The following is a 72,089-nucleotide window of genomic DNA, read 5'->3' on the forward strand; positions in this document are numbered from 1 at the left end:
CATAAGCTATTAAGGTATATCTCTTGTTGATCAAAGTTTATTTGGGTGCATATGAGTTAATTGAATTGGATATATATGCATATGTTGCTTGCTATGAGATGTTTGAATGGATTAAATGCTTAAGTAATCAAGTTTGAAGTTGGTTTGATTGGATATGTTCATAAGATTTCTTCTAGTAAGTGGTTTGAATGGACATATGTCTTGTGAGAGTATTCAAACAAGTTGATTTCAAGTTTGGTTCAATTTGGAGAAAAATAGCTCAATTATTGAAATCTGTCCAATATTGAAAATATGAGCTAGCAATGATCATTGACATGTTTGAGCAACCAAATCTATTTGTATTGGCTTGAAATTTGGTCTGCATGCTCTACACTTATGGTATTAGTTGCTGTGCAAATTTTATGAGATTTGGATAAGTGATACTTCGGATTTGGAGTAGATCTTGTCAGCTATAGTGCAGCAGTTTTCAGCATGTAGCAGTGTGGAAAGATATGAAATCTGGTAGCAATATAGAAGTCAAAAGAAGCTAAAATTTTTACAGCTACTAGAAGGCTTAGTGTGTCACATCTTCACCAAATTTTGTGGTTTTTGGATATGTACTTTGGGAGATATGATTTATTCTTTGAAGAGTACAGAATCTGTCAGGAAAGTGACAATTATTAGATTGATCAAAAGTCACTTAGATTCAAAGGTCCTCAAATTAGAATCATATCTATAAGTGATTGAGGTACCTATGTTTTGGTTTTGGTTTGAGATAGAAGCATGACAAATGATGAGTACAAGACAATTTGTTTGAAGAGTGTATCTGGTACACATTTGGTACTCAAGCTAGAGATCAAGACCAAGATCAAGATGAAGATGAAGTTTAAGTTCTAGTGATAATTGGAGATCTTTTGATAGAAACAAAAGGACTTAAACAAGTAGAAAGAAAAGGACTTAAAGAAGGATTCAAAGTTATTCATCAAATTAAGTCCAACAATACGGATCAATCAAACAAAATCTTTCAAGTGGATCAAGTGGTTTCCTTTCAAGTTATTTCAAGTGAGTATCAAGGATGATTCTTTGGACAGAGGTCACTTCGCTCTAGGCTTGGATGGCTAAAATTGAAGTGGTAATCTAAAGGTACATTTGAGGTACTTGGTTGAAGAAAATCAAGAGATTGGTCTAGAAAGCAAGCAACACCTAAAAGAGAACAAGTCATGAAATTGCAAGTGGTATCATGAAATTTCAAGTGGTATTACAAGTGGTGCATCTTTTAGTTCTCTCAAGCAAGCAATGATCAAAGAAGAAGCAAGCTAACCACAACAAGAAGAGTGCACTTGATCATTAGTGATTCTCAATTCATATGGGTGAAGAATAGGAATTCAAAGAATTGGCATCTATTGGTCTTCACTAAGCTTATAATTGGACTTCATGGTGCTATTAGAGAAATGAATTGAAATCTATATGACTATCTTCCTCTCCAATATAGCAAAGGTATCATTGTATTGTGCATGATCATTTTTCATCCCTTACTAGTATGCGGTTAGTGCATATAATACATGCTTATAGGATCATGCATTACAAATGAAAATTTTTAGATTCATAGACTACCACTATTGCTTGAATGATTATATAATCTAGTGGTTAGTGTATGAGTTTGTTCATAAGCTAGTAAACCAATGTACTTGATCTATTTTGAATTGCAAACAAGTGACAAGTACAACCTCTTTAAGATGACAAAGGGGGAGAGTTTAATACAAAGGGAGAGATTAGTACAAAGTTTGAACCTTAAGCATTCTTTGTGCGTTGTATGACAGCTTGTAGCCCCTTTGTCCTTAGTATGTCATTGTTGGACCTTTGTGGTGATAGATGACAAAGGGGGAGAGAGACTGATTAAAGCTTCAGGATAGTCTCATTTGCTTATCTTTGTACCTGAAGATATGTACTGCAGGCTGTCGTTTCTTGTTTTTTGAGCTTCATTGATGTATCTTGGATTTGAGATAGATTGTATCATGTGAGAGATGAGACTCACTTATGCTTTATCTATGTATCTCTTGAGATATGATCTTTTTTATATATCGGTGGTTTCTGGACTTGAGAAAATGTGTAATGAGTGCTATGTGTGAATTACATGTGTTATATTTATTTTCATAAGGACTATGCATGCTAGAATGAAAATATTTGATGTGATGCCTTTATATTTATTCTTGTGTTATATATCTTGTCATATGCATCATGGTTTCACTTTGTCACACACACATGCACCCCACGGATGCAATGATTTAGGGGGAGTCTCCTATATGTTTTAGTATGTGCAATTGACATTTGAGGTCATTTTGTGAATTCTAATCATAAGCACATATTAAGGGGGAGCCTCTCATAAATCATTGAACCCAAAAGTTTAAATATTTATATCATTTTGTAAGCTTTAATCAAGTTGTCATCAATCACCAAAAAGGGGGAGATTGAAAGTGCATCTAGCCCTTTAGTGGGTTTTGAATGATTGAGTGACAACACGATTAAAGGACTAACATGCTTGCTAAGTGTTAGACAGGAAATTGATTTTCTCACAGATACTTGATGAAATTGTATAAAGCCAAAATGATGCATTGTTGTATAAATAATCTAGTTCAAGCACAAGACAACAATGCAAATGGAATTCATGCAAAGGCTTATTTATTGTGGGATTTCAATGATCTATGTGAAAGCAAGCACGATAAGAGTTAATTAATGAGACATGAGGGATTGCATATGGAATGGTCTCATATTTGAAGCTTGCTAAATTAAAATGAAAAAGATGACAATACATGAATGGATGATTCAACACAAGATGTGACCTGATGGCTTGAGATGGTGAAGATAGCAAGGAAAGGCTTCAAGGTACTAAGCAAGGGTGAAGGGCAAGCGATGGCTTGGCGGCCGAAGAACCTAGCTAGGGTGAAGAAGGAAGTACTTGCATTTAGTTGAGGTACTAATCAAGCTATGATGGCCACGTTTTTGTGGAGGATCAAATCACTATTGGAGTGTTTGATGGAAGTGACTTGATGCATTTGGAGTTATTCATATTTGATGAATGGAATCAAGTCACGTGCTCAAGATGGCTATGCTCAAGTGACAAGATCAATATTGACATGTTGGCACCCTCACTTGATGAAGATTGGAATACACGGCTTCGGTTCAAAAAGATCAACTCAAAAGGTTTAAATCCGTTATACTTTTAAATTTGAGTTAAAAGGAATGCCGTACTATTAAGAGGGATGCAAGTTTAGGTGGTCTGAGGAAGATAGAGTGCTCAAGCATAAAAATAAAATCAAAAGAGAGACACTCTAGCACTTCACGAGCACAAAGAATAATTTTCTGTGACTGTCGGTGTCGGAAGTCCCGACGTAAGCCGGAACTCCCGACAGTCGGAAGTCATGACTCTTGCCGGAAGTGCTGACTCCCAGTCATAGCCTGCGTGGCGACTGTGGACGTCGGAAGTCCCGACGTGAGTCGGAACTCCCGATAGTCGGAAGTCCCGACCTAAGCCGGAAGTCCCGGCATCGATGGTTCTACTGACCTGCTGACTGTGCCCGTCGGAAGTCCCGACGTTTGTCGGAAGTTCCGACCGTCGGAAGTCCCGACGTTCGTCGGAAGTTCCAACGTTGGCTGTCTCGAGTGGACTTTGACCTCGCATGAACAGTGTTTTCTTCATACGTCGGAAGTCCCGAGATCTGCATCGGAACTCCCGACGTAGATCTGAACGGTTAGATTTTGCCTTGGAGTATATATACCCGTCTTCTCCATTCTAACCGTGGCCCACTCATTTCATTGCAACAAACACTCGGCCAAAACAGCCCCCAAGCATTCTAGGCTCGCCACTCTTCTCTCCTTTGCCTCCAACTTCAATTCCTAAAGGGTTTGAGTGATTGGAGAGTGGATTGAGTGAGAAAAACACTTTGAGCAAGCTTGAGCACTTGATTTCTTCGTCAAGCCGGTTTGATTTGCATTTGTTACTCTTGGGGATTTTCCCCTAGCCGGCTAGACGTCGCCCAAGAGCTTCCATCTTGTGGAAGAGCCTTGGGAAGTTTGTATTACCCTTGTTTTCTAGTGAAGAAACTCAAGTGACCTTTGTGGTATCCTTGAGTGAGGCAAGGAGGTGGAAGAGACTCCGACCTAAGTGGTCACCTCAACAACGAGGACGTAGGAGCTCCTTTGTGGGGCTGCCGAACCTCGGGATAAATTCTTGTCTCCCGTGTGCTTGTTGTTGTTGTGATTTGCTCGAATTTACATGTATTTGGTTATCTTCCTCTCTCTAGCTATTTCTTAGGGTTTGGGCCTCGATCTACGGAGTGGTGGCTTATCAACATCAAGAGAGTGACCCAACACCTTACCTTACCACTAGGAAGTGGGTTTGTAAGTTATCGGCATCACAAAGTTCATTTTAGCACTTGTAGTTCATTTCCCGTAGGGGTCAGAAGTGCTGACAGTTTGCGTTGGAAGTTCTGACCCAAACTGTCAGGACTTCTGACACGTCGGAAGTTCTGACCCAAACGTCGGGACTTTTGACACGTCGGAAGTTCTGACCCAAACTGTCGGGACTTCCGACATTAACTGACTAGTGCATTTTGATTCAACTCTTTGGTTGCCGTTGTTTGGCTCCCTAGGTTTATCTAGTATCTTTTATATACTTTGTGGCTAACTTGTGAGGGGTTGTATTACTTTGATTTGGAGTTTCCATTGTGGAAACTCCTATTACTAATCGTTTCCGCTTTTAAAGGTGTTGATTTTTCAGAAACGCCTATTCACCCCCCTCTAGGCGACATCCTAGATCCTTTCAGTTCCGTTCGTCTTTTGTTGTTGCAGGAGGCACATAGAGGCGGATTGATGGGACATTTTGGTGCCAAGAAGACAAAGGAGGTGTTGTCCACACACTTCTTTTGGCCAAGGATGAGGCGAGATGTAGAGCGGTATGTGGCTCGGTGTGCCACATGTCAAAAAGCTAAGTCGCGGTTGAACCCACATGGTTTGTATATGCCTCTTCCTGTTCCTTCTACTCCTTGGGCAGATATATCTATGGATTTTATATTGGGATTGCCAAGGACTAAGAGGGGGAGGGATAGTATTTTTGTGGTGGTTGATCATTTTTCTAAGATGGCACATTTTATTCCTTGTCATAAGAGCGATGATGCTGTTCATATTGCTGACCTTTTCTTTCAAGAAATTGTTCGCTTGCATGGTATGCCTTCTACTATTATTTCAAATCGCGATGCAAAATTCTTGAGTCATTTTTGGCGCACGTTGTGGAATAAATTGGGGACCAAGCTGCTGTTTTCTACAACATGTCATCCCCAAACTGATGGGCAAACTGAGGTTGTGAATCGAACATTGTCCACCATGTTGAGAGCTATTTTGAAGCGCAATTTGAAGATGTGGGAAGAGTGTTTGCCGCATGTGGAGTTTGCATATAACAGGGCGGAACATTCCACCACCAAGGTAAGTCCTTTTCAGGTAGTGTATGGTTTTAACCCCCATGCTCCTATTGATCTTTTGCCTTTACCTACCACTGAGAGAATACATAGTGATGCTAGAGAGCGTGCTGATTTTATTCGTAAGTTGCATGAAACAACTAAAGCAAATATTGAAAGCATGAATGAAAAGTATAGAATTGCTGGTAGTAAAGGTAGAAAAGAGATTAAACTTGAACCGGGTGATTTGGTTTGGTTACATTTAAGAAAAGATAGATTTCCTGAGCTACGTAAGTCTAAATTAATGCCAAGAGCAGCTGGTCCTTATAAGATTATTGAGAAAATAAATGATAATGCATACAAACTTGAGTTGCCACCCGAGTTTGGGGTTAGTCCCACATTTAACATTATAGATTTGAAACCTTATTTGGGAGAAGAAGATGAGCTTGAGTCGAGGACGACTCCAATTCAAGAGGGGGAGGATGATGAGGACATCACTCCTTTGGATATACCAGCTGATCCTCCAACTGTCATGCAAGGTCCAATGACCCAGGCTCGAATGCGTCAACTCAATTTACAGGTGAGCTCGTTCTTAGGCGATCCTTTTCATACTTTTGAGAATAGACTACTACCTAATGATGTTATCTTGCTTAGGAACATTGGAGAGGGTAAAGAGGGACTAAGAGGACATGGAGGAGGTGATGATGACCAGCAAGGACGTCCAACATAAGCCGGAGGCCTAGTCCAACATGAATTCGAGTCTGCCTTGACCTCCAGGACCAGTCTACCTTAAACTAGTCACCTAGGATGCATCCGGACTCCGTTTTCGATGATCCACAAATGGATGGAAAGCTAATTTGATAAGGAAGTTAATCCAAGTAGTTTCACGTCAAAATCTATTCGAAATCAACAGGAATCGTTGAAACAAGTCAGCGTCCAGAATCTGCCAGGGTGCTGCGACACCGTCTTTTGGTCCGTTGGACCATGTATCGAGTTTGGGCCCATTAGGGGTGCGTCCAGGGGTCTTGCATGACCCTAGAGTCTTCATAAACAGCCGCCGCCCCTCCATTAGGGTTTGGGGTTTTGCTTAGATTATTCTGTCAAGAAACAGTTTCGCCGTTCTTCGGTTTGTGAGACCCCAACTCGTGAGATTAATCTTTCATCTGCAATTTGGTTGCGTTCTTTCTTGTTCTTGCTTGTGTTCTTCATTGCGCAGGCAGGGATTAGCCTTCTTGGCGAGGTCAACTTGGTCCGTGACTTGGTTGATAACTAGAGGAGCTATGGTGCTAAGATTGCAGGGTTTGATCTTTCGATCTGAAGCCAGATCGGTGTGTCATTCTCCGCCACAACGATAGTTACCATCACCTAATGGAAGATCGGGATCCCCGTCTCCATTAAATACCCCTCCAGCTCAATAGGAATCGATTTGAATTGTCGTCTCTCCTGGATAGTGAGAACTTGACTGAGCAGCGGCAACGTAGATTCACTAAATTTAAAGATATGGTTAAATGATGATGAGGAGGAGGATAATGATAATGAGTCATGAAATACCTGATATGGTTATTATTGTTTGTAACTTAATCAAGTGATTGATTAGTATAGGTGCTATTATAGATGGTAGGAAATGGCTAAAATTCACTGCTAGTACAAGTTAATAATGCTAATGATTACTCAAGCTTTTATGCAAAGAGGTTGTCCAGCAAGATCCACTGATAAAGCCTTGCATAATCATTGGTGTCACTTTATTTCAAGTTTATGACGAATAAGTCTAGCTGAGTACATTTGAGTACTCAGGGTTTATCCCACCATGTTGCAGGTGAAGTTCTCGGCCTATTGAAGATGGTGGCTAACCGCCAGTGGGCTCGGTGATTCTATATTTACTTCTCATCTATATGCTTTTGTCTGAGGATGTCACTTATGCTAGCAAAGTATTTGGAACTTATATTAATGTAATCATTTGAAAGCTATGTTGTTTTCAATAATCGGTTTTGAAACCCAAACTTGTACTATTATTTGTGAACCCATTTGTAATATTATTTCTGCTGTAACTCTGCGTATGTGATGTGTATTTGCTTAATCACGCGATCTTGGTTGTGATGTTGATTTACTGAGGTCCTTTGTGACACTCGGTGGACTACTGGGTTTATATGAGTGAAAGTATGTGTGTGTCAACATGTTAGCGGGGACAGCCATACTAGATCTTGTATAAATTAGGCGGTTCTGTTACACCAGACTCCGAGTCCTAGGGCTCTACGAAGACTATTGCCAAAACCTCCGCCGAACAACCTCATCTCCCTCCCTTCTCTAGAGGCGCAATCTATAATGTCAGTGTCGATAGCCCCTCATGGGAAGGGGAGACTAAGGAGGACCGCGCCGCCCATGTTAATAGGAACATCAACCGTGTGCAGCGCTGAGCAAATGAGGCTGCCCTTGTAATGGCCGAGGCTCAGCTTGACTCGCAAGGAAGGCCACAAAAACTCCACCGCAACCTCAATGACGAATTTGTCCACATTGATGGCCATGACATCTACAAGACCCCAAGCGCCAACCTGGCCATGGCCGCCAATGAGCTTGCCAAGCTCCCATAGACACCAGAGGTTGCCAAGGTCGCCGCCATGCTTCAAGCGGCGCACTACTAGGTCAACGAGATCCGCTAGGATCAGCGGTCTTCAAACTCCACAAGCTCAATTCACCAATCAGCCATGCCAAGATTTGATCGCCGCCCAAGTCCTTTCACCAACCAACACCACAATGACAGACAACCCCTCTAGGGGAGCTAGGGGCAACTGCATTGAACACCCTCGCCAACACGACCAGGAGGTTGACCAGGATGTCCGAGCACACCTCAACAATCTCTGAGACGCGTGATGACATATTGATGAGCGCCATTTTGGTCGTCGTGAAGAAGAAGTACACCGCCATCAAGAGTACGAGCAAGAGTTTGGTAACCTGGACACAGCCCTCAAGCCGCTCAATGCTAACAATGCTGTAGATCACGACGCCGACAACCCCGAAGGGCCTCCAGCATTCACGAGGGCACTCCGAACACTCTAGTGGCCTATGGTTTCAAAATCACTAGGGTTGAGCCCTATAAGGGAAGGATGAACCCCACATAGTGGCTACAGGCTTACGCCACTGCTGTGCCAGAGGAGATACCAGTGTCATGGCAAACTATCTTCCCATCATGCTCACACAAACCGCGATGAACTAGTTCACAAGCCTTGCCACGGACTCCATCGGATCCTTCGAAGAGCTATAAAGGTCTTCATCGACAACTATATGGCTACGTGTACTCAGCCGGGCACCAAGCATGATCTAAACCGCATCTACCAGAAGCCGTCTGAGCTCCTTCGTAGCTACATCAGACGCTTTTCTGAGATGAGGAATTCTATTCCCAACATCACAAAAGCTAAGGTAATCTCTGCCTTCGTTTGATAACTCCATCACCATGATCTCCGCTCCAAGATCAACTGCAAGCCACCTATGGGGATTGGCGAGATGATTATGACCACCAACCAATACGCCGACACCAAAGAAGCTGAAGTACGCTTCAATGAGGACGCAGGCACTCATCACCCAACTCGCCACAGCGACGATCGCCTCGATGACTGGCGCCACAGCAACCGTCGCTATGACGACCGGTTCCGTTCGTCTTTTGTTGTTGCAGGAGGCACATGGAGGCGGATTGATGGGACATTTTGGTGCCAAGAAGACGAAGGAGGTGCTATCCACACACTTCTTTTGGCCAAGGATGAGGCGAGATGTAGAGCGGTATGTGGCTTGGTGTGCCACATGTCAAAAAGCTAAGTCGCGGTTGAACCCACATGGTTTGTATATGCCTCTTCCTATTCCTTCTACTCCTTGGGCAGATATATCTATGGATTTTGTGTTGAGATTGCCAAGGACTAAGAGGGGGAGGGATAGTATTTTTGTGGTGGTTGATCGTTTTTCTAAGATGGCACATTTTATTCCTTGTCATAAGAGCGACGATGCTGTTCATATTGCTGACCTTTTCTTTCAAGAAATTGTTCGCTTGCATGGTATGCCTTCTACTATTGTTTCAGATCGCGATGCAAAATTCTTGAGTCATTTTTAGCGCACGTTGTGGAATACATTGGGGACCAAGCTGCTGTTTTCTACAACATGTCATCCCCAAACTGATGGGCAAACTGAGGTTATGAATCGAACATTGTCCACCATGTTGAGAGCTATTTTGAAGTGCAATTTGAAGATGTGGGAAGAGTGTTTGCCGCATGTGGAGTTTGCATATAACAGGGCGGAACATTCCACCACCAAGGTAAGTCCTTTTCAGGTAGTGTATGGTTTTAACCCCCGTGCTCCTATTGATCTTTTGCCTTTACCTACCACTGAGAGAATACATAGTGATGCTAGAGAGCGTGCTGATTTTATTCGTAAGTTGCATGAAACAACTAAAGCAAATATTGAAAGCATGAATGAAAAGTATAGAATTGCTGGTAGTAAAGGTAGAAAAGAGATTAAACTTGAACCGGGTGATTTGGTTTGGTTACATTTAAGAAAAGATAGATTTCCTGAGCTACGTAAGTCTAAATTAATGCCAAGAGCAGCTGGTCCTTATAAGATTATTGAGAAAATAAATGATAATGCATACAAACTTGAGTTGCCACCCGAGTTCGGGGTTAGTCCCACATTTAACATTATAGATTTGAAACCTTATTTGGGAGAAGAAGATGAGCTTGAGTTGAGGATGACTCCAATTCAAGAGGGGGAGGATGATGAGGACATCACTCCTTTGGATGTACCAGCTGATCCTCCAACCGTCATGCAAGGTCCAATGACACGGGCTCGAATGCGTCAACTCAATTTACAGGTGAGCTCGTTCTTAGGCGATCCTTTTCATACTTTTGAGAATAGACTACTACCTAATGATGTTATCTTGCTTAGGAACATTAGAGAGGGTCAAGAGGGACTAAGAGGACGTGGAGGAGGTGATGATGACCAGCAAGGACGTCCAACACAAGCCAGAGGCCCAGTCCAACACGAATTCGAGTCTGCCTCGGCCTCCAGGACCAGTCTACCTTAAACTGGTCATCTAGGACGCATCCGGACTCCGTTTTCGATGATCCACATATGGATGGAAATCTAATTTGATAAGGAAGCTGATCCAAGTAGTTTCACGTCAAAATCTGTTCGGAATCAATAGGAATCGTTGAAACAAGTCAGCGTCCAGAATCTGCCAGGGTGTTGCGACACCGTCTTTTGGTCCGTTGGACCATGTATCGAGTTTGGGCCCATTAGGGGTGCGTCCAGGGGTCTTGCACGACCCTAGAGTCTTCATAAACAGCCATCGCCCCTCCATTAGGGTTTGGGGTTTTGCTTAGATTATTCTGTCAAGAAACAGTTTTGCCGTTCTTCGGTTTTTGAGACCCCAACTCGTGAGATTAATCTTTCATCTGCAATTTGGTTGCGTTCTTTCATGTTCTTGCTTATGTTCTTTGTTGCGTAGGCAGGGATTAGCCTTCTTGGTGAGGTCAACTTGGTCCATGACTTGGTTGATGACCAAAGGAGCTGTGGTGCTAAGATTGCAGGGTTCGATCTTTCGATCTAAAGCCAGATCGGTGTGTCATTCTCCGCCACAACGATAGTTACCATCACCTAATGGAAGATCGGGATCCCCGTCTCCATTAAATACCCCTCCAGCTCAATAGGAATCGATTTGAATTGTCGTCTCTCCTGGATAGTGAGAACTTGACTGAGCAGCGGCAACGTAGATTCACTAAATTTAAAGATATGGTTAAATGATGATGAGGAGGAGGATAATGATAATGAGTCATGAAATACCTGATATGGTTATTATTGTTTGTAACTTAATCAAGTGATTGATTAGTATAGGTGCTATTATAGATGGTAGGAAATGGCTAAAAGTCACTGCTAGTACAAGTTAATAATGCTAATGATTACTCAAGCTTTTATGCAAAGAGGTTGTCCAGTAAGATCCACTGATAAAGCCTTGCATAATCCTTGGTGTCACTTTATTTCAAGTTTATGATGAATAAGTCTAGCTGAGTACATTTGAGTACTCAGGGTTTATCCCACCATGTTGTAGGTGAAGTTCTCGGCCTATTGAAGATGGTGGCTAACCGCCAGTGGGCTCGGTGATTCTATATTTACTTCTCATCTATATGCTTTTGTCTGAGGATGTCACTTATGCTAGCAAAGTATTTGGAACTTATATTAATGTAATCATTTGAAAGCTATGTTGTTTTCAATAATCGGTTTTGAAACCCAAACTTGTACTATTATTTGTGAACCCATTTGTAATATTATTTCCGCTGTAACTCTGCGTATGTGATGTGTATTTGCTTAATCACGCGATCTTGGTTGTGATGTTGATTTACTGAGGTCCTTTGTGACACTCGGCGGACTACCGGGTTTATATGAGTGAAAGTATGTGTGTGTCAATATGTTAGCGGGGACAGCCATACTAGATCTTGTATAAATTGGGCGGTTCTGTTACACCAGACTCCGAGTCCTAGGGCTCTACGAAGACTATTGCCAAAACCTCCGCCGAACAACCTCCTCTCCCTCCCTTCTCTAGAGGCGCAATCTGTAACGTCAGCGTCGATAGCCCCTCACGGGAAGGGGAGACTAAGGAGGACCGCGCCGCCCATGTTAATAGGAACATCAACCGTGTGCAGCGCTGAGCAAATGAGGCTGCCCTTGTAATGGCCGAGGCTCAGCTTGACTCGCAAGGAAGGCCACAAAAACTCCACTGCAACCTCGATGACGAATTTGTCCACGTTGATGGCCATGACATCTACAAGACCCCAAGCGCCAACCTGGCCATGGCCGCCAATGAGCTTGCCAAGCTCCCGTAGACATCGGAGGTTGCCAAGGTCGTCGCCATGCTTCAAGTGGTGCACTACTAGGTCAACGAGATCCGCCAGGATCAGTGGTCTTCAAACTCCACAAGCTCAATTCGCTGATTAGCCATGCCAAGATTTGATCGCCGCCCAAGTCCTTTCACCAACCAACACCACAATGACAGACAACCCCTCTAGGGGAGCTAGGGGCAACTGCATCGAACACCCTCGCCAACACGACCAGGAGGTTGACCAGGACGTCCGAGCGCACCTCAACAATCTCTGAGACACGTGATGACATATTGATGAGCGCCATTTCGGTCGTCATGAAGAAGAAGTACACCACCGTCAAGAGTACGAGCAAGAGTTTGGTAACCTAGACACAGCCCTCAAGCCGCTCAATGCTAACAATGCTGCAGATCATGACGCCAACAACCCTTGAAGGGCCTCCAGCATTCACGAGGGCACTTCGAACACTCTAGTGCCCTATGGTTTCAAAATCACTAGGGTTGAGCCCTACAAGGGAAGGATGAACCCCACATAGTGGCTATAGGCTTACACCACTGCTATGCACACCGCTGGAGGAGATACCAGTGTCATGGCGAACTATCTTCCCATCATGCTCACACCAACCGCGATGAACTAGTTCACAAGCCTTGCCGCGGACTCCATCGGATCCTTCGAAGAGCTAAAAAGGTCTTCACCGACAACTATATGGCTATGTGTACTCAGCCGGGCACCAAGCATGATCTAAACCGCATCTACCAGAAGCCGTCCGAGCTCCTCCGTAGCTACATCAGACGCTTTTCTGAGATGAGGAATTCTATTCCCAACATCACAAAAGCTAAGGTAATCTCTGCCTTCGTTTGACAACTCCATCACCATGATCTCCACTCCAAGATCAACTGCAAGCCACCTATGGGGATTAGCGAGATGATTACGACCACCAACCAATATGCCGACACCAAAGAAGCTGAAGTACGCTTCAATGAGGACGCGGGCACTCATCACCCAACTCGCCACAGCGACGATCGCCTCGATGACTGGCGCCACAGCAACTGCCGCTATGACAACCGCAGTCACCATTAGGACAGTGGCCGTGATTGGCCAGAAGGATCCAAGTCTGGTCACTATCGCCGCCGTCGACCAGAACATATCATCGCCGCTGTTGACGAACCTCACGCCAAGCGCAACTATGATGAGCAGTACAAGAAGATCCTCGATGGCCCATGCCCTCTCCACAAGAACACCAAGCATAAGATGAAGGACTACCTTAGCTTGGCTAAGGAGTTCTAGGCCAAAAAGCCAGACGACGACAACAACGATGAAGCTAGAGGCCGCCGACCACCTAGGGGCAACAACAATGCCATCTAGGATCATGACAAGGTGGTCGCCACTATCTTCAGGGGCCTCGCCTCTGCCGAGAGCAAAAGAGAAAAGAAGCTCACCGCCCACTGGGTGCTTGTCGTCAACATGGAAGATGCTGTCACCAACCCAAGCTATCGCCCCTGGTCCAAAGTCCCATCACCTTTAGTAGGGCCGACAGTGGGCGGACATCCCTTACATAAGGCGTTTCCCCCTCATCCTTGATGCAATCGTCTAGAAAGTGCTTTTTAGAAAAGTGCTCATCGACGATGGGAGCGCTCTGAACCTCCTATTCGCCGGAGCCCTAAAGGAGTTGGACCTTGGGATAGGAGATCTCACATCCTCCAACTCCTCCTTCTGGGGCGTGATACCTGGCAGGGCATCCAAACCGCTTGGAGAGATCACCCTACTAGTACAGTTCGGCACGGCTAGCAACTACCGCATCAAACACATCAACTTCTATGTCGCCAACTTCAACACCGCCTACCATGCCATACTTGGTCGGCTAGCTCTAGCCAAGTTCATGGCTTGTACCGCACTATGCCTATTTGGTGTTGAAGATGCCTTTGCCTACAGGAGTCCTAGCCCTATGGGCCAACCTCTCCATCACCTACGCCTATGAGATAGAGAGTCTCGCCCTTGCCGAAGCCATCGACCTCTCCATCCAGATGGCCAGTGTGGTCATCGACACCAAGATGATCATCGCCAATGACCTAGAGATCCCATCGCTATAGCCTCATTGCGCCTTCACCAAATCCAAAGAAACTAAGGAGGTCGGCCTTGGCCTCAACAACCCCTCCAAGACCATGAAGATTGGGGCTCACCCCAACCTCAAATAGGAAAGCACGCTTGTTCTCCTTCCTACATGCCAACACCGACGTGTTTGCTTGGAAACCAGTAGACATGCCTAGGGATACCACGGGAGAAGGAGTGCTTGGAAACATGCAGGCCCAAATGAAAGGAGAAAACATGTTAGGAGTAGCTATCTCTCCATAAACTAAGTGAGGTCTGCCTGTTTGGCTTGGCTTTGGTGCACACCAGACCAACCTCCTCCTTGAAGCGTCTCTTCCAATGTTGATGTTGATCTATCCATTATCAAAGATGACTCCATTTCTTGTGGTCCAAATAATCCAGTAGGCAGTAATGACTATTTCCCTAAAATTAGCATTACCAAAGTTTTCTCTAGCTTGTATAATCATATCTAGAGCACTGACATTAAGGTTCCAATTGATTAGGATAGTGGACCAACAATCTCTATTGAATGGGCATTCAAAAAATAGATGGAAGCAAGTTTCCTCATGATTCAGATTACACAGGACACAGTGGTAGCTATCCAAATGCATATTTTTCCTTCTATGGAGGTTTCTGGTATTCAATCTACCTCTAAGAAGAAGCCAGCAGAAGAACTTGTGCTAGTCCTAGATTTTTTGAGGTCCATAGCCATCTAAAAAGAGGAGAGACTATAGTGTTGCCAACTAGTGCACCATAAGCTTTCTTGCTACTAAATCTAGGAGAACCCCTAATTATAAGTCCAAGTATCATTACCATTTTCATCCCAATTTCTTCCTTGTATCAAATTTTGAATTTCTTGGAACTGAGCTACAGCTAGTTGAGAAAGAGGCAAACTAATCAGTCTATCATCTTCTTGATTCAGGAAGTAACTAATGGAGCATTTTGGTTTCCTTGTGAAGGAGAATAGTTTAGGGAACTGAGTTTTCAACAATTGACCTGTCCAATTATCTGACCAGAACATTATGGTGTTACCTCTGTGTGCTGAGCATATAGCTAGGTTCTGAAACTTTCCAAAAAGCTTTAATATGTCCTTCCACCAAAATGATCCAGTTGGGCTTCTAGCTTGAGGGGGTGTTTGATTGTTGGAATAAAAGGCAGACTAGGTTAGCTTTACCCAAGGGATGTCATGATTGTTATAGAATTTGTCTAAGAATTTCATCAGCAAGGCTTCATTTTGACTCTGGATGTCAATGATGCCTAGACCACCTTGATCTTTTGGTTTGCAAGCAAATTCCCATGCAACTAGGTAGCTCCCTCTTCTGTTGATATCCCCTTTACTCCAAAGGCAATGTTTCCTAAAAATGCCAATATGTTTTATGACCTGGGGAGGAATTTTCATACTACACATGTAGAAAGTTGGAAGAGCTAAAAATACAGAGTTCACTAGGATGAGTCTCCCATTATAAGAGAGGAATTTACTAATACCTGATAATCTTCTCTCAATTTTTGTAAGAAGTGGAGTGAATTCAATAAGAGATGGCTTAGTAGTCCCTAGGGGCAGTCCTAGATAGGTGAAAGGAATACACCAACTTTGCATCCAAAAGTATTAGCTAGGTGTGTGGCCCTGCTGTCATTCATATTAATAGGTACCAAGAATGATTTTGCAAAATTGACATGCAATCCTGTGGAATCTGAAAAGGACCTGAGGAGACCTTTGAGATTGAAAAGTACTCTTGCATCACCTGGTATAATAAGAAGGGTATCATCTGCATATTGCACTATAGGGTAATCACCTTCAAAGGAATCACTGATGGGGTGTTTGATAATCCTAGAGAGCCAAGCTTTGTTAATGATAGACTGAAGAAGGTCTGCTGCCAAAACAAACAAGAGTGGGGAGAGTGGATCTCCTTGCCTAAATAATTTTCCTGGATTTCCATTATGAAGAATGGAGGAAGAACCAGAGCTTAGCAGATTTTGTATCCAACTAACCCATTTCTTAGAAAAACTTTTGTGCCTAAGGACTTGAATGATGACCTGATGTTCCAATTTGTCAAAGGCTTTCTCAAAGTCTATCTTTAGAATAACAATTTCTTTTTTTGATTTGTGGCATAAATGTAGAAATTGAAATGACCATGCCAAATAATCTTGTATAGTTCTCCCCTTGAATGAACCCATATTGGTTGGTATGAACTATCTGTAGAATAACTTTTTGAATTCTTGAAGACAGTATCATTGTGATGCACTTGAGGGAATAATTTAGCAGTAAAATGGGCCTGTAATCATCAACATTCTCTAGATTTTCCTTTTTTGGGATCAGAGCAATGAATGAAGAGTTTATGCTTGACAGATTAATGCTATTCTGATAGAAATCCTTGAACAATCTGATAAAGTCATCCTTGATGAAGTTCCAGCATTTCTTGATAAAAGTCCATTGAATCCATTAGGTCCAGGTGCATGACTGTTAGGTAGATTTTTAATAACTCCTTCAATTTCACCATCATTGAAATCAGCATCCAAATCTTCCAGATTGTGCATTAGTAGTAAGCTGCTAAGATTATAGGATATGTCAATAAATTCGCTAACACCCAATCTATTTTTGTAGTTTGTCCATAACATATTAGCATTTTGTTCATGATCAGTAATAATGGACCTATCAGTGTTGGTGAGAGAAACAATAAAATTTCTCTTATGAGCTATGGTTGCCATGGAATGAAAAAAGTGCATATTCTCATCTCCTAGTTTAACCCATCTAATAGAGTTTCTTTGTTTCTAGTAAACTCTCTTAGCCTCAAGAAGGGTGGCTAAATGACTTTTAACTGAGTGCTCTAAAAGCCGTTTCTAGTCTAGACAACTCTCTCTGATCTTCAAGCCCATCAAGGAGTAGAACCCAATTACAGTTATAAATGAGTTTACTCAAATTTGATAACTTTTTGCTCTAGGTTTTGAGTCCAACTTTGACCTGCTTGAATTTTGCTGACATGGTTTTAGCTGCATTAGCATGATAGGGAGATGAATTCAAGTGCAGTTTAACTGTATCAATAAAACCAGGGTGCTTAACCCAGAAATTTTCAAATCTGAAAATTTTTTATTTGGGAATGCTACTTCCAATATGAAGAACATACGGAATGTGGTCAGAGACAGGCTTAGATAATGGTTGAACAAACATAGCAGGGAAGGACAGGGTCCAACTAGCAGAGGTGAAGATCTAGTCCTAGTTTCACCAATAGTGCAGCATTCTGCATATTGCTCCAGGTGTAGTTTCTACCACTAAGGGTATGTCAACAAGGTCTAAATCTAAAATAGCTTCATTAAACAAGTTCATCTCTCTTTAATCCCCACCTAGTTTGTTTCTATTTTTAGGGTATCTGATAAGATTGAAGTCACCACCTAAGACCTAATCATCAAAGTCACTTGTGTCAAAGTTCATTAGCCAAGTAATGAAGCCCATTTTTTGAGGAGAGCTAGCAGGACCATAAATGTTATTGACATGGATAATCTTATTGTCAAGTTTGCAAAGAAGTTTGACAGTGATAGCATAGGAGTTGATATGTACAACACTACCATCAAATAAGCTACTATTCTATATTGTAATAATCCCTCCAGAGGCCCCTATAGATGGGGAGTAAGCAAACTGATCTAAGTTCCTAGGACAAAACTTTTGATGTAAAAGTTATCAATATGAACGCGATGGCTATGAGGCATCAAACCGACATCCTCAGCACGAGAAACAACTTCTCGGTCTTCTTTGGTCTGACCACCTTCCGATCCAAGCTCCACCGAATCCACAATATGAGGGTTCTGAGAATCCTCCACCTCCACATCCTCGTCTCCATCATCATTGTCACCTCCACCATCATCAGAACCACTGCTCCCACTAGAGGATCTCGACCCACTACTCTTCTGCCCTCCTAAACCCTCGTTGTTACCCTCCTTCTCTTCCTCTTCCTCATCCTCATCATCAGAAATCACTTGCGAAATAGCCAAGTCAGCGAGGGTTGGCACCTTCCATGCCTGACGAGCTCCCTCACCTCCACTTGGCTTAGATGTCGACATAACCAATGACCTAGGCTTCACTGCCCATGATAGGAGAGGAAACAAACTAGGCGGGGACCTTCACCGTGCAACCCTCACAACCTTTGATGTTCTAGTATGACCTCGACCGTGTCCACCATGATGAGACATAGCAGCAGGCTTACCACTCGTCTCAAACCTCTTCCTTCTTTTGCCACCCTCAGCATCTGTAAGCTCCTCCTACGGCCAATTCAGATATGTCAACCCAAGCAGATCGAAGGCCTGGTTGACATGATGGCGATCGACCAGGGCAACTCGTATCACTTTTATCTTGGAACTACCAAGAGCATCGACAAGCTCCACAGCCACCTCCCTATAAACAGCCTTGATCCCTTCCATAGTTGAACTGCTCTTCTAAAGTACCCTTGACCAAGCCTGCTTAACATCGATCCTAAGCCTCAACCCTGGTACATTTCATCATCCTTAACCTCAAACTAGGACTGGTTGGCCCTCAAGGGCAGCACCTTCATGCAGAGAAACTCCTCAACCAGATCTCATGCGCATTGGTGGCACGATAGAGCCCTAAGCGCATCCACTATAGCTACACAACCATCGGTCATGATAGCCTTTGAAGTAACATTATCAAGCCTCAACAATTTCCCACAGAGATTGGGCTCGCTTCCTAGCTTCAAATAAAACCAGTTCTCAGTCCAGGGTGAGGCCCACTTGTTCTTGTGAGCCTGAACCGAGACTTCCACTCCTTGGCAATAAACAAAAAGTGTAAACACCATACTACCCATAAACAGTCTTCCCATCAACGGGCATCTTTGCGAGGCTGAGGATGAACCCTATGAAGTCATATGAAACCCTCAAGATCTGGCTCCACCCCTTGAGACTTGCAACCTCAGACAAAAAATACCAAGCTTTATAAAGCTGGAGGGATTCAACTAATGAAATTTGAGATTGAACCTCTTCAAAACCCCAACCATAAGGGGATGCGATAGAAACCTCAACCCCACCAAAAAGAATTCCTTGAAACCACCACCTCATCACACTGAGGGTTACGACCAATCTCCCCCTCCGATGGCCTCGCTAGATCATGAGGAAACCAACTCAGCTTTGCAAACTTGTCCAACTCCCTCAAAGTAACCCTCGAGACACCGAACTCGAAGCTCACAACCACATCTGAGGAATAATCAATAGCCTTTGAGCTGTCCACAAGCTTTGCAGTCTTCTTCACACAAGCCATTAAACTACAAGACAAAATAGACAAGGGACCCATCAGCAAAATCAAAATTGAAGGGAATACAAAACAACTAACACCCACCCAAAGAGTTGAGTAAACAATAGGCAAACCAAGAAAACAAGAACCCTCCCTCAAGGCGCCAACCCTCACACCAGCAAAACCTTCACTCAATAGAACCAACGATAGCAACTCGCCAGCAAGCAACAGATCAAACAACAAAACCCTAAACGTAACACAGGTATTTATAGGCACCCAACATCCGCATCAAAGGTAGGCAGGCATCACATATCTTGACAAAGCAGGAGCCTAGAGACTGCCACAAATCCTGAGAAAAACAGGAGCACCCCCCGATAATCGCTTGCCACTTCTAACCGAAAAACAAGGCCCAAAAACGTTAAAGCCCAGCACTGGTCGAGCACGATGGGGGCATCGCTGGACTAGGCCGCACGCCAGGTACCCTTGCCTACTCCCCTCCTCGAATTTCAGCGCTGCTTCGACCCATCATGCTAGGCCCAACCCTCGAGGGGCTACTGTTGGGGGAAGGCTCGCCCGACACAGCTCCTACCCCCGTTCCTGACCCAATGCTGGCCCTTCTAACGAGCCTCGCGGTGGTCACCCACCTCCGCCGCGAGGGTTTCTACTCGTCTTGTTTGATCCATGTGCACAAGTGTGGCGGTTGAAGGCCTACCTCATTGAAGATCCACGATGAGCGAAGCTCCGGTGATGGAGAGCGGGCATAGGTCCGGGAATGGTTCGCTCTAGTGATTGCGACCGACAACCCCGTCTAGGCGATTAGGGAACGGAAGTGGTTGACCAAGGGAAGGGAATTATCGCGCGTACCCTTGATCGTTGTGTAGCCATTGTCACCTTAAGTCCGACCCTACTGTAATTTCACCGCGACCCCAAATATGGTCTATAAATACCCGGGGCACTCGTGTAAGAAGGACAGGTCCTTTTTTCTGGACAATTTAATGGCCATTTAATCCGCATCTTATTCCAGGACTTGAGCTCGCGTACCTCCGCTCTCTCTCCCTGTGGGAAACCCTCGGTCTCTCCCCGCATGACTCCTAGCGAGGGCGAGAGGCTAGGAGTGACCCCACACAGGTGTAGGGTGTGCGCTCCACGAGGCAGTCCTTATGCTTGGCCAGGAACCGTTGCAGCGATGCCTTCCTAGCGATGGGTAGGTCGTCGTGCGGAGCCGGAAGTGGGGCCGTGGCTCCGGCACATGACCTTGGCGGCCTTCTTCGCCGGGAAGTCCTCGAACACGACCACCTTGCCACCATAGAAGATGGTGAGTGGCGCTGCCACCACCGCCATGGAGTTGGGACCGGGGTGCGGCACGTGCGGATGCGGCACGGGCGGATCCCGCAGCGCAGGTTGATGCGGTGCCTGCGGCGTCTCCGGCGGGGCACGAGCGGAGTTCCTCCCGTGATGCGGGGCAGGGTCGCGGGGGAGAGGAAATGCTCTGGTATCTGGATTCTTGTGGGCCAGGGGTAATGGGTGTCTTTTTTCCAATCTGATGCAACTTTCGCCACAACTAGTTAGGTTTTATAGACTAGTGAGCTAACAATTAGTTGGGGCTTTGACTAGTTGTTAGCCAACCCACTAGTCTATCTATTTGGATCTTTATGAGCTAAACTGTAGCCAACTTAGTTGTTATAGTCCATGAAATCCCAGCAAACTCCGAGGCTATCCCAACAGAGCGCTTTGTAGAGAGGCTGCCAAAAAACGAATGGCTATCTCTTGAGTCGTCACCTGGTCTCGGTTTTCAAAAATTCTACAGTCTTTACTGTCTTACGACCACTTCACCTGCATTCATTTTTTTTGTTTTTCTATTCTTTTCTGCCACGTCTGGTGGTGAAGTCATCAGTGTCACTGCAGAGTGCAGACGGCCTGAGAGAGAGTAAAACAGCTTGTTCGCTTGTTGGTCCAACCAGCCCAAACCAAACAGCTAATAGTGTTTTTCTCTCACAATAAACCAGCACCAGCCAGCCCAAATCAGCTCAGAAACCGACCAGCGAACATGTCGAAAATGTTAATCGACAAAGCGAACGGTCTCGGTCGGCCCATCTAGGCCCAGTAGTCCACGCGGAAACCCGACCCAGTAGCCCATCCCGACCGAATCCCGTGCCCCAACGCGAGACCGGCGGTGCTATGGCGCCTCATCTCCCTCCCCCTCCCCTTCCCCGTCCGGCTGCGCCGGTTCCCCGACCTTTGTAAACCCTAATCAATCTAGTTCGCACCAAATCGATCGCGCCTCATCTCAAAATCCGAAACGATTCGAACAATCAGAACGAAGAACAACTCAGCTTCAGCTCCTGAATCCAACAGCAATGGATCGCTCCCGCTCCAAGCGCGGCTACCACTACGACCAGGACTCCCCGCCGCCCCGCTCCAAGCAGCGCTTCGACCGCCGCAGCGGCGGCGGCGGCCAAAATGCTAACTCGAGCTACCACCGCCGCGGCCCCCCCGGCGGCGGCGGTGGCTCCGACCGCCGCGGGTTCCTGCCCCCCGACGCCGCGCCGCCCCCGCCCCCGCCTCCTCCTCCTCCCTCGTCGGCCGCTGCGGGCGGCGGCGCTGGTCCCACCACCACCACCTCCTTCCGCATCCTGTGCCCCGAGTGCAAAGCCTACGGCTTCCCACCCGGCTTCGTTGCCAAGGTCCGGGACGAGAGCGGCGCGTTTGTTACTGTGCACCCGCCCTTCGCAGGCGACTACGTCCGGGTCATCGAGACGGTCGACGGCGCGAGGCGCGAGGCGGACGGCCGCCCGCCCATGTTCTCCCCGGCCCAAGAGGCAATCCTCATGGTGCACCACCGGATCCTCGAGACCGACGCTGACGACGGCGACGAGGACGGCGAGTATGGGCCCAGGGGCAAGGACCCCAGGGACAGGGGGAAGACCACCACACGACTCATCGTGCCCAAGCTGCATGTCGGATGCCTGCTCGGCAAAGGCGGGAAGATCATAGAGCAAATGAGGATGGAGACCAAGACGCACATCAGGATCCTGCCGCGTGACCAGCACACACCGCGCTGTGTCTCCTTGTCCGAGGAGGTTGTACAGGTAAGACAATTGATTGCTACAGCCTACAATGTGGTAGTTTATTTCGTTAGTCAAACAAGAGGGATTTGTAAGAACTAAGAACACTCATGAATGAATATTCAAAGATGCAAGTCATACCGCAAATGGTTAATTGAGCAAGAATATCATGAAAATCAGTATTAGAACTCAAACAGCAAGCATCTATGTTTTGTATGCAAAGCTAGTTCCCCTACTATTTAAGCTCCATCAATGCTTGAATGAAAACCAGAAACAACACTTAAACCAATCTCCAGAAACAATCAAATAGCAACGAAATGGTCATCCATAGTCCAAGCCTGCAAATCCACTCTCCTTCCCCAGCAGCTTGATGCACGAATGTTTCATGTGTCCTTTGGATGCAACACATGAAAAATGCAGAAATTCCAAGAGAGAGAGATAGACACAAAGGAAAGTTTTCCATGAAGCCCCCTCATGCTAGTTTTCCTACAAAATTCCTATGTTTTTATACATTCCATAGGAACCCAAAGGAATTTCATAGGGTTTAATCCTTTGTTCCAAATGGGCAGATAGGAAATATTCCTATAGGATTAAAATGCTCCAAAATTCCTATGCTTTCCCTTTTTTCCAAAGGGGGCCAAAGTGTTTTTTTTTTTTGTAGCTCACAAATAATAAAGACCTTAAGCTGTTACGTTCTATGATACTGAAGAGTTGCAAAATAACCATTCCAATAATGGTTCCATACCTCTGATTCAGAATTGAGATGAGGCTTAAATTCAAAATCCTGAGATATCCCATCTTCCTGGCCACTACCAGCTGAATTATCCCTAGTCAAAGGCAGTATGTCGAGATGATGCTCTTATTGATGATTGCAGCCATGCTCAGAGTACAAGCTGTGGGAAACAGTTCTACCTAAATAGAAAAATGCTTATTGATTATTTGTCAAGCAGGATAGCGAATCATTGAGCATCAAATAGCGCAGAATAACGCTCACATGGACACAGATTGGAAGGGGCGCATTAAAGGAGCCAAGTGGAGAAGAATATATGGTGTCTCTTTGTTCCTTGACGGCATTTGGTGGGAATGAAATTTAGTGTTTGAACTTAGTGACTTAGTGGAGCCTTGTGATGATGTGGCTTCATGAAATCGCAGAGCAATTGGTAATGGGGGTCTCCTATTTAGGTATAGAAGATAGGGTCAGCTCCCTGTGACTCATAACATTGATGTGCACTGGACAGCCCCCTAACTAAATTGACATTATCTAACGCCTCACTTTGTGGGTGGTCATCATCACTATGGGCAGACTAGTTTATATTTATATATGTAAAAAACCTAAAAATTCACTAGGGCCTGCAGCCTTCTCTACACATCTATCTGAAACAGAACAAGACTTATGACTACAAGATACGTTAAAAACAGAGCTTCTATTTTGTTACACACCTAAAATATCATCATCCACCATACTAACATCCATATTATTACTACTCACAATAACACCAATCTTAGCAGCAATCTCAGTAATAAAAGGAATCGAAGTAGAAGGCATTTTAGAATTCTTACCTGTATACTCCAAGTTGTTCTTCCTTTTCTGAGCTTGGGCTTTCTCCATCATTGTTTTTCCATCAATGGCATGTCTCGTACTTCTCCGCTTCGCTATCTGTGGCCCCCACTGAACCACCTTGCTCTTAGTCTTCGCCAGGGCTTTTGTGTTGTTCTGTGTAGCTGAGCTCATTTGGGCCTCAGGTTCCTTCAGTTGCACATCCTTTTCCATCCAACGTGCTACAGTACCTCTATGGTCTACAATGTTTGTCCTGCTACTGTGCCATTCCAGCACAATGGCCCATGAGATGGCCTGCCCATAGCATGATCCCTACTGTTGTTGTGTTTGAAACTTGTGACATGGCTAGAGAGAATCTAATAACCTGAGTTACACTGTCCGTACTGAATATTACTGAGGAGGTGAGGAGAAGATGAAGACTTTTTGTTCTGCTGCATCTTGCTTGAGACACTTGGATCCTCCACATTGTTCCATGAAGATAACATGAGTGAGAGAAATCATTGTGTTTTTGATGGTGGAACTCCTAACCTAGCTAGGGTCCTCTCAGCTTTTAAGGAAGAAGCTCAGCAGTGGTCAGCAGCAGGGGCTCGAGGAGTTTCTTATCTCCTTGCCTGGCTCCTACCTCCTAGCTCTTTTTGGGTCCGGTGGTTTTTTTTTTTTGGTCCTGCCTTATAGTTCTCTAGAGACACAACGTAGTTTGGGTTCTTAGGGTGGGTTGCAGACCCTTTTCTCTGTAACAGTTTTTTGTTTCTGTGTTTTTGTAACAGTTTTTTGGGGCTCTTTTCCCCCTCCTTTTTTCTTCTTAATATATTGATGCGCAGTTCTCCTGCGCGTTCGAGAAAAAAAAAGTGAGAGAAATGCATATTTTTTAGTATGTTTTCTTTATTTGCTGAGTCAGTAGCATAGTTACATGTTTCCATCATGCCTAGTGCGTGGTACATCATGGTGGCAAAACCACTTTTGAGATCAGGCTCGGAGATTATTTGTTCTTTTATTAGTAGTGGTAGAATGCAATTGCATAAGTGTATTATTAAATAAAAATGCTTAAGCTCCATAGTGCTCTGTAATTGCAGTTGCAATGTGATAGATCTGTAGTTCTATTACAATTGTATCATTGCAATTGTTTATGCATCAAAAGGATAATAATATTATTCTTTTGGAAATATCTTTCATCGTAACTGTTAGCAAGTTATGTTTGCCTCCTAGTCTATTGTGCCTGCGCCTTGGACTCTGGATACAGCCATGCGCCAGGCTAGGCACTTGTGCTATTTAGTATGAGTTAATTAGGTTCCTAGATTGTGTTCACACCTTGAACCCTTGAGTTCTCTTGCCTATATATTGTAATCCCTTGTAATCTGTGATTGATTAACATATACTATTCAGAGTTTATCTCTCTCACATGGTATCATGAGTCCGGGTGTTAGTAACTCTTTCCTCAGTCTACGGTGTGTCTCATAATGTCTTTTTCAGGTTGTTGGAGATGGAAATTGTGTTAAGAAGGCTGTAGCAATAATCACTGATCGCCTAAAGGAAAGCTTACACCGTGATCGTGGTCCCTTCCGTGGGCGAATGAATTCACCAGAGCCTCGAATTTCTCAGGAAGATGAATATTTGGGTGGTGTTCAACAGATGCCTGCATATGAGGAATCTTTGGGACGACCTGATCAGATTAGGAACAACATTAGCATGGAGCCACCAGGATATGAGTTTGATTCAAATGGTGGCAAGGTCATTGAACATGCAGATATCCTGTACGATGACATCGTTTTTCGAATTCTATGCCCAAATGACAAGGCTGACAGTTTAGTTGCAACGCGTGATGGAATACTAGAGATGCTACAGGCTGATGTTGGTGTTGATGTTAGGCTATCTGATATTATTGCTGGTTCTGATGAAAGGGTAGTAATCATCACATCCAGAGAGGTAAATCAGATGTGCATTTGATACTTTTGTGCATCTTTGGTTTCCATATTTGAGTGTTTAGTGAAGATTTTTCTTGTCTATTACCCAATGTACTTACACATGTCGGGACTCGGGTGTGGTTGCAGATATGTATATGATGGCACCATACCTGAGTGATAAGCTGACATACAAGTAACTAGGGATGGCAGTGGGTTTAGGGTTTAGGGTGGAGTAAATACCTGCCCTCGACAAATTGCCTATCGGGTAAAGTTTCATACCCACACCTGTACCCATGGGTAGGATTTTGTACCCGTACCGGCACCCATCAGGTACGGTACCCATGAGTGGTTAGATTCTCTCACTAGAATTGATGTAATTCTTTGTTATATTAGCACTAACGAGTGAAGCGACATACCTGCACCCATACCCACGGGTAGAATCTTGTACCCACGTCCGAACCTGACAGGTACAATACAATACTAGAAGACATTTGGGAACTTCTCACCCGACATTCCATTATTAGTTATACTAGTGGACATGCTCGTGGGTTGCTACAAAATATACAGTTTGCGTCATTTGTTCCAATCATTCTTGAAATCAGATTGTGTTCCCTGACTGGACATGTGCTGTTCTAACTCCAAGCACGGGTCATGTGTTCGGGTCACAGACTGGGCAGAAAACTGTAAACCAGTTGATTATTATCACAAATTCATCATGTACTACTACTCTTATTAAACCAGATAGATGGGCTCGAGAGAGAGTAAAGGACGAAAATTTTGTGGAGAGAAAAATTTTCCCTTTCATATTAGGTAATAGATACATATATCCCCTGCATGGAAAATACAAGTATTTTAGGTAAAAATGAGGCTAATGTCTAAATCTAGTACTCCCTCTATTCCAAATTATAAGTCGTTGTGGCTTGTCTACATAGATTTTGCTATGCATCTAGATACATACATGGCTTTTACCATGTATCTATAAAAGCCAAAACGACTTATAATTTGGAATGGAGGGAGTACAAACTAACATGTGAACTTAGTTCAATTGTTGTGATGGGTTTATGCCCCCAGCATCCGGATCCGTGTCCTCTTTGGCTCTATAATTGGGGTGCATGTTTTCTTCCTAATACAAATTCTGGGTGCTCTTGTTTTTAACCCGAAGAAAATTACCTGTGATGCATTTTACCTGTTACAGGTTACCCATCCATTGTTATAGATTTCCCCCTAATATGGAGTCCTATTTTACTTCAATATACTGATTGTTTCACTAAAGATATGTCAATTTTATGGTGCTGACTTACTGGGTTGCTACCTAAGGTTTCCCCTGCCCAAACTGCCCAAACAATTTTTTAGCCATTGATCAATGAGAGTCAGAACTCCGCCTATGTTGTTTCAACATAGCAGGTCCCAAGCTTTGGTAAAGTAGGAGGGTTGTGATAGGTGTGGCGAGCCAACGTTAAATCTAGCCATTTTAATGGAGATGAAACCCGAAAGAAAACCGTTGGGGCGTAACCCTCTTAGCGACGCGCCATATCGGAACCCGGGTATGGTGTTAAATGGGCAAGGGTCAGGTCGGCACCCCCTTGGTGATGCGCCGTGTCGTGATCTGGGCATGGTGTAAGTGAGCAAGGATCGGGTCGGCGCTTCCTTAGTGGTGCGCTACATCGGTGCCCGGGTGTAGTGAAAAACAAGCAAGGGTCTTCACATCTGAGTCGATGGGTGCAAAGGGTAAGGAAGCTAGTCGAACCAACTAGGATCCGTTTAGGTAGTTGAAATGTAGGGTCGCTTACAGGTAAGTTAAGAGAATTAGTTGATACCGTGACTAGGAGGCATGTAAATATATTATGCGTTTAAGAGACTAAATGGAAAGGTTAGAAGGAGAAGGAGGTGGACAATACAGGCTTCAAGCTTTGGTACACAGGGACAATCGCAAATAGAAATGGAGTAGGAGTTTTGATTGATAAGAGCCTCAAGAATAGTATGGTGTGGAGTGAGAAGGCAAGGAGATAGTATTATCTTCGTCAAGCTTGTCATTGGTGATATGGTCTTGAACGTAATTAGTGCATATGCCCCCCAAGTAGGCCTCGACGAGAGTGCTAAGAGACAATTCTGGGAAGACTTAGATGGCCTGATCAGAGCTGTACCAAGTAGTGAGAAGCTTTTTATAGGAGGAGATCTTAATGGGCATGTAGGTACTACAAGCAGCAGGTTTCAAGACAGTTTATGGAGGTTTTGGGTATGGTAGCAGGAATCAGGAGGGGGAGGAAGTTATGGACTTCGCGGTAGCTTTTGACCTGATGATAGCCAACACTTTCTTTAGAAAGAGAGAATCTCATCTAGTGACCTTCAGTAGCGGACAACACTCTCGCCAGATTGACTTTGTCCTCGTAAAAAGAAAGGAACAAACGAGCATGCTTGAGTTGCAAGGTGATACCAGGGGAGTGAACATAAGCTTTTGGTGGCAAACTTTTTCAGGTGCGTGCCCGTAGGGATAAACAAGCTAAGATTGAAAGAACAAAGTGGTGAAAATTTAAAGGGGAGACGTCAGAGGTATTCAGAGAAAGAGTTATCAAAGAGGGCTCTTGGAAGGAAAAAGAGGACATAAACAACATGTGGGAGAAGATGGCAACCAACATTCGGAAGGTGGCCTCAGAGGTGTGTGGAGTAACCAAAGGAAGTGGAGGCGAGGCTAAAGATACTTGGTTGTGGAACGAGGAAGTCCAAAGGGCTATTAAGGAGAAGAAAGAATGCTATAGATGTTTGTACCATGACAGGAGTGTGGACAATATAGAGAAGTACAAGGTGGCAAAGAAGACTGCAAAGCGAGCTGTAAGTGTGGCAAATGGTAGAGCGTACGAGGATCTTTACCAACATTTGAGTACGAAGGAAGGAGAGAAGGACATTTATAGGATGGCTAGGGTTCGTGAGAGAAGACAAAGGACTTCAACCAAGTTAGGTGCATTAAGGATGAAAGGGAGCATCTCTTGGTGAAGGAGGATGAGATCCGACATCGATGGCAAGAGTATTTTGACAAATTGTTCAATGGTGAGAATACGGGCACAACCTTTCACTTGGATGACTCTTTTGATGACACCAATAGGCGCTTTGTGCGGAGAATCCAAGAATCTGAGGTCAGAGAGGCGTTGAAAATGATGAAAGGAGGTAAGGACGATGGGACCGGATGGTATCCCAATCGAGGTGTGGAGATGCCTTGAGGACATAGCTATAGTATGGTTGATCAAGCTGTTTAACCATATTTTTCGATCGAACAAGATGCCTGACGAGTGGAGGAGAAGTATATTGGTACCGATCTACAAGAATAAAGGGAATATTCAAAGTTGTACTAATTAGCGGGGAATTAAGTTGATGAGCCATACTATGAAGCTATGGGAGAGAGTTATCGAGCATTGCTTTAGAGCAATAACGCGGGTCTCTATGAACCAATTTGGTTTTATTCCCGGAAGGTCAACCATGAAAATCATTTTCTTAATAAGACAAGTTATGGAACGATATAGGAAGAAGAAGGACCTACACATGGTTTTTATTGACTTGGAGAAGTCTTATGATAAAATACCAAGGAATGTTATGTGGTGGGTTTTGGACAAACATAAAGTCCCAACAAAGTACTGTCGGGCTCATTAAGGACATGTACAACAATGTTGTGACTAGTATTCGAACAAGTGATGGAGACACGGATGACTTTCCGATTAGGATAGGACTACATCAACGGTCAGCTTTGAGCCCTTATCTATTTGCCTTAATGATGGATGAGGTCACAAGGGACTATACAATTGGACATCCCTTGGTGTATGCTTTTCGCGGACGATGTAGTGCTAGTTGATGAAAGTCGGACATGAGTGAATTAGAAACTGGAGTTATGGCGGGAGACTTTGGAGTCCAAAGGTTTTAGACTCAGTAAAACTAAAACTGAGTATATGAGATGTGACTTTGGCACTACTACTCGGGAGGAGGAAGATATTAGTTTGGAAGGTCAAGTAGTGCCTAGGAAGGATATCCTTTCGATATTTAGGATCAATGCTGTAGAGAGACGGGGATATTGATGAAGATGTTAGCCATAGAATCAAAGCAGGGTGGATGGAGTGGCGCCAAGCATCTGGTGTCCTATGTGACAAAAGGGTACCACAGAAGCTAAAAGGTAAGTTTTATAGGACGGCGATTAGACCTGCTATGTTGTATGGTGCAGAATGTTGGCCTATGAAAAGACGACATGTTCAACAGATAAGTGTCGCGGAAATGCGTATGTTGCGTTGGATTTGCGGTCATACAAAAAGGGATCGAGTTCGGAACGATGATATACGTGATAGATTAGGGATAGCACCAATTGAAGAAAAGCTTGTCCAACACCGGTTGAGATGGTTTGGGCATGTCCAAACGGAGACCTCCAGAAGCACCGGTTTGTAGTGGAATCCTAAACCAGGATAGTAACGTGAAGAGAGGCAGAGGAAGTCCGAAGTTGACTAGGGTAGAGGCAATAAAAGGAGACTTGAAAGGAAGAAATATACCCAAAGACTTAGCCTTAGATAGGAGTGCTTGGAAAATAGTTATTCACGTGCCTGAACCTTGATTGCTTCTGCTGGGTTTCAACTCTAGCCTACCCCAACTTATTTGGGACTTAAAGGCTTTGTTGTTGTTGTTGTTGTTGATCAATGAGAGTCAGCTTTGTTAGTACTCTGTACTCCATCATTTCTTTTTTTATAAGGCATATTATTGAGTCGCATGCACCGTCCAGTTTCAACCCAAAAGCCTAAGCTGATGGTGATAAGTGGGCAATTCACTTATACTCTTAGCAATCCCCCTCACGTGGAGGCTCCCTTCGGCCTTAGACGTGGAATAGGAGTGAGCAACAATTATTTTATTTAATTGCGCTAGCCAGGATTCGGACTAGAAATCTTTGGCTTTGATTGCATGCACCGATCAGTTAAAAGCTGAAGCTGATGGGGAGGGGTGGGCAATTCACTTATACTCTTAACACATATTCCAAGTTGGAAATTCTTAAAGAGACACTTTGACCATCAATTTCGTATGATCAATTGCTACAAAAGAATGTCATGTTAAAAAGATTTTTGAAAGACAAATCTATTTATATAACTTTCATACTCTAAGGATGCTTATAATTTGACTAATTATTAGTCAAAGTTTATAAAGTTTGGTCTTTCAAATCCTAATGCACCCTATAAAAAGAAACGGATTGAGAACTTGTTAAGGAAGTAATATAGCTTTATGATTCAAGGCAGTTATTTCAATTTTGAATATGGTTTAATACGAGATTCAACCTTTCCAAAGACTTGTTGAGGTAATCCTTAGTTGAGAACAAAGTTCTTAAGGCGTCGCCTAGGCGACAAGGTGCTCACTGGGGGCAAGGTGTCACTGATGCTTAGCCAAAAGAGGGGAGGAGAGAGGAAAGAAGGGCCTCAGAGAAAAAAGAGCAGGAGGTGAACCAGCACGAAGCACGACTATCTTTCCTCCTTCCCCCATCCTTTTTGGTTCCAGCGTGATGGCAGGCACAGCTCTGCTGACCAGCCAGTGCAATTGCCAGCGCAGATCTGCCCCCACTCAAGTGTGGCGGTGGCGATCTGAAAGGTGGCAGCGGCGGTGGCGTTAGGGACTGGAGAAGCAGTGCAGCAGGGGAATAGATTCGAGAAGGTAGGTCACGTGAAGTGGGAGGGGTTCTTTATGGGCTGTTGGCTTTGGTTGGGTTCTTTATGGGCTGTTGGCCTTGGTTGGGTTCTTTATGGGCTGTTGGCTTTGGTTGGGCTTTACAGGGTAATAGGCCCATTTATTATTGTGGTTATGGACTATTGGTAGTCTTATCCTTTTCTTCTCTAATTTATCTGTGTATGGTGTCCGCTTTACTGCCTCGCCTTAATGCTTTGAGAGCACTGGTTGTCTGGTTGTGCAATTTTACAGCAGTGCTTGCATGTAATGTTAGTTTGCCCTTCTGTCACGATGCATGACTATCTTGTTATTTTTTCATTCCAAATTCCTATATTTTTTTAAGGCAAAAACTGTGGGGGAGATCCCCACAGCACTTCATTTTATAAATTTTAAAGGGTTACAAAGGAGGACTTACAAACATCTTAACTGTATGCATCTAGCCAAAAACAAAATGAAGACCTCAGGTCATCACTATATTGTTATTGGTTTAAACATCCTACTACTACTTACTTTGGGAATACCTGTCTATTTGCATTTTGGGGCTGTTTGGTTGGGAACCTGGCCTAGGCAGCACAGCCAGGCAGCTTCATCCAGCTCCTCGGACTCCTGGGAGAGCTGCCTGCGCCAGGCAGGTATCCCAGTCTGCAAAGCAAACAAGCCCTTTGTCTTAGCTGGTTTTGTGAGATTGCTTTTTCCCATCCTAAAGGGTCCATGTTTGTATATTTAGCTTGTGTATATATATATATATTTTTTGTAGGGCCCAGACCATGAGCTTTTCCCGGCTCAGGAAGCAGTGCTGCACATTCAAACTCATATTGTAGACCTTGGCCCAGGACAAGGATAACATTATCACAACAAGACTACTTGTACCTTCAAGTGAAATTGCTTGCTTTGATGGAAGGGAGGGGTCATTATCTGATATACAGAGACAGACTAGTGCAAACGTGCAGATATTACCAAGAGAAGATCTTCCATCATGCGCTTTAGAGTCTGATGAACTCATACAGGTTTGCCTTTATCCAAGGAAAAGACTTTCATGTATTGAATGGTTATGCATAATTTATTTGGGAGTTAGTTCCAATGGTGATCAGTTTGGACTTATGATGGCTGCAGATTGTTGTTTCTTTGTGAATATGCTAGAACAGATTGGATTAGAAGCTATTGTTTTTCTAAGACAGATCAGTAGCTTGTTTACAAGGATTTTTTTTATTACACATGCCATCATAAATTTCTCAGGCATGAATCATTACTTTTAAATAGTTTCAAGTTTTAAGTTCATTAGCACTCTGGTGGTTGAGCATGTTATGTTCTTGCAGATTGTTGGAGAGATTAGAGCTGCTCGGAATGCTCTGATACAAGTAACAACAAAATTAAGGAGTTTTCTATACCGTGAGATGTCTGGCCCTATTCAAGTTGGCAATATCAATGTACATGGAGCCATTTCTCCAGTAGCAGGTTCACCTCGAGGACCATACCAGGGAAATGATATTCCAATTGGTACTTATCACCAAGCATCACAACTGGCAACTTCATGGCATTCAAAGGTAGGTCTATTATACAAATAATTCCTTTATGCCATTAGGAAAAGATGTTTATACATGATCAGACTTTTGTTTAAAAGACGCTAATGATACCGATGGTCTTTATTTTTTTTTGCAAGTTCTGCGCTTATTGAGTTGTATGCACCAACCAGTTCAACCCAAAAGCTTAAGCTGATGGGAAGAGGTGGGCAATTCACTTATATGACAACACTCCCCCTCACATGGAGGCTCCCTCAGGCGCCTCAGACGTGAAATAGGAGCGAGAATTGCGCTAACCAGGATTCGAACTCGAGACCTCTAGCACTTATACCATATTGAGCTGCATGCACCAACTAGTTCAACCGAACAGCTTAGCTGATGGGAAGAGGTGGGCAATTCACTTATATTACAACAGCGCGGACTCCCATCTTTCAATAAGCCACTAAGCTTCATTTCTTCCCAAATGAGCTCACAGCTATTTCTTTAACTGTTAGTTAACTATCATTAGCAACCTTGCATGCAACACTGCATTCTGCTTCAGAAAACAATCCTAGAAATAATCAAAGATGGGGAAACATTACGCTATCATATAGTGCATAATATTGGTAATATGCAATGGTTACTTGTAGTTCATGTTGTTATGAATAAAGGGCCATTTTACGAATAAAGGGAGACTGAACTGGATTATCATATTGAGGCCTAATAGGGGGACTAAATATAGAATACACGGGGATACAGGAGAGAAACCCTAGACTAGGGAGATTACACTAATACCCTTAACACATGTTACCTTGGATGATTTCTAGCAATTGTGTTTGAATTGTGCAATATTTCATTTTCAATTGCAGGATAGTGGAGGCAGTGCAAGTGGCTCATTTGAGCAAGGCAGCAACATTAATGATGATATCAGGCAAAGTGCTACAAAAAGGTAATATTTTATCCTTGCAGTTATTTCTTATGGTTGTTTATTCCTTTGATCACCTTTTTAGCCCTCCATCAGATTTGCTGTTCCTCTAGTGACTAGGAGCACACTAGAGGTTGTCATACCAAACAGTGCTGTTGCAAGCCTCACCATGAGAGCTGGTAGCAAGCTTGCTCAAATAAGCGAGGTGCGATGTATCCTGAATTTTATTGAGTACCAAAAGGCGGATAATCATTACCCTCTTGTTGCATTCTAACTTATTTTTTGGAAACAGATCTCTGGTGCTACTGTAACGCTAGCTGAGGACAGACCTGACATCTTGGAGAAAGTTGTTCGAATATCTGGTACCCCTGAGCAGGCTAGCAAAGCTGAGAATTTGCTGCAGGGATTTATTCTTAGCAGTGAGTACCACTTCAGTCTAGAGTTTCTGTTTATTTTTCAGCAATATAACTCTTCAACCCCTTTCAATTTTCAGTTCCAGATGACATTCCTTCAGGCTAGTTGAAGACACTCTGCATGTCATAGTTGTTAATTCTTCAAAGTTCCTGTGTATTTTCGAGGTAGAATATGCCGAGTCATGTGATTATTTGTTTAATTGAGCAGCATGTTTTCATGTGTGGATACATGCCATTTTCTTTCTAGATGTGACTCTAAAATGTCTGTTGTTTTCGTTAACTGGCTGACGGGGGTGTAAGATTAGCAAGTGTTGTAAGATTAGCAAGTGTTTTTATAGATTGATTCAACATTCAATTTTCATGTCCATAGATGACCGCTGAACATGAAACCTCCAACTTTGTAGTTATTTAATTCTCAATTTGGTGCTTATTAGCTGTGAACCCAGTATGAACGGCACCACCGCTGGACAGGGTGCATCTCCTGGTAGAAATTCTACAAATGCTTGAGAAGGTACCAATTCACTGGAAAAACATCCTTAGAAGCCCTTATTTAAAAAAAAAAAACTGGTATATGGGGTCATGGTCTGTATTCCATCTGGTGTTACTCTTGTAATCTCAACGTGGGGTCATATTCTGTATCACTTGACATTTTTTTTCTTTGATTGCCTCAACATTCGAATACGAGCTGTAGCATCTAAACTCATGTGCTAACTCACATGCAGCATGACAGTGTGGTGGCACGGAAATTATAAAAGGAAACACTGTTCTTAGTCAGACACCCGGTGCCGATCGAACCTGGGCGGGTGACCTACACACCTGCAGAGCACATCAACTAATAGCCTGTTTGTTTGGCTGTGGCTTATCATAAACGATCGTAAATTTTCAGCCGGAACAGTATTTTTCTCTCGCACAAATCAGCCAGCAATACTTTTTCATGAACCAGCCAACCGAACAGGCTGTAAGCTAGCACTCAGTTCTTTTCTGTATCACTTGACTTTATCTGGTAGTTGTTCATTTTCAGCTGTTGCTCTGTTGATTGTCCATTTTAAATTGCCGTACCTGGGCATACAATTCTTTCTTCGTGTTCTTCCAGTTTTTCTCACTAATTCAGTCATGCACTGTGGAGTGGTATACTAGTATTGCTGTGTGCTATTCATGCTTGAATAAAGATTTCGCAGATACACTTCGTGCGAAAAATTTAAAAGTATAAGTTATATCTAAATATATAGTAAAAAACATTTACCCTAGAAAGGCCAAAATGACTTACCGTTTAAAATGGAGAGTATTTTTTGAAAATCGTGTTAATAAGAAAAACAGAATTTCACTAGAATAAAACATAATTATGTTTGGTCCCCTTTTGTGATTCTATTTTTTCCCCATGCAACGGGCGCGGAGCGTTTGCTACCGTTGACGAGAAAGCAGTGTAACGACGCAGAAGTCCGATTCACACTCCGGTTGATTCGAGGGCAAGTGGTGCCAGAGAGGTCCTTGTGTCCGGTGGTTCCGCCGCGCCCGTGGTTTCGTTCCACCGGTCGCCACGCGGGCAGGCAGTGTCGTCGTTATCTCACGGCCGGCGCCGTCAGCAGCGTGGAGTACGCGTCAGAGCTTATGCATCAGGCCTCATCGCTTTCGGCGTTTCTCTCTCTCGTCTCGACTACAGCTGGATATTCTTTCGTAGCCCCCAACCGGCCAACCCAATCAATAATTAATTAAACATAAGTAGTGGTCGGGTGAGCTGACCCGCTCGCATGACTCACCAGCGTCTGCCCTTGTCCCCTACTCGACCGTCTCCAAACGTTCATTAGTGTTCTTGGCAAGCCGCAAAAAGAAAAACAAAAGCAATAATCCATCCATGCAAAAAGAAAAAGAATTATTCTAAAAGTGAGGAGAGACCAATACTATTGGTAAATAACCAAATACCTCTATAAAATGCTAGCATACAGTGTCTTTATGGGTTGGACTAGAGATCCATAATTCCATATGTTCATCTACAGTGACACTCTCTGTAGGATAAAATTTGAATGCTACAACAATCCTTTGCTTGAACCGGATTGTCAACCTATTGAATTTTTTTTCAAATAGCTGATTCATTAATTTAACATCTTGCAACATGTTGAGGACTGAGGATCATTAGAGCATACAAGAGAAGTTCTTTTCTTATATATATGTGTGTACTCTCGCTCTTTTCTTTTAATTTTCTTACGACAAAATATATTTTTCTATTTCCATTTATGAATTGGTATAAACAAATTTTAGCGTGTAGATGTGTTATTATAATATGCCATGTTCAAAGTTCAGTAGATATAGTATCCGAATAGTTATTCTCGCACTTCTATATATATAAGAGCAACAGCTACAGATATACTATTTTAGTGGTTCTAACTCACTGTTAACAATTGATTACATGAGTAATAAAAACACAAAAAGGAGGAGGTGTATGAATTCATGTTGATCATGCATCATGTGAATAATTTCATAAAATATGATAAAACTGACTAATAAAGTATTCATCAGAAATTTGGATATTGTAATAACATGTTGGCTAAAAACATGGGAGATACCAAATTAATTACTCCTTGAGGAAATTTCCATGCTTCTATTTACAATCTCTAGACATCGGTTACATGTTCTCTGTGCTATATTAAAACTTATATATACCCATTTCATGACTACGTGCTATCCGTTTGGCTTAGCCTGCTCCCTGTATTCCTGGCTCCGTCGCTACTTGGTAGAGCTGTCTCATAAGTTGTTGAGTACAACTAAGGAATTACTTGCTAATGTCACTAGACGAGTGTCGGAGTTTTTTAAACCGGACTAGTAAATTTATACAAATACTGTGCTACTCTAGAAAGATGATGATAGCATCCAAAAGACACGAGGATTTATACTGGTTCAAGCCGAAGCCCTACATCCTAGTCTCAGATATGATCGAGTGCGTATTTCTCGCTCGAATGCTCTGAAGTTCTTACAATGGGGGTGCAAGAATGGTGGAAGGGGTAGGAGATGGAGCTAAAGCTAGGAGATGGACTGCCCGAATGAGAGTATCGAGAGTCCGATGTCCCTGAAAGGGTGCCCTGGTTGCCCTTATATAGAGTCCGGGGCTAGGTTACATACAAAGAAGGAGGTTCTCCCGACCGAAGGGCTGTGAGCCCAAGGGAGGGGGCCTAGCTAACATGGCTTGCAAGTAACGCCATCTTGTGGTGCACGTCTTAGCATGGCTATCGTCATGGTCTTGTGCTTACGTCGCGACATGGCGTGACATGGTGCCACAGTGCTCGTCATGGTGGCACTGTGGGCACGGCGGTGTTCGCCAGCCGTCCTGCATGACGTGGTCTTGTCGTGGTCTTCGTCATCGTCTCCTGATCATCCGGGGGCGTCGTACGAGAGTAAGTAGCTGCCCCTGAGTCACTGATTGTCTTGTTGTGGTGGAGTTGGTGGCTACGACCGGGGCTCTAGGGTCGTGGCCCTCGTTGGCTTGGATGACCTCTAAGTCAAGGCCATCGTCATGGATCCCATTCCACAGTGGGTGAGATCGTACGTACATCTTGTCGGGCCGTATTTGGACGGTGGTTCTCCGTACCTATCGTCACCGCTCGGCGGTGTTGTCTTGTCCCCACTGCATGGCGCAGGGATGGCATCTGACCAGACCGGGGTGACCGCTATCCCCTCAGTCCTTGCAGGGGTCAGGGTGGCATGCCTGCTCTTGTCAGAGCAGGCGCACTTTGTGGGCTCGATCTCTCCCGTCCCTTCCTAGGGGTCGAGACGACGAGAGGTCATGAGCTGCTGCATAGCTTGTGGCTAAGGCAGGAAGGAGGGGTCGTGGTCGACCCTAGCCTTAGTATTTGGTTCATCCCGCTCAGCTTGGCTAGGCCTCGATCGTCTGGGATTATGCAAACCGGTGTATCGTGCGCCGCCCGAGCGGCAATCTAATCGGTGCCTTGAGATACACGGGGTATCATAACCTTGACAGTAGCCCCTAAGCATTTTTGTGATCATGAAGTGATCATGAAAGCGGTGAAACACGTGTATGTTGAGTGCGGATTCATCGTCATGGCCTGTCCAAGCTTCGTCGCTCCACCCATTGTAGGCTTGTGCATTCAATGCGGTAGGTGGTTGTTTCATCCTACCCCGTCAGGACGTCTTGGTGATGCGGTATGTGACTGCTAACCCCTGTCGTGTCAGTGTGCTACGTATCGGGGTTAGTGATCCTGGGCAGGGCCAAGTGGTCTCGTCGACATTGTACCGGCCCTACCCTTAGGAGGGTCTTGATTTCCCCGACCTCACGTAGGCGTCTAACATCGGCTGTGGCCTCTCATGGCACACCACATGACACGGGGGCTTCAGGCTGCTCAGTCCATCTTTGGGCCTATAAATAGGTGCCTCCTTACTGTTCAAACCACCTTCAGCCGTGTCTACTTAGCTCCTTTTTGAGAAGCTGAGTTTAAGAGAGGGGAAGAGAGAGAAATTCACAAAAAACTATGAGGTTCCAACCATGTGACCTGTTGACGGGTTGGTTTCTTTAGCCAGAACCTGGATGCACTCCCTCTAACGACTGGTGCTAGAAGGAGTTTTGCGGATAGGGGAGGATGAGCTAGTGCGGCCCCCAAATCCGTAGCTTGTGGCCTCCCCGCCTTCCGAGATCTTTCAGCTTGGGTGTGCGAGGTGGTCCTAGGCTTTGGATGGCTTTGCCTCTTGTTGGTATATATTAACGCACACAGAATAATCCACAAGGGCACGGATATTATACCAATGTAGCACTTCACCGGGAGTATCCCAGTTTTATAAAGGAAAACATGTGTGAGAATAACTAAATCTAACTTAACCCAACTTCGCAACAAGGCTTAGATAACAGGATTATAAAGGAGATCGCAAAGGTCTTCTAGTTCTAACTTTGGTAAGCTTTGTCTTCTATTGTTCAAATCTGAGGATATTACTAAAAAACACAGGCAGAGTATGTTTCTTATAGTAACAAGGTCCTGCTAGGCCTACAAACAGGAGGTGGACTATAGATGATTCAATAAGGCTATAAGAGTCACCCTCGCGAGCTACCACCGATCCGAAAAGTAGGGTACATCCACGAGTAACCGAGTCTAAGCACCACGCTTACACTACGAATACTAATTTAACCCAGGAGTTACAAGGATTAAAGTACTAAAAAAGAGTCGCAAACCTAAAGAACAATATAAACAAGATGCTTACTTGAATTAGAAGTTGATTAAATCTCAGAAGCAAGCTCAAGAAGAACTTGACTTCGCTAGGGTTCAAGCCATAGAGAGAGCACCGACAGACCGGCACCTCCTCCAAACTCTTCCCTCACATTCTATCTCTAATATAAGACTAGATTCTATTGAGGACTAATCTTCTCTTGATTGCTAGCTCTGATCCTGGTGGAAATATGAATTAGGGTTTTTGGCCTTTAGGCTCTCAGGATCAATGAATGCCCTAGAGATGGGGGTATAGGCAGATATATATAGGGGCCTTCAAGCATCCTGGACCCTTAGATCTAACCAATTTAAATGGACGGCGTAGATACAAACCCTAAGGCGGTGGAGAACCGACGTAGCAAGGAGAGGCTACCAAGTGGGGCCCATAGGCTTGCTGGCCTGATAGTGGGGCCAGTCGGCCCCACATGTCATAGACATGTGGCCTACTTCGGTGATTTGCCTTCTGGAGTCTTTTAGAGTCTTCCCACATAGGTACCGTCATGGATTTATGTGATTTCCTTTGACGAATAGGTCCTTGACAGTTTTCTAATTAAATCCTGCTAAAAACATAGATTGTCAATTTAAACCCCTAAGTCTATGTTGGTGATCCATTTGAGTCATTTATGCAAGGTATATTGATGGTTTGTGATTAACATTAACTAGCGTCAACAAACTCCCCCACACTTAGGCTTTTATTCATCCTCGATAAAAGGATGGATTACTTAAGACATAACCTTGGGGCAAGACATCAACATAAAACCATTCCCAGTCATACATGCTCTGTAGGATTCAAAGTGTCTACCATGAAACTTTGGGTGGTTGAAGAATGGAACAGCTTGAAATAGATCACCATCTTCCTTCAGTCAAGTCAATTGGAGAAATATTTTAAGATTTGTGAAAACAAAACATAGCTTACCTTCTTCTTTTGTAGTACTCTCAAATCACTCAGTATATGTGGTATTTTTGGATCCTCACCAAGGCATTGATGTTCTTGTCTTCTTTTTACCTACTTCTAAAAAGCTTATGTGGAGCTCAGGTAGGGATAAATATGAGAACATACTTACATTGCGTATATTGTAAAGTCAAAACAAGGATCCAAGGAGAAAAATATCATACTCTTAGACCAAGATGTGCATGTGCATGGATGTATATGGTAGCTAACCTAATTCTACTATGCTCCTTGAAACATATCTCTCTTGTTTGAAATTTGAAACACTTTCAAGAGATCATGGGCTATCTTATTTATCTTTCTCTCTCTCTTTTTCAGGTGGACATCTGAGTACCCATTGTTTTCTATATCTTAGACACTTGTCCATTTTTTCAATTCTTTTCTCTTTCTTTTTATGAATAACTCTTGCATAGCCCATGCCTCTCTTCTGCAATTGAAACTTTTCAAGAGAGACATTTATAAGAACTTGGAGCATTCATCCTATCAAACATATCTTTGTGTCCACTTCCAGTGTAGGAGTAGAATATTTTTGGGTGGATGGAAAACATGTTTTTGCGTACCCTAGTGTAGGAGCAGCACATATATGTGGAGTGTACGTGATCTTGATCTTGGGAGCATGATAAATTTCTCAACAAGGGTCACAAGGTTTGACCAAACTCAATACAATAACAAGTAGTATATGTAGAAGGTTTCCTAGTCTATCCTATTTGGCTCTGGTAGCACATTACTTACCACAAAGGAGAGGTGTAGCTATTCATTTTACTTTTTGAAATAAAATTCTCCAATAACAAGACATCAAGAATCAAGTTCTCATTATTCTACTATATCTCATTCCACAACAACTTAAGTAACATGGGGTCCCTAAAAATAGTTCCCAATAGTAGCATGACTTCTAGGAAAAGTATTATGTGAGTCTATCCTTAAGTCATGACTGAAATAATCTTTCCTTAGGTTTTAAAGTTGTTTATCAAAGGATTTTCAATTTGGTTCGAAACAGAAAGCGAGATAGGTGAAAATAGAACATATTGGACTCCAACCTGACCGTGGATGAAGCGCGAGGTGGGGCAGCACTGGGTTGGGCCAGCCAGCCCATGTAGGAGGCCGGGCAGCCCACTCTCGGGCCCGTTTTGGTCCAACTTTGGTGAGCATGGTATTTGGTCCATTGCTTTCTGGATTTCATGATTTTCATGATCGAATCTTGTTTTGTTGTCGCGGTGTGCTTCCCCCACACTTGTTTCCTGTTGACCTTTATGCACAACATGTGGAGACAAACACATATACAAAAAAAATAGAGAGCGAGTAGTAATAACAATATTCCATTGATAAGGCACTTTATTACACAATCCAACCTAAACACAAACTTTCAACTGGCTAGCACAAACTTTAACCGACCTAACAACTGAGCTAAGCAAAAGACCTAAACATTCGACCTAATTTTGTGCCCTATCGATCCACAACCTAACTCTTAATTCTTAAACTTGTCCTGATTGACAACGTAGCGGCTTAAGACAGTAAGCTCATATTCTAGGTTCCTACGATGGATGTGTTCTTTATTGATTCTATGCTGTAGAGTATGGGTATACTTGGTGAGGGTCTTGATCTTGTCTTGCAGCATAGCAATAGTCGGCCATTGGCATTTCACCTCATTCTCTAGGGTAGAGGGTGGCGCCCTCTTCTTCTTCTCCTTTGGCTGCACAACCTTGACTTGCTCACGAGCAGCACGAACACCATCTATGGTCAAGTGAGGCAGTGACCGACTTGTATTTGGCGCATGTGATGTCTCCAAACTTGTTGGTCTTCACCCCGATCAACGTCTCATTCTCCCTTGGAGGAAGGAGGTTGATCTCCTTCAGGACCTTGAATCTTCGGTGCCTCCGGCTAGCGTGGCTTGTCTTGAAGAAGTAGACTGCAGCGGTGGTGGAGCGATCACCGAACTGATGGATGGCTTGGGCGAAGTAGGATTGGTTGGAGGGAATAGGAGCTACTTCTCGTGGTGGGATGATGCTTAGCGGTATGGCTTCTTCAACTCCGTAGGGGACGATCTCTCTACCGGCCATTGGAACTTGAGAGGAGGAGAGCTTGGTTGCTGCTAGGGGATGGAAGGCTTTGTTGGAATGGCTATGGAGGTAGGCAGGGGCTTGTTTATATAGGGGGGAAAACTTGCGGCAGGGGTCAAGATCTATCTATTAGAGGTCTCGTAACGAGGAAAAACCGAATGGCATCGAAAAATTAGGATATTCTTGCAGGAAATTTCTAGAAGGTTCGCGAAACAATCGAGCGGGGGTGAGGTGACAGACAGGTGGGCTGGCCGGCCTATAGGTGGGGCTGGCTGGCCCCACATGTCACCACCTCACGAATATTTTTTACATGATGGTTTCTAAAGTTTATCTAATCTCGAAAAATATATTACCACATTACGAATCATAAGGTGGAGGGCCGAGGTGTAAATCTATGGCAAAATAATAAAATCTACCTCATCCAAATCCTGAGTTGGTTTTTTCAGGTTCTAGAAAGATCTTGAGATGGTGACCATTTACCTTGAATAACGTACCTTCATCATTTTGAAGTGTTAGCGCTCCATGAGATGAGGTGCTTATAACCTTGAATGGTCCTTCCCATTTGCTCCGAAGTTTTTCTGTGCCCTGAATAATTTAACCCTAGAATTAAAAAGTAATGCCTTATCTCCTGGGGCAAACTCCTTCTTGATCCTCTTATCATTCCATCTCTTGGTTCTCCTCTTTGTATATCGTGGTGTTGTGATATGCCTTTTCACGCCATTCATCGAGCTTAGAGAGTTGAATCTTCTTCCTTGTTCCTGTAGCTTCAAAGTCCATGTTCCATCGTTTGATGGCCTAGTGAGCCTTGAATTCTAGCTCAACAGGTAGATCACAGGTCTTCCCATAGACGAGTTGATATGGCAACATTCCAAGTGGTGTTTTATACCATTCTATATGCCCATAGTGCATTAGGTAGTATGTCCCTTCCATGTAGTCCCCATCTCATTAACCATCTTCTGTAGAATGTTCTTGATTTGTTTGTTCAATGTTTCTACTTGGCCACTTATCTGAGGGTGGTATGGAGTAGCGATGTTGTGACTGGATCCCATGTCTTAACAAGTGCCTTGTGAAAGTTCTTGTCAGTGAAGTGAGTGCCTCCATCACTAATCACCATTCTCGGAACTCTGAATCATGAAAATATTGTCTCTTTAAACATCTTCTTGGAGTTCTTTACGTCGGTAGCTCTACATGGCATGGCTTCAACCCACTTGGAGACATAGTCAACTGCCACCAAGATATATTCATAGTTCTTTGAGTTTGGAAACGGTCCCATGTAATCAATTCCACAGACATCGAAGAGCTCAATCTAGAGGTTGTTGGTGAGTGGCATGGCATCTCTTGAATTGATGTTTCTATGCCTCTAACACTGATCCACACCTCCTAGACGAAGTCCCTCATGTCTTTATACATGGTTGGCCAAAAGAATCCACTTTGCCAGATCTTCGAATGAGTGCGGAATGCACCATAATGCCCTCTATATGGTGATGAGTCGCATCATTCAATGATCTTGATGCCATCTTCTGTCGGTACACACCTTCTGAGTAGGCCATCAGAGCAGACTGTGAAGAGGTACGACTCATCCCATATGTGGAGATGACTTTCGTAGATGAGCTTCCTTTTGTTCTTCCCTGGTGGTACATATCCTACAACCATAAAATTAACAATATTCGCATACCAAGGGTCGGATTTTGTGATCTTGAAGAACATGTCGTCCCAAAGCGAATCAGTTGATGGGCAATTCCTGTGGATTTTCAAACTGCATTCTAGACAAGTGATCGGCAACAGAATTTTCTACTCCCTTTTTATCTTTTATTTCTAAATCAAATTCTTGGAGTAGCAAAATCCATCTTATAAGTCTAGGTTTAGCATCTTTCTTAGTGAGCAGGTATTTTAAAGCAGCATGATCAGTGTAAACAATCACCTTAGCTCCTACTAAGTAAGATCTAAACTTGTCAATAGCAAAAACAACAGCTAGGAGTTCTTTTTAGTTGTTGCATAATTAAGTTGAGGTCTTGTCAGTGTTTTACTAGCATAAGCAATTGCATGATGCTTCTTATCTTTTGTTTGTCCCAAAACTACCCCCACAGCATAATCACTAGCATCACAAATAATTTCAAAAGGTAGCGACCAATCAGAGGTTGAATGATTGGTGCAGAGATGAGTGCTTTCTTAAAAATTTCAAAAGATTTTAAACATGCATCATCAAATTCAAAGGGAACATTCTTGACCAAAAGATTTGTTAATGGTCTAGCAATATGTGAAAAATCTTTTATAAAGCGGTGGTAAAACCCCGCATAACCAAGAAAACTACAGATCCCTCTGATATTTATGGGAGGAGGTAATTGTTCAATTACTTCAATTTTAGCTCTATCTACCTCAATCCCTCATTCAGACACTAAGTGTCCAAGCACTATGCCTTCTCTAACCATGAAATGACATTTTTTCCATTGATTGCTCTATGATAGCAAGATTAGTAGACAAATGCACTTCAACTAAAACATGCTCTTCTTGATTTATGTTACAACCATCTGACTTACCTTTGATGCTCTTCTCAAATGGTGTAGGTGCAACAAGATTCACTTTCTCTTTAAATGTTTCAACTAGTATCTCAAATTGCTCACTCTCCATTTGTATATTGTCGCCTACTTCCTGCAAGTTGTTAGTGATAGGAGGGATACGTGCTTCTATAGTATTTGTTAGATCCTTTTTTAGCTTTATTTCAAAATCACAAGCTAGATCAAACAACTCATCAAAAGAGATAATGTTTATCAATAAGAATGTTCTGAATTTCCACATTAAGACCTTGCAAAAATCTATGTTCCAAAAGTTCACCGGTTTCTTCTAAGCCACAATGCAGCAAACATAATTTTAGTTTATCCAAGTATTCTACTATAGTTTTATTTCCTTGTTTTAGAGATTGCAATTTTGTAAACAAAATTTCAGAATAATACTTAGGAACAAAAACATCTCTAAAATGTCTTTTCACATCTTTCCAAGATTGAGGAGCTTTACGAAATCTACAAAGGTGTTTCCATTTAATTAGAGCATAGTTAATAAGAACACTTGAAGCAACTATAACCTTTTATTTTTTAGATAAATCATACTTTTTTAAATTCATTGTCTACATTTAGCTCCCATTCAATATATGCATGAGGATCATACTTTCCTTCAAAATAAGGTAGTGCAGATTTGATTCTATCAAGCAAAACATCACATACCTAATGAGTAGTATGCTTATCTCTTGCTATGCCTTTAGCAAAGTGATGAGAATATGGAACTTGATCATCTCCTGTTTCCATGTAGATTACTGCCATGATTAGAAGAAAATAGGAGACATACACAATAATATTTATGCTCCTGTCAACAACTAGGATTTGGTTGTTGTAATTCTCTCATCCTCAACCTGTTCAAACAAGCTCTTACAAGTTCTCATCAAACCAAATAAGAGGCGACAACAACCAACAAGTCAGAAACCCTAGAAAATAGTGTATTGACGCTGCAGCAACAACACCTGTCAAGCTTTAGTCGGATATGTGGAGCTATAGGAGGGCTATAAATTAATATACAAGGAAGTACTAGTACCACATTAGTCACAAAAGCAAGCTGAGAAATCGTTCAACGGTGGTACCATGCTAGTCCTAGGCTAGTCTGTGATAAAGACACGAGCCTAGACACGAACTAAGTCATGGTACAACCGGAAACAAGGCACATGAACAGCAAGAAAACACTCCCCTTCTTTTCCTCCTCTCTTGTATTCTTTCTTTTCTCTTTCTCTTTGTTTTTCTTTTCTTTTCTTTCTGATTTTTCTTCCTCTTCTTTTCTTTTACTTTGAACAACTAGAACAAATCTGAATCTTGACAAATCATATTTTAGAGAAACAAGTCACAAATTATTTCTCTTTCTTTTCAGGGGTAACAAGAATACAACTAACTACTCAGATTTTGTTGGTGATGGATATGGTGCAGTGAAGACGTCTATGGTAGTAATGATTGTAATGGGGGTGCTAAGAATAGGATGTGCGCGAGTGCTAACAATAGGATGCGCATGAGTGGAAGTGGAAGGGAGCATGCAATGTTCTAAAAATAGGATGCGCAAGAGTGGAAGAGAGGAAGCGGCTAGGAAGGGCCTGGGGAACATGCAGTGCGAAAGGGATGACCACGCATGGCGAGTGGAAGTGGAAGGGAGCATGCAATGTTCTAAAAATAGGATGCACTAAGAGTGGAAGAGAGGGAGCGGACTAGGAAGGGCCAGGGAACATGCGTGCGAAAGGGATGACCATGCACGGTTAGGCGGAAGGAGTTTACGCGGCGCGCGAGTCACACGGGAAGCAGGGTGGTGATGACAGTAGGAGATATATATGATTAACAGTGATAAAAACAAGATAAGAACTTGAAACTCTAAAAGACTAACCCTAAGACCAGCAACTCGATCTAACTAATGTAAACCAAACTCAACAAGCCCAAACTAAGTAGTACTTATAAATGTCTCAAAGAGTCTATGGGAATATGGAAAATTAATCTACTATTTTTTGGCTTTTTTTGGACTATAAGAAAATAATAGCGAACTGAAATCTCTCACCGATCAAACCTTGCTCTGAATACCACTTGATAAGGGTATGGGTGTCCTGATCTTTTAGGTGGAGATGGATAACTTCGATTTGGATAGGAGAGACGTTCTCGACCTGACTACAACTGTCCAAGGACCCTGTGCCTTAGCGATTGATACACCAATTCCAAGCGGTTGTCACGATCTTGTGGATGCACGACAAACCAAACCACTAGGGTTATTTCTACATGAAATCGAAGAACAAGCAAGAACAAGCACTCAATTGCAAATATGAGATGAAGGGTCAGATCTGATAAACATGAAGGTGGGGTTCCGAATCGAGTAGAACGGATGGTCTAGCCAACACATACAGTCTACAAGGAAGTAGCAGTAGCTAAACTTACATCAAAACAAAACCCAATCTATTTGTGGTGGCTCTAGAAGCATATAAGTAGATGGGAGGATGACCAAAGGGGTCCTTGGGGTCGTTCTCTAGCCATAGGACTTGGCCAACATGCAACCAAGAAGATACACTGGTCCATTGGCCAAAAATAGGTGTCGCAACACCTGTGTATAGAAATGGTCTCTAGAGTAAAACTGACAATTGCGGCCGGCTCCGAGAAGATATGAGGGTAAGGTTGGATCCATTGGAAAATAGACTTCATCAGCTTTCCATAAAGTGCTAGAATGTCCCAATCAGATTATATATGAAGCCGTGGTGACTGTTGCAAGTTGGGACAATTCTGAGGTCCGAATTGAACATCCAGAATGTGTTGGACTTGACTCTTTCTTTCCTTGAGCGAAAAGTGACGTGGTGGCTTGGTGGAGGACATTAAGAATATTTGGACTTGGTCCCCAATCAATTTCATTAACCTTCCATGCTTTCCATATGCAATCTAAGCTTCCCTTGATCCATGTAAGTAGTTCTGAAAATGAAAATAAACACACTTTCTGGTGCAATGCCAATTCATTAAATGTATCAATGATAAGCCTCATATAGAATGGTTGCACCCTTGGATTAGAAGTGGTTGACATGATAATATCTGAGCTGATGATGTCCTCATCAGTAAGGCATTGATAGTATTCTAGAGATAGAAATAGATACTCATAAATGTAGTATGGCTAGGCAAGGAGATTAGTTAAGAGCAAAAGATTCCTAAGTCATTCCTTATTTACTAAGTCTTTTATACACCCAAGTATATACACTCTCATCTATAGCATAATTAACTCTGTATCTATGCATAAGGAACATTACTAAGGAAGATCAAGAACAGAGCTTGTCTCCCTTCGCAATTGGGTTCTACTTGTTCTACAAATGGGGAGTGGACTACAAAGGACTCAACGAGAGTGTCACATCTGCGATCTACCACATGACCTAGAGTGTAGAGTGCATCCATAGGTAAATAATATTTAAGCATTATGCTTACATAATGTCGACCACTTAACTCACTTGAGTATTGAGCTAAGCGCTTTGTGAACATATGCATAAATTCATTATCAATCATGACTATATCAAGTATATTACCAAAGCAAACAAGGAACATAATAAATAGCAACATAGTATTGAAGTAGCACAAAGTCATCAAATAAAGAGAGATACAATGGCTTTACTAGCCTCCAGACGATGAATCCAGAATCCTAAGCAATAGCCCAAACTCTACTCGAATCTTGTTAGCTAGCCTATACTAGAACTTTGAAGAATTGGAGCTCTATTCTCTTCTCTTTGGAAACCCTAATTTTTGGTCAGGATCTTGACTTATGGCCGATGCTGAGCGAGGGGGGAAGGGGCTGGTATATATAGGGTGGAGTATAAATCCTGAGCCCTCGGATCAAACCGACTTGGATGTGTGTGGAATATATGGTGGATATATATGGTGGCTACCCTAATTCTACTATGCTCCTTGAAACATATCTCTCATTTGAAACTTAAAAAACAATTGCAAGAAAACATGGGCTATCTTATTCATCTCATTTTTTTCAGGCGGGCATCTAGGTACCCATTGTTTTAATATCTCAGACACTTGTTCATTTTTTTCAATTCTTTCTTCTTTTTCTCTTCTTTTTTTTCTTTTCATATGAATAACTTTTGCATAGCCCATGCATCTGTTTTGCAACAAAACTTTTGAGAGATATTAACAAGAACTTGGAGCATTTATTTGGTGGATAAAATCTATCAAACATATTTTTGGTATTTACTCTCGGTGTAGGAGTAGAACATTTTTTGGGTGGATCTAGATGGAATGCATGTCTTTGCGCCTAGCCTCAGTGTAGGAGTAGTGCATATGTGGGTGGTGTGTACGTGATCTTGATTTTAAGAGCATGACAAACCTCTCATAAGGATCAACAAAGCTTGACCAAACTCAATGCAGAACAAGTAGCATATGTGAGTAGAAGTTTTCCTAGCCTAAATATCATGTTTGACTCTAGTAGAAATTCAAGCTTTGTCATACGGGAACTCATCATGTTGCATGTTTATGTTTTTTAAAAGAAATCTCCAAAATTTTAGTTTCACTTGAAACAAGATAAATAGCAGCTCAGACCTTTTCATATCATATCTATCAATTACCTAAACTTAGATCAAGTATTTGTTATCCATGAGTTTCAAGTTCAGAGCAAATTCTTATGTCAAAATAGTCATATCCAAAACTTGGGAGAATTCATGGCTGAAAACTAGGTACTTAAAAGGAATTACAACAAAGCAAATATTCATCATTTCCATTATAAGAGATCATCTTCAAGTTCTTTTTATTTGGCTCTTAAAATCAGAAACTATAGCAAACTTTATACATACCCTTTTTATTTGGTTTTCATTTTTAGATCACACCTTACTATTACTAGATAAAGATAATTTTTTATTTTGTTTTTGTTATGCATATTTTTTCTCTTTTTAATAAGACAAACTCGAAAATAAAAGGAAAAGAAAATAAAGTACTAGAAAAAACAAAGAATACTTACCTTAGATAATGGGGGATCCTCCTCCCCCAAGCTAGGTGTTGCTGCAGTCCTTTAGAATGGCGGGTCGAAGTTTACCTTCCCGAACAAATAGTTCTAGTTCTCATTCTCTTGCTGCTGGTGTTGCTGGATGTTGGTGAAGCGATCTCCTACTTTTGCTTGCCACTAGGGAGTGCTGGTGAAGTGTATTCTGAATGTCGTGCTGCTGTCTCTTCAATGTTCGTCAACCTAGTGTCGAGGCGGGAGTGCTCCATCTGCTGGTCATGATAGCCCATTGCCTTATCATGATAGCCACTGGGTAGAGAAGGACATACGTCCTCCCTGGTGGCCGCTTGAAACTTCTTCATAGGGCTATTGCTGATAGTAGTCAAAGTTGCCATACTCCCATTGCTCACTTGAGCCCTATTGCTAGGAGCTCTCTGAGTGCTGAGAAGCGGGCTACTCCTAGCCAGCATGCTCGGGCTGGTATATGCAGGAAGATCCTAGGTTGATCCTAGCTTGCATAGCTGGTGAAAGACGATCCCTCTAGAATTGGGTGATCACCGTGGTACCGGGGCTATGGGTTGCGAGTTATTCTCGTAGAAGCACTTCTACGAGGCGTTGCTTCCTTAATCTGTAAATCAAAGACAAAATTCACCGCATACAAACCGAGGTTCCGGTCTGGTAATGGAATCTCAGTTGTATACCCCAAATACATCATAACAAGTTGACCATTATTGTTCTTTTTTAGTATGTGACCCTGGACAAAATATTCATAATCCATGTACCAGCGGTCAATGTCTTCAATATAAGCAACAGAAGCATTTTCCAAAAGACCCAAATTTTGGGCGATGCGGGTGACCAAAGAGGTACAGCCAACATCTCCCTTGAGTTCAAAAACTTCCTTCCATTATTTCATTATGAGTTTAACAGGTGAAACCTTTCTTCTCTTAACCATGGCATAAAGTAACTTGAGTTCATCAATCCTTACGGTGCGAAAATCATTTCTAGGAAATAAAGAAAATCCTAGCCATTTATGCATGAAGCGTAGGGTACGATGATGAATATCACTAGTGTGAGGACTGGTGACAAGTCAGTTCTTTGGATATTTCTTTCTAGAATTTTTGTCCTATCAAAATCTTGCAAAGCAGAATATATGTCAACTATGCACTGTGCATTGAATCCTAGAAGCTCACTAAATTGTTTCTAGGGGAAGAAAAAATCTTTCCCAAACAATCTAAATGTGACTTTAGAATCAGTGGTTTGTAGGGTGCATAGAAATTCAGCGGTTAAAAGCTTAGACCCTAGCTCATCAATATGCCAAACATTTTCCCACCCAATAGTTCTAAATATGATTTCAAATTCGAGATCCATACCTGTTGCATGCAGAAGGGTTGGGTCATAGACAGAAGTGTGAATGAACCTCTAGGTCTTCAACTACTTGTAGGCCTCTTTCTTCGTCTTCTTCTGAAACTTGAGATGCTTCTCTTCTAGGAGAATGTTCCTCTCAGCTGATGAAGACCTAGGCGGCGCTTCGACAGCGGGAGATGGAACGTCGATCTATATGTTGGTGCTTCCTCTAGAAGAAGTGCTTCTTGTCGAATGGAATGATGCCGCGTGCTTGAGCTTCCCTAAATACTTACTCATCTTTCTGCAAAATAAATAGACAACACAACTCGTGGAATGGATTAGGAAAATAAAATGTTAGCGGTTAGCCATCTAGAAGTTACTCGTCCTGAGGGTTAGTCGTTCGAGGGTTAGTCGTCCTTGATTGCCTAATGGATTTTCTAATCAAGATTTTGGTAGAACTTTCACCCTAATCTTATTGATTTTCTCTCTTAATTTTAACAACACTACCACTCTTAATCTCTTTCACTCTTTTTCAAATTTTGACAAGCACTTTCACTATTGCTCTTCCTCAACTTTCCTAACTCCAACAATACTTCTATTAAGTGGATTCTTGTAGCAGAACCGACCAATTTATAAGAGCACAAGTACAATGGTAGCTCCATAAGCGGTCGCACTGTAATACTGGAGCCCATATAAACCCTGATAGTCCATCGAGTACCACTGAAGGGTCTCGATTAACCATCAACATACAACCAAGATCGCACATGATTCAACATACATGTCACATGTTACATAAAGTTCACACATATAGTTCATCCATTAGAGTATGAATTAAGGTTATTAGAAACCAAGTTTAGGTAAAATAGTAGCAGAAGCAAATTAAAAGTTTGAAACCAACATCTGCAACATTGTTTTAAATATAGCGCTAGCTAGCGATCACACTTCCACAAAAGCATAAGGGAGGGATTAATAAGAGATGTCTACCCAGGGCTTACTCCTCGTCCATGGCGGGACTAGAAGCAGTTCTTGCAATAGCCATGATAAACTATACCATCTACGAGAAGGTACTCAGCTAGACTTACCCATCATAAACCAAAAATAAAGTGACTCCAAGGATTATGCAAGGCTTTATAAGTGGAGCTAGCTTGACTACATTTTGCATAAAAAGCTTACCAAATGAAGTATATAGTTATAATTCGGTCATCAAGTTAATTATAGCTATTCATCTCTAGATTAGCAACTAACCTATGCCAAACATGTGGTATATCATTTAGTAGCATACCATAGTAACCATAGCCGGTGTAGTAATTCTATGTTCATCATAACCATCATTCCATAATACAGTTACTACGATGTTGGGGCTAGCCAAGTTTCTCACTGTCCAGGAGAGACGGCAATTCAAATCATTTTCAACCAGCTGGGAATTTATTCCTAACACAAACCCAGGCAGACCAGATCAACAGTCACCTTAGATCACCTTTGGTACAACTCAGGTCCACATTTTGCGTATTCACCCAGCGCCGCACAATCAGGGACAACCAACTTCTAGGACGTTTAGGCCTGGCCTACCGTTGGGCTCACGTCTGGCTCCCCACACATCCATATTACCATCCAGAGTGCGCACTTTTATAGAACAGGGCCTGACCTGAGTTAAGCTACTCGGCTTCACAGTCGAAATGAGTTATCCAGCCAGCTAAGTGAGAGGCATGCGTTCAATCTTGTCAAAGGTGCCAACAATGGTACGGTCCTTAACCGGCATAGACAGAATCACATGAGTCAACCTACACATAGACTCCACCCGACCTCCAGTTACATTACCCCATGGTTCTTTTCCACGATAGCAAATATAGCCAACCGTGCTTCGGTATCTACCTATATCTCGCTGGTGACAGGAAATGACCCGACTTCTACCGGTCTAAGCATGGCTAAGCATATATTCGATCCTGGACCTACATAGGGTTAAAGGTGTATATATCTGGACAAGGTAGAACTATGCATCAAGTGTTTCGAATCAACTCTTATAACCTAATGCATCAAACATAAAGGACTCAAGTGATATTTTATAAAACATAAGAGGCTTAAAATGGTCCGGGGCTTGTCTTTGAGGAAAGAGGTTGGCCTATGATTCAGGCACTCAGGAAGGTGCTCAAGAGTTTGCTCCTCTTCTTCTGGAGCTACGGCCTAAGGTGTTTCCTGCTGTTCCTTCTCTTCTTCTTCTTTGAACTCCAAAAGGGTTATCCCTTCGGACGATCCTATATGCATGAGCATGAAATCAGATATCACGAATGCATATATAATGACATGTATAATATGATATGATGTGATGAATGCATCCTCATATGTGTTTTCAACAGCATTGCATTAAGGTGATAACAAGTTAAATTTTCTTTTACTGAGTAGGTGCATATCTATTCTCTAGTAACTTAAACAAACTTATATAAATTATTTTCTAGACTACGAGATAGTACCCATTTATTTTGACCATAACTAGAGTTATACACATCAAAATAATATGGTTGTTGACTTTATGGAAAGATTATGAAATTGCCTACAACTTTCTTTTAATCATTTTAATGTGATTGAGCAGTTATCAAAGTCAAACAATTCAATCTTTCAGATCTATCTAGAGAGTAAGCATTTCTAATAGCAGACTTCTAACAGCTATAATTCTTAAATTATAAGGCCTATGACTATGAAAATTTAACACAAGGTAGATAAGTAAGTTATCTACAACTTTGTTATTAATAAGTTTCATAGAAAAGGTCATTATCATCATGATATTATCACCACAATGGAAACTACACATGCAGTCATCTAGTTAAATTATAAAGCAATAATTAACTAGTTGCATATAACCAATTGCTTCTAAGCTTAACTAATAACATCAATAGATCATACGCATCACAAGCACCACAGAAAACATCTTGGTTAAACATAACTAAATTATTTATATTCATTTATTAATTTCCTTAGATAATAAGGTAATTTAAGGGATAAATATTTCTAGTGCTTAATAAATTCTGAGAAAATTACAGTAGCCTACAAATGACCCTTGTACAAATTTCATGTCATTTGGATAAGTATAGCTACCTCTACAAAAATGACAAGTCACATAGGCTTATTTTAGCAAAAATGGTTTAACATAGTGAAAAGTTCATCATAACCATCATTCCATAATACAGTTACTACGATGTTGGGGCTAGCCAAGTTTCTCACTGTCCGGGAGAGACGGCGATTCAAATCGTTTTCAACCAGCTAGGAATTTATTCCTAACACAAACCCAAGCAGACTAGATCAACAGTCACCTTAGATCACCTTTGGTACAACTCAGGTCCACATTTTGCGGGTTCACCCAGCGCCGCACAATCAGGGACAACCAACTTCCAGGACGTTTAGGCCTGGCCTACCGTTGGGCTCATGTCTGGCTCCCCACACATCCATACTACCATCCAGAGTGCGCACTTTTATAGAACAGGGCCCGACCTGAGTTAAGCTACTCGGCTTCATAGTCGAAATGAGTTATCCAGCCAGCTAAGTGAGAGGCATGCATTCAATCTTGTCAAAGGTGCCAACAATGGTATGGTCCTTAACCGGCATAGACAGAATCACATGAGTTAACCTACACATAGACTCCACCCGACCTCTAGTTACATTACCCCATGGTTCTTTTCCACGATAGCAAATATAGCCAACCGTGCTTCGGTATCCACCTATATCTCGCTGGTGACAGGAAATGACCCGACTTCTACCGATCTAAGCATGGCTAAGCATATATTTGATCCTAGACCTACATAGGGTTAAAGGTGTATGTATCTGGACAAGGTAGAACTATGCATCAAGTGTTTCGAATCAACTCTTATAACCTAATGCATCAAACATAAAGGACTCAAGTGATATTTTGTAAAACATAAGAGGCTTAAAATGGTCCGGGGCTTGTCTTTGAGGAAAGAGGTTGGCCTATGATTCGGGCACTCAGGAAGGTGCTCAAGAGTTTGCTCCTCTTCTTCTGGAGCTACGGCCTAAGGTGTTTCCTGCTGTTCCTTCTCTTCTTCTTCTTTGAACTCCAAAAGGGTTATCCCTTCGGACGATCCTATATGCATGAGCATGAAATCAGATATCACGAATGCATATATAATGACATGTATAATATGATATGATGTGATGAATGCATCCTCATACGTGTTTTCAACAGCATTACATTAAGGTGATAACAAGTTAAATTTTCTTTTACTGAGTAGGTGCATATCTATTCTCTAGTAACTTAAACAAACTTATGTAAATTATTTTCTAGACTACGAGATAGTACCCATTTATTTTGACCATAACTAGAGTTATACACATCAAAATAATATGGTTGTCGACTTTATGGAAAGATTATGAAATTGCCTACAACTTTCTTTTAATCATTTTAATGTGATTGAGCAGTTATCAAAGTCAAATAATTCAATCTTTCAGATCTATCTAGAGAGTAAGCATTTCTAACAGCAGACTTCTAACAGCTATAATTCTTAAATTATAAGGCCTATGACTATGAAAATTTAACACAAGGTAGATAAGTAAGTTATCTACAACTTTGTTATTAATAAGTTTCATAGAAAAGGTCATTATCATCATGATATTATCACCACAACGGAAACTACACATGCAGTCATCTAGTTAAATTATAAAGCAATAATTAACTAGTTGCATATAACCAATTGCTTCTAAGCTTAACTAATAACATCAATAGATCATATGCATCACAAGCACCACAGAAAACATCTTGGTTAAACATAACTAAATTATTTATATTCATTTATTAATTTCCTTAGATAATAAGGTAATTTAAGGGATAAATATTTCTAGTGCTTAATAAATTCTGAGAAAATTACAGTAGCCTACAAATGACCCTTGTACAAATTTCATGTCATTTGGATAAGTATAGCTACCTCTACAAAAATGACAAGTCACATAGGCTTATTTTAGCAAAAATGGTTTAACATAGTGAAAAGTATCAAGCAATAGATTTAATATTTTTCTTACTTTCCTCCTAGCATGAGAATACTGTGTAAAAAATTGTATGCTCATATTTTATATATTTTTACCCCAATTAATTTCACTAGAAACTAGCAATTAATTAGGATTAAATATGAAGACCACATTACAAGTATGCTTACTGTAGGTTTAGTATTTTTCCTCAGCTATAGCATGTCAACACAAGACCAGCAAAATTGGAATAACATTTTTATCACTTTCCTAGCTCAAGTTATGTATTTTACAAGATATAAACTACTTTAAAAGCACTTATCTTGCTCAATTTAATTCACCCAGAAAATACCCTCAATAGTAGATTTCATATTTTTCTCAAATAGTACACTTCATGATGAATCCAACAAAATTTGGTTCACCCCCATTTGGACACTCCTAGCTCTAGATATGAATTTTTGAAGTTTGTAACAAAATATATGAAAAATTTAATAAGGAAAATCAAATTTCAAATTGAGCGCTACTACTAGGTGCACCCGGTGTATATACCCCACTGTGACTGATGACTGGGACCCATAGGTCAATAGGACCCACATGATAGAGAGACAGAGCAGAGCACCGGCTTGACCGGTGGCGAACTCGCCGACGGTGAGGTCTCTGGCGGTGCGGTCGGCACTGACGTGTTTTCCATCACATTCCGCATCCAGCGAGCTAGATGGTCAAACCTATAACGACGGTTGACTATGGCGGTGGCACTAATGGCGGATGGTGGCGCTGCGCTACGGCGGGCTTGTTGTCTCCAGCGACGGCAAGCCAAGAAGAGAACTGCTGCGGCATATATGAACCCTAGCAAAGCTCTACGATGCGGATCGAGCCACGGTGAAGCGGTGGTGAGCTTTGGCCATGTCCATGATGGCATGGTGGCGCATAGAGCACGTCGGTGGTGTCACCGTTCTTATGAGATGGTGGCCAAAGGTAGGTCTCCATCATCGTGGAAGGTGCAACACCTCTAGGTGACACGGTAACGGGTACCAGAGCAGGCTAAGGGTGGCTAGTGAAGTCGACGGTGGCTAGCGCATGCTTACAGCCATGGCGGATGTGCATGGTGGTGTTGCGCGTTCCCATGTGACGACAGTGGTAGGGGTTAAATAAATAATGACGTCAGCATCTATGACCTAAGATGATAACAGAACCAGGGAGAAAGAGGTAGGAGGAGCGGTGGATAAGGCTGGCCACGGTAAGGTCGGAGCTTGGCGGCGATGGTGACACATAATGCAGCCTTACCCTTGCTCAAATGGTGGTGCTAGTGGGTCAACAAGGTGGAGGAGGTGGTGGCGGAGCTATGCGCATGAGATATTGGACAATGGCACGTGGTGGCAGCAGGTGAGTGAGCTCAATGGAGGTGTGGTGGTGATGGCGGCGCTGTGGTTCCGCTTCAGCGAGTGCGAGAGCGAGAGAAAGAAAGAGAGTGAGGGTGCGAGTTAGTGCAGGGATGGGCGGCGGCCTCTTCAGCATGAGCTCAGCCATGGCCTGTGCCCGATCGGCCACTGACGGCCACATTGCTCTGGCTGGTTTCAAGCCTGCAACATACGACTGATAGAGCAAGTTCATGTACATGTAACTCCTAATCCATGGTGAATTAGTGAAAATGGCATTAGTGAAAGTTGTAGAGCTATGTAAGTACTACAACTTTGCTTTAATGATCATGGTCTAATTCGAACTGGTTTACAAACTACATTGCTCCAAAGTGGGCTACATTGAAACTGAAAACCGGTTAAAGATGCGGAATTTCAAGTTTTGAAAATAGCATTTTGTTGATACTTGTGAACTCTATTTGACCATGTTAGACACTAAATTAGCTCATGACCCTTAAATAAAGTTTGTTACCCATGACAAGTACTACAACTTTTATTTAGGTCACATAGCCATGCAAACACTCTAAGCTACTGTTCAACTTTAGTCAAACTAGCATCATAAAAATGGCATTTCAAATGAAACCAACACTTAGAAGCAAATTTGGTCTATGTCATGAATATAAACATTGTTCCATTTATCATTCTAGATATGCCTAAGGTGTTTTAATTACCTCACCACCATCTCATAAATTGGGCATACATGATTGCAAGCATAAGCATATATATAAAATCAACATTTCAAGTGATAAGGTATAAGAATGAGATGAAATTGCATATGTCCATGTTCATGAATGCTTGAATGATGCTTGTGCTCATGAAATGCAAATGCCAAATGCAAAGCTTAACACTAGGGTGTTATAATTCTTAAATTATGAATTTGGGAATTTGAAATTTCGAACTTCGATGCTGGATTGTGAGTGTGTGAGGCCGAGAGGAAGCAGGAGGAGTGCCATTTATAGGCGGTAGAGTAGCATGGCTGGCTGGCCAAGTGGTGGGGTCGATCGACCCCACATGGTGGCCAACTAGGCCTACTCTTCCCTCGATATTTCCTTGCTTTGTGATTAAGTGAGAATGGATGGTCGTTAGTGCGAATTCAGTGGAGACATGACCTAAGTGGAGACGGAGGTGGAAATGGAGGTGATGGTGGAGATAGAAGTGATGGGTGGTAGTTGAGTGGGCCCTCCATGTTTCCTGTGGGTCCTGGTTGTATGTATTTTTACCATATACACACATATATAAATGCAATGCAAGAATATTTTATAATACTATGAAATATAAGAAGATGAATGAATGGTATTTTTAAAATTTTACGCCTCCACGGTAAATATTTCTTATGGGTTTTTACTCCAGTAAAAATTATTTACATGGGGCTTGAATTTTATAGTGTCATGATGAGAATTTTTATTTTATTTTTCTAACATAAGTATTGAAAATTAAATATGCCAATGCAATGTAAAAAGTAAATACGGATAACTACCGATTTTATCTCTCGGCAAGGGTTTGGAATTTGAAGTTCGTCGAACCGGACTTCTCCAGTTATATTTATTCTTTGGGTGCATTAGTCGGTCCTGGAGATAGAGACCTTGATGGTTGTATTTGCTTCTCACACCACTCCAAATTAGAGCATTGTTCCGGTCTTGGCTTGAAGGTGAGTCGCTCTTCCTTGCCATTGATATGGAATTTGGTTTCTCTGGCTCCGACATCGATGTGTGCATTTGTAGTGCTCAGGAAAGGTCTTCCAAGTATGAGAGGTGTCTTCATGTCGTCATGCATGTCAAGTACTACAAAATCCACTAGAACAAAGAAGTTTCTTATTTTTACCTAGAATATTCTTGGCGATTCCTGTAGGATAGCAGACCGATTGGTCGACTAGTTGCAGGCACATCGATGTTGGTGTGAGCATTGAATAGTTGAGCTTGTCGAAAACCTTCTTGGGCATGACACTAACGCTGGCTCCATGGTCGCATAGCGCATTCTCAAAATTTTGGTTTCCGATCGAACAATCGATAATGCGACATCCTGGATCCTTCTTCTTCACTAATGATGCATTGATGATGGTGGCTCTACACTCCTCCGTTAACTTGATTACCTCAGTGGTGGGCAGTGGTCTTTTGTTGTTCAGAATGTCTTAGAGATACTTCGCATAGGTGGATACCTGAAATAGCATCTAGCAGAGGAATATTGATATATAACTTTTGAATTACCTCTACAAACTGACCAAACTACTCATCCATTTTAGCTTTTCGATTTCTGCATGGAAACGGTAGGAATGTGGTGTCATGAAAAACTTGTTGCATTTCCTGTTCTTGTGTCTCAACTTCTTCAACTTCATCGTCCTTCTCTCCTCTTGACTACATGTTTGAATATTGTATTGAGACCATCCTTGGTTAGAGGCTATCTTCTCCATAAGAGTTTCAGCTTTTCTAAGGGCAAGTGACATAAATGATCCTCCAAGCAGTAGCATCGAGTTGTTCATGAGCTTTCTGAGTTAATCCATGATAAAAGCTTTGCATGAGCAACCAATCTTCCATTCCATGATGAGGACAATTTGAAATATATTCTTAAAAATGTTCCCATGCTTCTGGAATGGTTTCTCCTTTCTGCTGTTGGAAGTTGGAAATCTTTCCTCTTAAGGCATTGGTCTTGCCTATAGGGAAAAACTTTGCTAGAAAGGCCTTCGAACATCTTGCCCATGTATTGATGTTATCTTTGTTGGTATACAACCATTGCTTCGCCCTTCCCACTAGCTAGAATGGAAAGAGATGGAGTAGTATGATATCTTGAGCCGACATCCTTGATGGTGATTATGCTGCTAATCTCTAGAAAATTCTAGAGATGAGCACTAGCATCTTCATGTGCCTTTCCACTAAATGGGGTAGCTTGCACCATGTTGATGAGGCTTGGCTTGAGTTCAAACTCAAGGTTATTGGTTTTGAGTGTTGGTCTAGTGCAGATGTTCTCGGTGCTTGGAGCAAAGAATTCACGTAAAGTGCTATCAGCCATAGCTTTAGGAACTAGTGTTGAGCTTCCTCTTGAGTGGTTTGATTGTGATTGATGGAGATTGTCGATGAATCACAACCAATCATGCAATACCCTATATAAAATATGAACAAAGACAAACAAGGGTAAGCCTACTAAAGCAGAGGTATAAAGTTATGATCTCATCTATAAGTATTTATTTAAGCAATTCTCTTAACGTGTCGGGTTCATAAACCCGAGGTCCTTAATGGGCCTACTTCCCAGCAAAAGCTCAGCCCAGCAGATGACATTACAAACAATGTGCAACTCCTAGGCTGGCCCAGATACCTAACGATAGGCTAGGAAGAGCGATCCAGTCTCTGACCGGAAGGCCTGGCCAAGGAGGGGTGATGCTCGCTTCTAACTCCGACCCTGCTTCTCTGACTGGAAGCCCTAGCCAAGGAGGGGCGACGCTCGCTTCTGACTCTAACCCGCTTCTTTGACCAGAAGGCTTGGCCAAGGAGGGGCGATGCTTGCTTCTGACTCGACCTGCTTCTCTGACCGAGAATACACCGAACATCTACCTACGGCTCTCCTTCGACCGGCGCGAATCAAAGCCAACTAGGGAACGATCGGGCCAAGGATGCCCACTCAGTGAGGACCCTAAGAAATCAGGTGGAGCAGACAAGGTAGGGCGCTTTCCTTCATTGGTCGAGGGTATAGGGGCCATTCGCATGATCATGGTGGCCGCCGTGATGTTCTAACTAGCTCAAGGGAAGATAGGCATTTCCCTCTTGCCTTGTTAGATTTAGTCATACACGCGGCGTGCCTATGCCTGCATGCCCTTAGCATCGAGGTGTTGCAGGCTAGGGCACCCGTCGCCGCATTGCTCATCGACCTGCTCGGCTTCACAGGCCCTAGCTCATTCTAGGTGCTCCTAGTCATACTCCACCTGTTCCCTAGGGGTGTGTGGAATCAAAGAGGCATCGTCCTCCACGCCTCTTGATGCTGCCTGCCCCATCCTCCGAGAGGTGCAACATGTTGCATTCTCTTAGTGGATGACAGCTCCCCTTGGAATCAGACTCAGAATCCAATGTTCCTAGGGTCATCGACAGGAGGTCATAGACATAATCTGGATCTCGCTCCATCATCCCCACAAACCTAGAGGAACCTAGAGTCATCATATGGCTATTGTGCCTAGCTAGCTCTCGCTTGAAGAGTGTGATCGCATCCCGTATTTCGGAGGGCAGTGCAGCAGCTAGGGTTCTAGAATTTGGCCTCTGGCAGCATGGGCCCACTCTAGGAGAGCTAGGACGAAAGCGTTCGCCAACATGTATAAAACACGTCGGCTTAGCTCTGGCTCGGGGTTCACCCTAAGATAGGCATTAATCTTGCATGCTAGCGCATCAGAATCGACTGATCGTGGGACCAACGAGGGCCGATCCATGATCAGGCATCGGGATGTGTGGCTAGACCACATTCCTTTCGCTGAGGCATAGCTGGACCATGTGTTCGGCTATGAAGTCTAGGTCCCCAAAGTGCAGGGCTTGGCCAGGGAGAAGACCGTCAACAGGTGCTGGCCCATCGACGTCGGTGAACTCGAGGCTTCCTAAGTGGATGTGGCCATTGGGGGCCATGCCAAGAGCAAGTCCGATTTAGGTGCATGGAGCCATCGCTTCCTTCTTCAACAACGAGAGTGCACAACTATCCCCTACCTGGCACAACAACTGTCAGTGTTTTATAGATCGACTAGTAAATTTATACGAATGTCGCGCTGCTCCAGGAAGACTATGGTAGCATCCAAAAGATATAAGGAGTTATACTGATTTAGGTCGGAGCCCTACATACAGTCTTAGAGATGATCAAGTGCTTGTTCCTCGCTTGAATGCTCTAAAGTTCTTACAATGGGGGGTGCAAGAATGGTGAAAGAGGTAGGAGAACTAGAGATAGGAGATGGACTGCCTGAAGGAAAGCTTTGAGAGTTCAGAAAAGTGTTAGGATGATACTAAGAAGGGTGCCCTAGCTACCTTTATATAGAGTCTAGGGCCAGGCCACATATAAAGAAGAAGGTTCTCCCAACCGAGGGGTCGTGGGCCTAAGAGAGGGGGCCTAGCTAACTTGGCTTGCAAGTAACGCCATCTTGTGGTGCATGTCCGAGTGTGGCTGTCGTCATGGTCTTATGCCCATGTCATAGCATGGTGTGACTGTGGTGCTGCAGTGCCGATCATGGCGGCACTATGGGAACGGTGGTGTTTCACCAGCCGTCCTGCGCGACGTGGTCTCGCTGTGGCCTTCATCATCACCTCCTAATCATTCAAGGGTGTCATACAGGGGTTGGTAGCCAGCCCCTAGGTCACTGATCAGTCTTGCTATTGGTGGAGTTGGTGGCCATGATCCCAGGCTCTGGGGTCGTGGTCCTTGATGGTTGGAGTGGCCTCTTAAGTCAAGTCCATCGTCATGGATCCCATCCCTTGGTGGGTGGAATCATACATATGTCTCGATGGGCCATATTTGGACAGTGGGTCTCCGTACTGGCCATCATCGCTTTGCGGTGTTGTCTTGTTTGCGCTGTGTGGCGCAGGGATGCCATCTAACCAGGCTAAGATGATTGTTGTTCCCTCGGTCCTTGTGGGGTTAGTATGGTGTGCCTGCTCTTGTTAGGGTAGGCACACTTGGTGTGCTCGATCTCTCCCCATTCCTCCTAGGGGTCGGGATGACGAGAGGTCATGAGTTATTGCGTAGTGTGTGGCTAAGGTAGAGGGAAGGGGTCAGTGGTGGACCCCTAGCCTTAGTGTTTGGCCTAGGCCCACTCGACTTAGCTAGGTCTTAATCGTTTGGGCTTATACTAGCTGGCATACCATGGACCGTCCGAGCAGCTAACTAATCGGTGGCTGGAGATATCGAGAGTATCATAACCCCGACAAGTTACAACCTTCGTTCTTATAAACTTTCATTTTTCCTTATTTGAAGTATTTCATTATTTCCTTTTGCCTATTGAACATAATCCCTATCATCTCCCTCTAGTCTCAGAAAAGTACTACCCGTTTCAAGAAAGATTGACACCTTGGGATTCAAATTTGTCTCACAAGACATGTCAATGTGGCGTACTTAGAGAGTTAGGGGGCAGTTGCCACATTAAGCGAACCCCTGTTTGGCTCTCTCTCTCTTCCGCATGGCAAATGAAGCCATCAATTTAATAGGGGTGTAATTACCTTCACTACTAATTTGTCAAAATATCAAGTATTTTGGTATTGAGGGACTATTCCTATATTATGTATTTTAGTATATATTTTTATTTTTAGACTAACATTCGTCCAATCTACTTGTACCTAACGAATAAAGTTGTATAGTCATACAACTTAGAAGCCATTCCAATTACATAAATCTATTGAAACAATTTTCATAGGAACCATACAAGTATTTGACTTCTACTTTACTCATACCTACTCCATCCATTCCAAGTTACAGGACAGTTTTGACTTTTCTAGATACATTGTTTTTGCTATACACTTAGATATACAGTATGTCTAGATATATATAAAAACAATATATCTAGAAAATCCAAAACATCTTATAATTTAGAATGAAGGGCCCTTAAATATCAAAAAGTTTTCTAGAAAATCATGGGAGGTAGAGCATCTCTATGAGGGGTATGACCCTAGATACCCATGGCAGACTGCATGGGTCACATCGCCAGGGGTAGTCCAGCCCACAAGATGAAGACTTATGGTGCACGGTACTACTCGGCATGTACTTGCAAGACATCAAGGGTGATATCCTAAAGATGCTACGAGATCTGTTAGGATATGCTCAATCTCGTGATTCCTATAATCTGTTATTACTTACCGGTTATCTCCTAGATCTAACCAACTTGTAATCCTACCCCGGACTATATAAGGCGAGTAGGGGACCCCCTCAAAACATATGAAATATCATACGATAGCCAATACAAACCAACAGACCACAGGAGTAGGGTATTATATTGTGCTGACAGCCTGAACTTGTTTAACTCTTGTGTCTCTGTTGCCTTCTTGTTCTTGATCTCGCGCATCCCTCCGATCAATCTACCATCAGTGGGGATCCCCCTCGATGGACTATCGAGCATATTTAGTCGACAGTTAGCGTGCCAAGTAGGGGTGTGCGTGCTATTTCATGGCAAACAAGATGGTATGATTTCTGAGCTCTCCAGTTCTCCCCGAAGCCTGGCCAAACCTTCATGATTGGGTCAATCTCCTGGCTCATCAACGACAACTGGTGATGGGGAGATCATCGAGCCGGTGTAGAACTCTACTTGCATCGATTACGCCTAGGCCTGTGCCAGCAGATCTGATCTTAGAACCACCTCTGAGGCCATCTTCATCAGCAACTCATCGGTCGCTCCCTCGGTACCCGAGGAAGCAAATCGACAACGATGACTTGGTCGCATCTATCGATCATGGTAAACCAGAAGCTTTCCAACTACTTGTCCATTGCCGAAATAGCCCTTGTCTGACCTATAGATGACGAGGAGTTTTCGCCACGTCTGCACCACCAAACAACATGCTCTGACCACTCCATACACTCCCTCTGTCGTAGGCGGTCCAAGGAGCCCCTTGTCATCGCCATGACAGTAGGAAGCGCGAATGATCCATCATCGACTAGCCGCTTTGCGTCAGCTACCTCGCAGATCTAATGTGCCTAGGCCTGATCAGCATAGCCAAAGACATGGCGCCTTAATAGACCTACCCTTTGGGCTCACCAGCATCGCCGCCTCCTACCAAGACGCCCTTAGGGGGAAAATTCGCCGACTATATCGGTGGAATTCATCCAACCACTGATCAGCTTGGCGATGTTCATCCATTCACCGACCTCATCACCGACCAGGCCGCGCCTATGATCAACATGGTGGCAATTCGCTAGTTTGATAAGAAATCTCTCCACACCATCTTAGAAGAGACCCCGAGCCCCGAATCGCAAGGCTTCATGAAAACGATCTCCGAGACTCCCTCTGATTTTCCTCCTTTCCCGCCAGGGTTCGGGGGAAGGATTTTTCATGTCAATGCCAACAAGCCATCCCATGATGGGGGAAAATGATGAGGAGCACCAACAGCACCTCAACAGAAACACCAGCCATGCGCAGCGCTGAGCGAATGAGGCTGCCATTGTGTTAGCCGAGGCTGTTCGCAATGGAGAACAACTTGACTCGCAAGGGAGGCCACGCCCACTTTGCCGTAACCTCGATGACAAATTCATCCGTGTTAATAGCCATGATGTCTACAAGACTCCAAGCGCCAACTTGGTCATGGCCACCAACAAGCTTGCTTGGCTCGAACAAACGCTAGAGGTCGCCAAGGTCGCCGCAATGCTTAAAGCTACATACTGCCAGGTCAATGAGATCCGCTAGGATCAGGGACCTTCCTACTTGACAAGCTCAAATCGCTGATCCACCACATCAAGATCCAATCGCTGCCCCAGCAGAAGCCGTTTCACTAACCAATATTGTAATGCTAGACAACCCCTCCAGGGGGAGCTAGGGGGAACCATATCAACAACCCTCGCCAACACAACCAAGAAGTCGATCAAAGATGTCTAAGAACACATCAACAACCTCTGGGATGCACGACATCATATCGATGGGCACCGTTTCTCTTGGCATGAGGAGGAAGTACGCCGACATCAAGAATACGAGCAAGAATTCGGTAATCCAGATGCAGCCCTCTAGCTACTTAATGTTGATAATGCTCCCGATCCCAACGGTGATGATTCCGAAGGGCCCTAAGCATTCACGAGGGCACTCCAAACACTCTAGTGGCCCTGTGGTTTCAAAATCACCAGGGGTCGAGCCCTACGAGAGGGCGAATAAATCTCACACAGTGGCTACAAGCTTATGCCACCAGCTGTGCGTGCCACGGGGGGAGATACTAGTGTCATGGTGAACTATCTTCCTATCATGCTCACGCCGACCACAATGAACTAGGCTCATGAGCCTCTCCCTAGATTCCATCGAATCTTGGGAATAGTTGAAGAAGGTCTTCACCAACAATTACATGGCTACGTGTACTCGGCCAGGCACCAAGCATGATTTGAATCGTATTTATCAAAAACTGTCTGAGCTTCCCCATAGCTACATCAGACATTTTTCCGAGATAAGGAATTCTATTCCCAACATCACGGAAAGCAGAAGTCATCACCGCCTTTGTCTGAGGACTCCATCACCGTGACCTCCGCTCCAAATTCAATCAGTAAGCCACCAAGGGAGATTGGTGAGATGATCATAACCGCTGATCAATATGCCGACGCTGAAGAGGTCGAAGTTCGCTTCAACAAGGATGTAGGCACTCACCGCTCAACTCGCCGCATCGACGATCGCCCCTGACAAATGACGCCACAGTGACCACCGCTACGACAACCACGGTCACCATCAGGACAGTAGTCGTGGTCGGCTAGAATGGTCTAAAGCTGGTCAGTATCACCACCGTCGACCAGACAACATCATCGCCACCATTAACGAACCTCACACCAAACATAACTACTGACGAGCAATACAAGAAAATCCTCGAAGGCCCATGCCCCCTCCACAAGAACAACAAGCACAAGATGAGGGTCTGCCTTGGCTTGGCTAAGGAGTTCCAGGCAAAAAGAAGGATGACGACAATGACAACTGAAGCCAGAGGTCATCGACCACCTGGGGACAACAATAACACCTTCTAGGATCATGACAAAGTGGTTGCCACTATCTTCGGAGGCCTCACCACCGTCGAGAATAGAAGAGATCGAAAACTCACCGCTCGCTGGGTGCTCGCCGTCAACTTAGACAATGCTATCATCGCCCCTGGTCTGATGTCCCCGTCACTTTTAGCAGGGCCGACCAGTGGGTGGACATCCCTTACACATGGCGCTTCCCCCTCGTTCTCGATGCAACCGTCAAGAAAGTACTCTTTAGGAAAGTACTCATCGACGGTAGAAGCACACTGAACCTGCTCTTCGCCGAAGCCCTAAAGAAGCTGGACCTTGGAGTAGAAGACCTTACTCCCTTCGACTCCTTCTGGGGGGTGGTACCTAGTAGGGCATGCCAACTGCTTGAAGAGATCACCCTCTCGATACAATTCGGCACGGCTAGCAACTTCCATGTCGAGCACATCAACTTCTACGTCGTTGACTTCAACACCGTCTACCATGCCATACTTGGTCAGCTAGCTCTAGCTAAGTTCATAGCCATACAACACTACGCCTATTTGGTATTGAAGATGCCCGCGCCTGTAGGAGTTCTGGCTCTGTGGGCCAACCTCTCCATCGTCTATGCCTGTGAAATAGAGAGTCTCTCCCATGTCGAAGCCATCGACCTCTCCATCCAGATGGTCAGTATGGTCATCGATGCCAAGAGGTGCCCATCGACGACCTGGAGATCCCAGCGCTGGAGCCTCTACGTGCCTCCGCCAAGTGTAAGGAAACGAAGGAGGTCAGCCTCGGCCTCGATGACCCCACCAAGGTTGCCAAGATTAGGGCTCATCTTGACCCCAAATAGTCGACGTGTTTGCTTGGAAACCTACAGACATGCCGAGGGTACCATGGGGAAAGATCAAGCACTCCTTGAATGTCTCGCCGACCACGAAGCCGATCAAGTAGAAGCTCCGACGATTCGCGCTAGACAAGAAGGAGGCTATTAGGGTAGAAATAAAACGGCTCCTAGCAGCTAGATTTATTAAAGAAGTGTATCATCCTGAGTGGCTGGCAAACCCAATTCTTGTTCAAAAGAAGAATAAAGAATAGAGAATGTGTGTTGATTGCACTGATCTCAACAAACACTGCCCTAAAGACCCCTTCGGTCTGCCCTGAATAGACGAGGTTGTAGACTCCACCGCCGGCTATGAACTCCTCTTCTTCCTCGACTGTTACTCCAGCTATCACCAGATATCCCTCAAAGAGGACGACCAGATCAAAACATCGTTCATCACGCCTTTCGGTGCGTATTGCTATACCACCATGTCTTTCGGACTCAAAAACACCGGGGCGACCTACCAAAGGGCTATCCATATGTGCCTTGACCAACAGATAGGCCGCAAACATCGAAGCTTACATCGACGATGTGGTCGTCAAATCCAAAACCGCCGACAATCTCATCGTCGACCTCGAAGAGTCGTTCACCAACCTGAAAAGATACCGATGGAAGTTGAACCCTTCAAAGTGCATCTTTGGAGTTCCATCAGGCATACTCTTGGGCTACATCATCAGCGCCCGCGACATCGAACCCAACCCTGACAAGATCTCCGCCATTACCAATATGAAACGACCGACATGCGTAAATGATATACAGAAGCTCACAGGGTGCATGGTTGCTCTCAGCCGTTTTATATCACGCCTCGGCGAAAAGGGACTACCGTTCTTCAAACTACTCAAGGTCTTTGAGCGCTTCTCCTGGTCGGAGGAGGCTGATACGGCCTTTGAGCAGCTCAAGTTGTTTTTAACGAAGCCCCCGATCATGACGGCGCCTCAACCATCGTGCTGACGGTCCAAACCTGTCTAAATCTTGTGTCTCTGTTGCCTTCTTGTTCTTGGTCTCACGCATCCCTCCGATCAATCTACCATCGTGGGGATTCCCAGCATATTTAGTCGGCAATCTCCAATAATTAAAAAAAAAGAATTGCTAAATCAATGAGTCTTCCAAGTCGCTGAAAAAGTAGGGAATATATTTGTTGGCTTTCTCCAACCATTTTTCAATATCTCACTTGTAAAAGCTAGACGACAATTTTACATTAGGAACCCCTGACTATTTCTAAACCACCTCTAACCACTTTTATACTTTTTTTTCTCTCTGGTATGTATACATCGAGAACCCTATCCTTTGTCTTTATTCTTCTCCACTTCTTTTTCTTCATCTACCTATGATAAGGAGTTATTGGAAAGAGTTTTTTTCAATCTTGCAAAAAAAACTAAGATTAAAAATGACTTTTGGAATAGTCTTACAGATGCTCTACGAAAAAGCAAGACGCTCGTGTATAAACGTGAGGGAAGCTAGTAGAACCTCTCCAAATTGATCTAGTCAATTCTAGTACTTTACTGCAGGTGGCACGCATTCAATTCTAATTCTAGTCCAGTTTAGCGCGCGTTTAGTTCGTGAAAAGTGCGAAATTTGGCTACTGTAGCAGTTTCGTTTTTATTTGGCAATTAGTGTTCAATCATGGACTAAGTAGGCTCAAAACGTTCGTCTCGCAATTTTCAACTAAACTGTGCAATTAGTTTTTATTTTCGTCTATATTTAATGCTCCATGTACGTACCGCAAGATTCGATGTGACGAGTACTGTAGCACTTTTTGGGAAAACTTTTCGCGAACTAAATAAAGGCTTAGCCCATAATCTTACTGCACGAGATTGCTTTGAACCCGAGCACCCAGGGGCAAAAACGTCACGTAGGTAGGAAACTCCCCTACCCTCCTTTCCGCGAAGCCGCGAGCCTGCGACGCGCCCGTCAGGTCACCGTCACGTCCGTCCGTCAAGGGACGGCGCAGCCTAGGGCCCAGTTCAGTTCCAAAATTTTTGGCAAAATGGACACCGTAGTATTTTCGTTGTTATTTGACAAATAGTGTCCAATCATAGTCTAATTAGGCTTAAAAGATTCGTCTCGTGGATTTCGTCTAAACTGTGTAAATAGTTTTATTTTTTATTTATATTTAATGCTTCATGCATGCGTCCAAAGATTCGATGTGACGGGGAATGTGAAAAATTTTGTAAGGCCACGTTTAGTTGGTACACCAACTCGGCGCCGCCAGATTCTGCGGCCACTGTAGCTACAGTAGCTTATTCGTTTTTATTTGGTAATAATTGTCCAAACTTTGATTAATTAGGCTCAAAACGTTCATCTCGTAAAGTACAACCAAACTGTGCAATTAGTTTTTGATTTCGTCAACATTTAGTACTCCATGCATGTACCACAAGTTTGATGTGACGGGGAATCTTCTTTTTGCACAGTGCCAAATTCGGGAATTTGGGAGAACTAAACAGGCCCTAAAATTTCTTGCAAACTAAACTGGGCCTAGGAATAAAAATCAGCAGCCCCCCCGCATCCTTTTCCTTTCTCTCTCCTCCTGCCTCCCATTTCTCTCTCTTCTTCCTTGCTGTGCACTGCAAACCAACCATCACTTTCTCTCTTGTTCTCTCTTCCCTGCGTGAACCGCGGAGCAAGAAGGAAGGGGACGTTGGGGACTTTGGGGCTGGGAAGCCTACATATCATTTCTCTAATTCGGGCGTGGTGAGTTGCATCTCTTCCTCCGCTCCCGTGAGCGCACGAGTCCGTCCTGCGATTTTCGCTGTAACTTCTGTTGAATTTAGTCTTGCTTCGGGGTTTGGGGTTTGAATCGATCGGGGTGATCTGATCTGAGATGTGATGCTGCAGGTTTGGGCTGGGAGGGCAGGAATCCGTGGGGCTTCAGCCCCATCCGGGCTGAGTGTTTGAAGGAGCCGGCCCTTTGGTGTGCTCCCCCCAATCGGGGAAAAGGGGGCAAGGGTTGCTGCTTTGTTGCCTGTTGGTGAGCAATTTCACTGATTTTTGGTTACGATTTACTGGGGATTTGAGTGAATTCCTGACTCATCGCTCCAAATCATCATGCCGTCGCAGCATCCGTTACGCGATTGGGGATTCGACCATCGGCAGGGCGAAGTGACGGTTCTGCGCCACTCCCCCCCCCCAACCATATCAATCCTGGTACGCACCTTCTCATCCGTGTCGCCTATCATCTGTTTTGTTTTGTATCAAAGTTAACTGAAAGCTCTGCAATTTTTGTGCAGATTTGATTTTATTTGAACACAAGATGGGATTGTAATCTCGGTTGCTGTTCTGTGCGGCTCTCTCTGAGGGTTTCCTCCGTCCTGGATCGGGAAGGAAGAAGCCCTTGGATTTCCGTCTCCATGGCGCCGGCCTTGTAGTCTCAGGAATCTAACTTTGTAGATTTAGTGTAAATATTAGTGGTAGCAGCTGTTGAGGAAGCTCCGGTCTCCTTAGTAGCGACCCTGTGAATATGTCCTCAGCAGGTGTGATCGTCTTGGGGCCGATCCCAGAAGACCCTGCCTTCCTGCCCATCTGCTTCAATGGCAGCCGGTCGCC

The 72,089-nt window shown here is 43.4% G+C and overlaps 2 protein-coding genes and 1 non-coding gene across 4 annotated transcripts in view; all 3 read left to right on the forward strand.

Moving 5' to 3' along the window:
• Nucleotides 1-21,777: 21,777 nt before the first annotated feature.
• Nucleotides 21,778-34,838, forward strand: LOC136520232 (RNA-binding KH domain-containing protein RCF3-like). Its single transcript, XM_066513680.1, is given in 9 exon segments — nt 21,778-22,690; nt 25,695-26,147; nt 32,559-32,633; nt 32,635-32,808; nt 33,118-33,345; nt 34,170-34,249; nt 34,322-34,430; nt 34,518-34,644; nt 34,719-34,838. Coding segments are annotated over 9 exon segments (2,004 nt in total). The 5' UTR covers nt 21,778-21,958; the 3' UTR covers nt 34,745-34,838.
• Nucleotides 34,839-60,584: 25,746 nt separating this feature from the next.
• LOC136525100 (small nucleolar RNA R71) lies at nt 60,585-60,691 on the forward strand. The gene has a single exon (XR_010776424.1). It is a non-coding gene; the product is annotated as a small nucleolar RNA R71 (small nucleolar RNA).
• Nucleotides 60,692-71,058: 10,367 nt separating this feature from the next.
• The window catches only part of LOC136520541 (phosphatidylinositol 4-kinase gamma 4-like), a 2,909-nt gene continuing 1,878 nt past the window's right edge, over nt 71,059-72,089 (forward strand). The window contains exons 1-4 of one of the 2 annotated variants that reach the window (XM_066514097.1): nt 71,059-71,297; nt 71,382-71,514; nt 71,604-71,690; nt 71,774-72,089. The exon at nt 71,774-72,089 is cut by the window's right edge and continues 1,249 nt beyond it. In XM_066514097.1, the coding sequence (XP_066370194.1) occupies nt 72,004-72,089 (86 nt within the window). In that variant the 5' untranslated portion in view covers nt 71,059-71,297; nt 71,382-71,514; nt 71,604-71,690; nt 71,774-72,003. The remainder of the gene's footprint in view (nt 71,298-71,381; nt 71,515-71,603; nt 71,691-71,773) is intronic. The other variant, XM_066514096.1, reaches the window with a different exon arrangement.

This window comes from Miscanthus floridulus, chromosome 18 (genome assembly GCF_019320115.1).
Source record: "Miscanthus floridulus cultivar M001 chromosome 18, ASM1932011v1, whole genome shotgun sequence".
In the NCBI taxonomy this organism is placed as follows: Eukaryota; Viridiplantae; Streptophyta; class Magnoliopsida; order Poales; family Poaceae; genus Miscanthus; species Miscanthus floridulus.